The sequence below is a fragment of the Amphiura filiformis genome, chromosome 9 (genome assembly GCF_039555335.1).
Source record: "Amphiura filiformis chromosome 9, Afil_fr2py, whole genome shotgun sequence".
In the NCBI taxonomy this organism is placed as follows: domain Eukaryota; kingdom Metazoa; phylum Echinodermata; class Ophiuroidea; order Amphilepidida; family Amphiuridae; genus Amphiura; species Amphiura filiformis.
In genome coordinates, this window is record NC_092636.1 from 39,296,472 (window position 1) to 39,368,560 (window position 72,089).

Here is a 72,089-nt window from a genome sequence, read left to right on the forward strand (position 1 = left end):
CATGGATCATACTGATAAATTTGGCGAGGGGGAGGGAGGGAGGGAGGGAGATACTTAAGTTGAGACTGAACAAGCGAGAGTGGGAGGGGGTGAGGAAGAAAGAGAGGAGAGGGAGAGACGGAAAGACTAGAAAGAGAAGAACTCGAGAGGAGAGAGTAGGGACCGAGTGGGGAGACTGATCATGGGGGGGGGGGCAGGAGGAAGCAAAATAGGGAGATAGACATTGATACGAGGGAAGGGCGACACTGTGGCCCTGCACAAGTGCATTGGGGTGCGATATGCTCATAAGCGGGCCTTTTGTGATTTTAGAGCTTATTTTCAACGTTTTTACAGGAAAAAAGTGGACTTTGTCATTCGGATTGGCATGCATCAAAGACGAGAGGGCGCTAGGCCATTAAAACAGCGGTGATGTATCTCCCGCTTTTATTGACATAAGCAACTGCCTCTTTTGAAATAAGCTGATTGGTACTTCAAAGTTAACAATGAAGTCATGTTACAGTAAACTTACTAAATCCCTTGCGTTTTCGTATCTGAACAATAGACTTACGGAAACTGAAAAGATAAAACGAGCCATAACCTATGTCTTGAATACGCTGGCAACGTTATGTAATAATCGGATTAATACTATATAGCAGCAGGTAAAAAGAAGTTTTGAATAATCCGCGCTACAAAGTCCCATTCAGTGATCCCAGCTAAAGTGGAAAAAAAAAAATCAAATTGTTACGTGTATAAATTTTTTAATGAAAAACAAATGGCAAAAAAACAAAACAGGAAAACGACAGTATTGACGAAGTTGAAGCCCCATTCAAATACATGTAGCTAATTTATATACTGTCAGTACCGGTATATAAATTACAGACTCACGTAAATGCATTATTTTTTTTGTCTTAGCCACACGGCTTTCGGCTGAACCACTACACAAGCAAGCTATGTTAGCACGTCTATGACAATGACGAAACGTACAAAATCAGCCATGGCCTTTTATGACCTTTTTAAGGTAATGAAATGCTTTATAAATTGGTAAGAGCACATTTTGCAGAATGCATTTAGTATTTTAGTTACATGATTCCAAATTTGCTACACACGCATAGGAGCTGTACTTTTAGAATCCGCGCCTAATCAATAATAATTGTCTTTCAATCCATTGTCAAAGTACTGTGCTCCCTGTAGCATTATAGTGACCAGGTCGCGATATTTTTTTCCTAGTCAACATTTGCATCACATACATTTACATGATATAGGCCTATATGAGGCTGGATTGAGCTGTGTTCAGTTTTATACGGCGGATTTATTGCCATAATTATTACCTCTTACTTAACAAAAGAAAAACAAATTTATTCCAATTAAAATTCTACCAGGGTTCGAACCCACAACCTTTTATTTAACAGTCGAGATCGAATACCACTACGCTGTGAGTGCTTCTGCCAGAAATGCGTTTGTTCATCATACTTATTGATTACGGAATAAATCGCAAACACACGATATATATATTACTTGTCTATTAGGGTAGGTGCAGGTAATATGGGACAGCAGGTAATATGGGACACCTGTTTTCATTTTAACAAAAAGTAGCTTAGAGAAGGTAATCACTTTAAGTTGATTTGTTAAGTGTTTAGAGACATCAATTGTGCTTCTAGAAATGCAGTTTTGGAGTCTGTGTATCAAACTCTTGGAAATCAATACCAAAAAGAGTGAAATTGCCCAAAAAAATATGTCGTTTTTTTGGCCTGATATAAAATCAATGACGTCACATTTTATGATTGTGTATCCAAAACCTCTGGTACTGTCCTAAGGGGGCATTTGTCATTTTTTATGATCTTTAGGTGATGGGTTAAGCTTATCAGCAGGTAAAATTCCACTGACAAGTGGCACTTTCCTTTTATAAATGATTATTTTCTCTGATTTTCAACTGAATGGGTGCAGGTAATATGGGACACATAGGACAGGTTGTTCATCATAACAATCTCAATGCGAAAAGCAAAACTATTTAGAAAATTGAATTTTCTTGTAGAAATTTGCATTTAACATTCAAAATCATGTAACAAAAATGTTTTTAGAACAAAAGAGTGATTTTCTGAACTTTTGATTTTCACCATAGAGATAACACAGTGTCCCATATTACCTGCACATGCAGGTAATATGGGACACTTTGACGATGACGTCATTTTGACGTCATAGCGTCCAAACAAACATAAAAACAAGGTAACATTGCCTGTTTTATTAATCTTAAAGGACAGGTTGTTCATCATAACAATCTCTTGTGGGCATATCTTCTTTAGTTTTTATGCAAATAAGCTAAACGTCCTTAATGGTCCCATATTACCTGCAGGTACCCTAGTAATAAATACGTATATAATCTCCAATCAATAATGAACCTTGCCTCCGACTAGCGGTTCCTATGCAAATGTTGACAAGTAAATTAATATAGGCGACCAGGTCCTAGAGTGTGATGGTTTTGTAGCAGATGACAGTGCTCATTCAAGCCTGTCAAGGTCAGTTAGTAGCCACTTGCTGAATGGATGGCCATTATCAGCTATCAAAGAGATGCCTTGTGCAGCTGCCAATCACAGTAGAGGTTTGATAACATTTTGTTAAAACCCAAATGTGATATAAGGACAAAGCTGTGCATGTTGGTACTTAATTGTTTGGATTCTTATGTTGAAATTCCCTTGTATTAGTATTTTTATGTGTAGTGTATATTGTTCATAAATTATATAGCTTTTAAATTTTGGGCATTTTTGCTCTGTTGCACTGTACCATTATGGAATTTGAGCAAATCAATTACCGACACAAGCAGGTATACAGTGTATTATTTTATTTTTATTTCGTATCTCAGGAGCACAGCTCACTTGGTAAGGCTTCAGAATTTGGTACACGAGCGCTTCTGAACTTTAAATCGGAAGGTGGTGAGTTCGAGCCTCATCACGGTCACATTAATTTTATAAATCAAATATTGTTCGAACTTTTCATATTTGTTTTTCTTTAATTGTTTCTTTTTCTTTTTCTTTTTTTTCTTCTTGTTTTATTTAAATTTTTCTTTATTTTTCTTTGATTCATATTGCCAGGGTAAGGAGTGGAGGAACTAACGGCCCATTCAGTGATTTTTTCATCTGGTCGATCGTAAAAATCATCAAAATTCAGATTTTGTACAATGATATAGTCAGTAATAATCTTTTGATCATTATATGACTATCATCATCATCCGAAGAGCAGTTTCAGACAATTGCTTGGGATTGTTGGGGCAGAGGTTATCTTTTGAATTCTTTCATGACCGCTGAAGCAGAGTCAAACCTGTCAAGGACACTCGGCGTGAATTGAACTGATTTAATTTATATACTGACAGTATATATAAATTAGCTACATGTAGGCCTATTCGAATGGGGCTTCAACTTCGTCGATACTGCCGTTTTCTTGGTTTTTTTTGCCATTTTTTTCATTAAAAAAAATTTATAAAAGTAACAATTTGATTTTTTTTTTACTTTCGCTGGGATCACTGAATGGGGCTTTGCAACGCGATATATTCAAAACTTGTATTCACCTACTGTTATAGCATTAATCCGATTATTACACAACTTCGCCAGCGTATTCAAGACATCCAATGCAAATAATCACCTAGATTATGACGTTCATACCGTAAATATGGCGGAGTACTCAAATTCATTCAACAAAAGCATGATTACAAGCTATTGCAATCTACCGCGACAGCTCGTCTCACACTCATAACAAATGCACTATAGGATCAAATAGGTTGACGACAACGTTTGATTGAATGCACTGCATTGCGCCATGATTACGGTTGAAGGACACCGGTTCAAATCCTTTGTATGGAGCTAATCAATAATTTCACGCACATCCTCTATTATTGCCCAATTATTGCCCGGGATGATTGCACACTGTAAGCTATTGTTATAATGTTTGATGAAATCGTGTTTAACTATTTGCTTAAGAAAGGCACAATACAGATAAAGCAGACAGATTTACTACATGTGGTACATGTATATACATATAGGGAATGTGTTCGAGTATTACCTAATTATAATAGGGGCGTATCCAAAAATGAATTCACACCCCTTTCAAATGTCGAGCCAAAGTGCAGGCCCTATGCCAGTGGCCCCCCCCGGGCTTGAACTCACTCTTTTTTCCGGGCTTTTTTCCTAGCTTGTCATTTTCAACTATAGGCTAAGGTTTAGAATTATAGAAATGCCCTTGTGCGGTCTACTAGTCTCAGATGAAACGCAACTAGGCCTACCCACCCACAACTTTTTTTTTTTTTTTTTTTTTTTTTTATTCCCTGTGCTTGGAACTGATGGAGGGAGAAAAGACATACATAATGAGCCATCAGTTCCCAACGATCATGAACAATAATTACATAATCAAAATATTCTTTTTGAGCAACAGGTACAAAGAGAGACAGACGAGACAAAGACTATGGACGAAGACAACGAACACTCACACTGATACAAAACATACAAAAAGACAAACAAGAAAAAAAAGGATTCATATTCTACTCACACACTTAAAAAAATCTAGCCATGATATATACATAATATACATAATATAAAAGTTAGGCCTACTTGAAAAAAAAAAAAAAAAACACAATCAAATTTTATCGATGTCGAAAGAAAACTTTTTAAAGTGCTTGCCAAGATTGCCATTTTTCTCAGCAATTTTGTACTCAATGTTGAATTTTAGCTTAACAAAATTGCGGAAATTCTGAAGAGAAGGAGCCACCTGTTGAAATTTGCATCTATGAATATAAAATTTAAGAAAGAGAAATAAAAAGTTAATGCCAGTACTATGAAGAGAGACGTCCTTAGTATCACCGTTTGCTAAACCGTCACAGCGACCTCATTGCAGGAAATGTGTGCATTGAAAACCTAGCCGAAGCTGCCCTAACATCAAGCTTGTGATTCGTCAATAATCAAAAGCAGTCGTTTCAGATAGAAACATATTTTGATTCCAGATACAATTTATGTTTTCTTAATTTTTGAATAAAAGCTATTTTAACACTTCTTGGTATTCATCAAAAATGTTTTAACTATTTTATATTTATATAATAGGTTAAAATTATAGTTTACTTTGACAGAAATGTTTGCGCAATTAGCCAATCACAGATCGTTTCTTATATGCTTCAGTTGTGCATTACCAGGCAAGTGTTGGCGCCATCGTAATTCGAAAGAGCCCTGAAACGCCGATTTTACGGGGAAAAAGGTGCCTATTTTACAGCAGATCGAGATTTTGTTACAACTCTTTTATGCAAGAAGAAGGATTGCACATTGTTGCTGATAAATTCAAGCTACATTTTGGCCTACATAGGCCTATGCCAAACAGGAGGTAGGCCTACGGAAGTTGCAAGTGTTGAGTCATGTTAGGATTTAGGATGAAGATCCATGATCTGAGATTTATGCAAAACAAAACATAACATTGTCGTTGGATTTGGATCGTCATTGCATGTTCATGAGTTTTAAGCTTAAACTTTTAAAGAAAGTATTTCTTAAGTCTAACATCCTCTTTTTAAGGTATGTCACAGTAGATTCAACCCGACGGCCGACTACGTACGGCTCGCGTTTTAGTTTTAAATGCTTTTCCTACTCATATCATGCTCATCATCAGCCTCATCTGATCAGGATTCAGGGCTGTCAACTCTCACGCATTGGCCGTGAGTCACTTTCTCACGGTCTCACGCCAAGGTAAAATAAATCTCACGACTAGGTAGTAAATCTCACGCAAAAAGCTGGAAAATGAGTAAAATTTCACGCATCGTCATGAATAATTTGTTGTTCCTACCCTACCCCCCCTGCTTTTCACATTCTCGGACGCCGTGGCTCAAATAATTGTGATTCAAAATGAACATTGGAGTCAGCAAATCCCGGTATGCCTCTGTCTCCCTCCAAGCAATTCCAAAAAGTTGACAGCCCTGTCATCATGCACTATTATAAATTATTTGTCAATTCGTGTGTACATGATGTACATCCATGCATATGCATCGTGGCCGTGGAACACTTTGCGTGGCTGTGCGTTATGTGCTTCTAGTAAGGCTTAGACTAGTAACACCGGCGTGTCCAGGATCCTTTTCCTGCGGCAGGTGGGGGCTTTGCAGGGGGCTTAAATGGATAAAATCCAGTCCTTCGTTTTTAAGGAGCGCAATTGCGCTGACGCTCTTTGCCTTGGCGCTTGTTCGGGCATATTCTCTAACACTGTTACGTTCACTGCCGGCTTATCTTCTTAATAAAACTATGAAATCACACCATCAGGCGAAGTTTTACCATAATTCTTAGACTAGTTAGAGTCCTTTTATTCCTCTCCCCATTCTCTCTCCTCTTTTCTCCCATTCCATAGTTTTACGACATCACGGTCGGACATTACATTCAAAAGTGAATTACAATAATAAATACATTCGCAATCATGGCGCTACGCAAATCTCTGCGGACATAGCGCGCCACGCCCGCGTACTAGTTTGAGCGCATATTGCAATTAATCGCGCATTGATAACATTACCACATGACACTCCCGAACTCCTATATGATTGTGTCAATCATCTCAAAAATGCACATTTAAATCGCTTTAAATTTACGTCTTTTTGTGTGCATAAATATAATTTCATGCATACATTTGTTTTTAATGCACGTTTTAATTCATTTTATAAAATATTCTCCAAACGTACATTTGCCATAAATTATAAAATTTATGTGATAAATTTCTTCTCCAATGATAATCTCACACAAGTTTCCATCTCTCCAGAACATAATGAATTAATTTATACATGTCCATGTTTATATGGAAATGTCGCTTGACTAATTGCGCACTATAGCTGCAATACCAAACGCTTGTCCAGAAATTTAAATTCATCATGAAATCCTGATCAATACGCACATTTTGTGATAAAATCATATTTTAAACACAACAGTTTTTTGACGACCATATAATAATACTTTATCCCTTCATTTCAATTTTAAAAGAAATGTCGACTCGATTGACTTGCGCACTACTGCTGCAATCCCAAACGCTCGTCGCTTATTACAACAATCCAATAAAATATTACACACATTTTTGTACTCTGGCTGGAGTTTTTGCATGTGAAATAATGCACACATTTGTCCATGTGCATGATAATACTAAATTAAAACAATATAATGTTTCATTGCTGTTTATCTTTGTTTTTAAACGCAATTATGCTTTACACAACAAAACATTTTTGATGCCACAAAGATTGACGTGCATTATGTAAGCTTAGGCCTACATCTCTACTAAACATGATGTATACAACATTTAATTTTGATATGTGCATACACATTTCGTTGTACGTACCTTTCATTTGTGCACGTACATTTGCAATATTTATAATACTTGCTTCACTATCGCACAATCCTCGTTTAAATTTTATAATATATTACTGATCATTTTCATCTGTGAAAATCTGAACATCTCTTGATTGTCTTCAAGTAAAAAGGCCAACAGTCAAAATATCATACCAAATGTCTGGTCATTTAGCAAGGAATCCAAGCAGGCTAGAACCTGAAGACAGCCTCTCGTAATCCATTTTCCACATCAATCTGCCACACCGATGCATAGATCATGTAGACAACACTGCCACTGATGAAAACACACGATTCACCTGTCTTTTTCCAGAAGAACACAAATCAGCAATATATTCCAACGATGAAAATGCATCAAATCTCACAATTCTGGTATTTGAACGGAATTGATGATGATACAGTCACGAAGCTATCTGTTTTCTTCTCTTCTTTCTTCTGTAGCGAAGCTATCTGGTACTGTGACGCTCTCTTCTTTCTTCCAATCCGGGCTTCCAATACAACAGTTAATCAGTTCTGCGTCCTCTTCTTTCTTCTTATGGCTAGCTCACTGAAGGTTTCTTCTTCAAAGCTGAACTAGTCTTTAAGCTTCTTTATCGACTTTGATACCATCTTTGTCGATTTTCAAGTATCGTTCTTGAAAACTTTGTTGATGTTTTCTTTGGCGATTTTCCAGTTTCTTTCTTGAAAACTTTGTTGATGTTTTCTTTGGTAATTTTCAGTTTCTTTCTTGAAAACTTCGTTGATGTTTTCTTTGTGATTTCTTTGAGTCTTTTTTAGGCTATTTCTTGAAAATGGCGTACCTGTAGATTTACTTTTTCCGCTGCCACCATGTTACGTTCGCTGCCGGCTTATCTTCTTAATAAAACTATGAAATCACACCATCCGGCGAAGTTTTACCATAATTCTTAGACTAGTTAGAGTCCTTTTATTCCTCTCTCCTCTTTTCTCCCATTCCATAGTTTTACGACATCGCGGTCGGACATTACATTCAAAAGTGAATTACAATAATAAAATACATTCGCAATCATGGCGCTACGCAAATCTGCGGACATAGCGCGCCACGCCGCGTACTAGTTTGAGCGCATATTGCAATTAATCGCGCATTGATAACATTACCACATGACAAACACGTAATGCTTTAGCATTACTGTTAGAGATGGCTACTATGTCATCCTTGTGCATAGTCCGGTTCATAAAATTGTACCGGGACGTAAACATGCTTCATAGTTCACAAACACACTTCATATGCGTGTCATTATAAGCTTTATTCTATTTCATGTATTACGCCGTACCTTTATACATTTTCAATACTTACGATCCTAAAAATTGGAAGCAAAAATAAGCTGATTTTTGCTGACTGCACAGCCGACGAAAAGATGGCAGAAATTTAACCTCAACCTGTAGGGGCATTTGACGCAGGTAAATATTCATGAATAATGACTGGGAGGTCATAGGCTAACAGATTCTATACATGTAGATGAGAGTATCTTATTACCACGTGAGCTTACTTGACGTGACCTGACCTTAGATTGCTGCCCTCAGTCAGGCCAGTGTTGCCAAAACTTTTCAGCGTCAAGGCGCGGCGCATTGACTCGCCAGGCCGCGGTAAAGGATTCTCAAGTAGCCCAATTTTTAAGCTTCCAAAAAGCGCCTAATACCGGATATTTGGGCGGATTTACCCAATTTAGAACGCAAAACACCCAATTGGGCGGAAAAGCACTTGACTTTGAAACTTCCGGTACTTACTGGGAAGTTACTGACCGATCAATAAATGGTCACAAAACCCATTGTAATTTCAATTTGGACCTTCAAAGATTCAAAACCTTTATAAATCGGCTAATTTGAAAGGAAAATACATCAAATTAGTGCCGGGCCTGAGACTGACAAAAGTAGCCCAATTTTAGACAAGTAGCGGCATGCTTTTTTGAGTAGCGGCAAGTGATCGCCAAGTAGCCCAATTGTGCGCCTAAGGCGCGGCGTTGGCATCACTGAGTCAGGCGGCGGATGACATGCATGATAGAGAGAGACGGCAAAACTGCTCAGCGCATTCTTTCAAGACCCTGGGAGATATCCCATCAGGACCAATAGCTTTGGAAACATTTAAATTGCACAAGATCTTGAGGACATCACATTCGTTGATCTGAATATTACCCAGTGAAGGATGTTGAAACCCATGTATCTTTGGCAACTGTGTGTTGGAAGTTGGCTGAGTAAAAACAGAATAAAAATAGTTGTTAAAAGAGAAGCTTTTTCTCTAGCTGTTGTAGCTGTGATGTTATCCCAGCTGATAACTTTTGGAAGAGATTTATCTGTAATTTTGGTTATAATTTTTTGTTGGACATGGTATATTTTTTCTGACTTTGCTGGAAGCTTATTTCAAGTGGTCATGATGCATTTTACTGCGCACCAAACCCATCAACACGGTGCAGTGCATTGAACTTCGAAATAACCTATGCTACACGTACCAGCCAGGGGCGTCTATTCTTCCGTTAATCGCCCCCAAAGGGGAGGGAATAATTTGACCCCTTTGGGGAAGAATTTTGCATTTTGAAAAAGAAAAAAATAGAGGGGAAAACAGAAGAAAGTCAACAGGATTCAAGGAAGATTAAAAATAAAATTAACTAATTTGGGGGAAAATGTATAACTGGAACAGGCCTGGAAATAAGTCGGTCTGAACCAGGAGCCAAACATTTGGAAAAGCGGCTCCTGGTCCTGTAATTTTCTAGTGAACCAGGAGCTATTTTTAAAGAGCCAGGAGTCATTTTTCTTAAAGTATCAAAATGCTTATTTTTGTTATTTCTACAGCTTTCGATGCTCACCTGAGACTTTTAGATCCATGTTATTTGTTATTTAACTTATTATATTATTAATTATTGTCACAAGTTAACAAATAACAAGTTATACAATGAATGTTATTATATCTGAACAGACCAGTTGAGTCTTATTTTATTATTTTATTTATTTTTTTAAATTATTTTTTATATTTTATTTTATTTTATTTTTAATTTATATTTAATTTAATTTAATTTTATTAATTTATTTTATTTTTTTTATATTTTATTTTATTATTTTATTTTATTTTATTTTACTTTATTTTATTCATTTTTTTTTTTAATTCATTTTTTATTTTATTCAATTTGGCCTTTTATTTCGTGATTTAGGAAAATTTTAAATATCTAGAAACAATGTCGCCAAAATTCAAGATGGCCGCCTTCATGTTTAGCGATCGTGGTGATCACCTAACCTGAAAACAAGGCAAAATACTGCCAAAATTATGAGCCCTGAAGGCAAATATCAAGGAAAATTGGTGAAATATTAGGTAAAAGATAAGATTTGGCACTGCATTTTGTTGAAAATACATTGGAAATGGCCAATATTTTGAGCGGAAATGAACTTGCCTGACGAAGTTTTACTGGGCCATTTCCTGAGCACTGATAGTGATACCGGGCGCAAAATACAGATTTTCTCTGGCGCCTGGGCGTGTAATTTTGGTTGGATCCAGGCGTTAAAACTCAGTAACCGTAGGGTAAAAATCGCTCGGCGCCTGCTTGTTTCCAGGCTTGAACTGGAACATGTATTATTATGTTTTATGGCTATTTTTGGAATGGTATAGATGGTCACTGGCTGGCAGTGACTGCTCTACAGAGTAAATGAATTCAGCAAGTGTTATTTAGGGAAGAATTATAATGGGTACATGGCATTAGCATACATACATGTACATGTAGTGGTCCCTTGGCTTTTCCCAAAAATAATTATTTTGAGGGAAACCATGGACTAACAGGGAAAAGCTGGGTTCAGTAATTCTTCCCTGCCTGGGCAATAGTGGTCTTACTATACAATGTAGGTAATAATGCACACATAGATTAAGGGAGCTCTGCTTTGCATATTTCATACAAAATCTATTTTCTTTTTAGTTTGGACATCTGCCTATCTAGGGAAGCATTTGGGATTCTAAGGGAAAACAGAATTAGTTAACAGCTCTATTGTCCAAGTTTATCTTCCCTTTTAAACCTAGCTTCAGATCCAAATCCTTGATTATCCTTCCCTAGGCCTAGATGTAATAGTTAAGTGGCAATAGCCGTGTTCAGACAGGCTTAGGGGTAAGTTCGTGTTAAGCTAACACGAAGCTACCTCTGAGGTAGCTTCGTGTTAGCGACCGTCTGAACAAGTATCGTGTTAACTACCTCGAAGCACGCTAACATGAAGCGATCGTTCCGTGTTAGTGCCCGTATGAACAAGATTCTGGGGTAAGCTTGACCTTATGGATACAACACTTACAATTTGGCAGTATTTTAAATTTCTTTATCATAAATTCACAATAATTTATCTCCGTTTCTCAAAATTCTCACCGAGAATGAACATGATGAAAGAAGCACAAAAACGAAGAAAAAAAAAAAAAACCTAACAAAACATTAAACTGGTCAAAAGAAGAAACGGAAGAGCTGATATTAGTGTCTTGAAAGACAAAGAAATTGAGTGGAGAAGAAAATAACAGCTAAAAAACACGTGTAGGACATAATTGCCCTGAAACTAAGAGACGTCGGCTTCCACAGTGTGCTTGCATAGCAAACGGCCCTAAAACTTCCAGGAAATTCCTATATTTACCACGAAGTAAAGACCGAGCCGTGCATGCATGCAGCTAACACGGAGTGCTTAGAGTTAAAGACCACGAGGAAGGCCCATGTGGACAAGTATCCATGTTAAGTCATGACCTTGCACTACCTCCGTATTACGGTAACACGGAGGTCATGCCTAATCTCCGAACTCTGCTACAGAATAATTTTAATTCTAAGGCTTTATAAATCAGGGACATGTGAGTCACCACATATATATATATAAGAGCTGAAAATGCTGAAAACAGTTAGCAAAAAGCTAAAAACACCTAGCAAAGCTGCGGGCAGTGGCGTAACTAGGGGGGCAACATGCCCCGGGCGCTACCGTTAGGGGGGCGCCAAATTGACCAATTCAGCCAGGACCAGCATCAATTCTGCGCCTCCAAGGGATGAAAGTCAAAATTTGGCAAGGCTTATGCACATTTCAACACAAAATCAATTCAAAGAACATTTTAAGATCGATATTCAACTTCTAGTAATCAAAATTAATTAGTGGTAGGCCTTATTTGTCCAAAATTTCGCGCGCTCCGCGCGCAATTCTTTCAACTATTAAAAAATTCTCGGGGGGGGAGGGGTAGGGGCGCCACCAACCCTAGTTACGCCACTGGCTGCGGGGAATATCCAGTACTTTTGTACAGAGCAAGTGTACTGGTACAAAAATCAAAACAAAAAAGCTGAACTCTCACACCCCTGTAAATAATAAATCACAGCTGGCTCTGTAAAATAATAAAGAGCCTAGAGGTGTTTGCCAGCCTGTCTTCCCTTTGAACCATTAGTCCTATGCAATGGTTCAGTGTCCAGACTGTACCATCATCTAGGAAAGAATTTGATGTTTTTAGGGAAGACAGAATAGAACAACTCACAAGTTTCTGGGTCTGACAACACACCTATATTCAGGCAGGGAAGGGAGGGAACAAGAAAATAAGGAAAAGTACATGTAGATAGCAACCAGCCTAAAATTTTCCCTTTTGGGTCCATTTTTAGGGATCTCAGTTGGGGAAGAATCTGGGGACGGATGTGACACAGCGAGGTAGGGTGAGGGAATAATTTCAATTTTCTGGAAGAATAGACACCCCTGCGTACCACGGGTCTACAGTCCATCAAATGTCAATTGTTCAATTAAATTAAGTACATTTTCGACCTAATATTCCATCTCCAGTCGCTACGATATATGGTTTCATAAAACTTTCATTTCTGTGTCAGTTTTGGTCCAAAACATGGTCAGAAACAGGTGCAAAAACATGCGCAAACTCGGCCAATTTCTAGCAAGTTTTTGTAATTCCTGGGTCCACGGCTGTTCGTCCACAGAAACTTAGTTTCTATGCACGCGCTAGTCAGCGGTGTTTTGCCGCGCATCTGGCATTTTTTAAGTGCTCAAAGTTGAGCTCCTAAACAATTCCAGGAGAGCAATTAATTGAGCTCCACTGATTTCTTTAAACGAAGGACTGAAAATCGCTTTAAAAAAGCGGCTGATTTTACATGATTTTTAACAAAGTGCAGGGGCTTCAGCCCCCCCCCCCGGACACTAATGATTGAAAAGAAACTCATTTTTCGTATGATGTTAGTCAAGGCTCCCGTTAGCCTTCAAAAACTCTGCGTCGGATCGTACGCACGTTAACTGTAAAACCTGGTCGGGAAATGCGCGTCCCACAAAATTTTTGTGCGTCCGTACATGTTATACTTATAGGTATGAAAGGTAAATTCAAATTTGCCATCAAACCACATCATTTTATATATCAATTAGTGCAGTGGCGGCGCTACGGGGAGGGGCATGAGGGGCAAATGCCCCCCAGTCAGAACTCTTGCCCCCCAGTAAAAACCCAAAATTACGAAAATGTTGCCCCCCCCTAAAATTCACTTTGCCCCCTCAATGCCCCCCTGGAAAAAAATTCCTGGCGCTGCCACTGCAATAGGGGTGGGTTATTTAATCCTGATGTTTCAAATTTCTTAGGGAACAGGCTTATTTGATGGAGTATGATATCTCCTGAGCATTTTGACACCATTTTCATCCAAATCGGCCAAAAAATGAGTTGGTGCCTGCCAAAACAATTTTTTGGACGGGGGGGTCTGAAAATTAATATTTTTGACAATAATCATTATTATATGCCTAATTCTGTTAAAGTTGGTGCTGATTTGTATGTTTATTGATGTCTAGAATTCCATTTATGAAAGTTGCATAAAAATTGGAGTTGTTGTTTTCTTAAAATGGCTGTTTTATGTCCAAATATGGAAGACCTCAATTTCATACAAATCAGCACCAACTTTAACAGATTTAGCCATATAATAATGATTATTGTCAAAAATATTGATTTTCAGACCCCCTGTCCAAATACTTGTTTTACCCGGCACCAACTCATTTTTTGGCTGATTTGGATGAAAATGGTGTCAAAATGCTCAGGAGATCATACTGCATCAAATAAGCCTGTTCCCTAAGAAATATAAAACATCACCCTTTTTAAAAGGCTGTTTAACCTACCCCTAATATCAAATTACACTTCAGCCCGTTAGGCTATTGAAACTTGATGTTGAGTTTAGCGTCCCATTTTTTTCAGCTCATAATGAGGCAACTATTTCATTATTCATTATTTTCAAGGTTTCATTATTAGCGGCCTTTTACCAATGCTTATGCGCTTTTGTTCATTCTAATTGGGTGTCGCAATATAATGTCACAAACACATATTTATAAACATAAATTTATAAAAGTATAATTATCTTGCTTTTTGTTTTTCAAGTTTTAAAACAAACTGAATGTATTCCGAAGTATACTATGCCATTGCCAGTCTTCTTCACTCCTCTTATTTACAACATCAACAATGTCCATCTGGTAAAAACATTTTGGCTAGGTTGATTTTTAGTACTCAAAAAGCAGTTTGTAATATTTCAAGAGGGCATCATGGCAACTGTTGAAAATTTGAGAAGGGCACCAAGGCAATTTCTCAAAAGTGAAGAAAACACACACAAACATAGGTAGATCATTTTATAATGAAGGGGCAGGGCTGGGGCACCGACGGCAACTTCATTAGAGTGTACGGCAAGTGACTGCCTTGGGTAAAGGACATATTTTGAGGGCATTACGGCAGTGGGGTTGGGCACCTACGGCAAAATGTCGTGGGTTAATTCGTGGGCTGCTGATTGGTCTATTGGTCAATATGCTGCTAAAATATTAATTTATGCACGATGGAGGTTTAGAAATTTTTATGATTGATGATGAAGTTCAAGGCTCCTGCTGGACGCGAATTCTTTCATCCAGACGCATTTTTGTATTGCTGGACGCAATGTTCAACTAATTTCATCAACCCGTTGTGTCCAGTCGGACGCAATTCGATTCATCTCAAAAATGAGTGATTATAAGCTTACCAAATTGGTGTTTGCAATGATCCTATTTTGTAACTTCATCATAAAAATCATGAAAATTTCTAAAATATGAAGGAAAATGGCCAAATACCAAATTTTACAAACAGCATTACAATGATTTGATGCTGCCTTTTTTCAACTCCAAAGTTATCTAATACTATTGCTGACCAATATAGCTTTCAAATGATATACAGATTGTATGTACATTATTTAAGCTTCAATTTTTCGCATAATTATGTTAACTGATGGAAATGGTTCAAATATTTGCACTACCGTATACATCGTATGTTGGCATGCAAACTCACAGAAACACATTGAATAAAGTCTGCTTCAGGCCACAAAAAAAAAAAAAGATGATTGCTTCAACTTGCTTGCCCTCAAGCAACTGACCCTAATTTTGGAAATCAGAAAAAAGGTGTGTTTTTTTTTTCTATTTACTGAACAAAAGAATACCGACCCTATTTTTGGAAATTCCTGAAATATTTTTTTCATTTCAAATTTTTGCATTCTGAAGATGTAAAAAAATGTATTTTGGAGCGTGTGTTCAGCATTTTAGTTGTTTTGTAATGTTAGTTGATTCATTTTGACACCAAAATTGTCTGATTTTTCATATTTTGAGCCTTAATTAATACAAACAGTAGAGTTTGCTAGTAAAAAGAAGTAGAAAAAAAAAGGAAATGCTGACCGACCCAATTGTTAAAATTCAGAGGGCAAGCAAGCAATTTGTTTTCTTGGCCTTATGATAGTCATGAAGAAGGGTGACAGAAATTATTTATAAATGTGAAATTGTACATTTCCTTTGTACAAGACTGGTAAATTTCATTTCTTTTTGGTTTAGTTTCTAAATTTTACTTTATTTCTTTTTATTACTCTAGTGAGTCATCTTTTGCGACTACAAAATGTCCAAATCCAACAAGGCCCCTGTGAGGGGAATTCCAATTATTGTGTATCCACCAGGAGTTAAGGACATCACACAGGATTTGAGTAAGGATGAGCTCATTCGCAGACTCAAGGTAATGTTCTCTTATTCTTGTAAAGTTGGTGTGTTTATTATCAGCTCAGGGTGTGTAAAAGTTAAACACTCCCTACACTGCTGGCTGCCTAATCCCTTGATTGAAAACCTCATTAGTAACCAGACCAGCACAGGTGCATGTATGTATCTATCTATGCAGAGGATGATCCACTGCAACAGCCACAGCAGCTTGCAAATTCCATTGCAAATTTACCATTTTTGTAAAACAATGATGTCACCCATGTTATATGAGATGACAGCAGTTAAAAACAATATTCTTTAAATATTTCACAGATGTTGGCGAAAGCCAGCTAAAAACAATGTATACCTTTATTCTTTAATTATGTCACAGATGTTGGCAAGAGCTTTCCAGGATATGGAGCAAGAAGAAGAGATTGCTCAGTATGAGCCGTTAGCCACATATCTTGTGGAGCCATTCTTTGTCAAACATCACAGCAAGGACGTCAAACTTCTGGTGGCATGTTGTATTGCAGACATATTCAGGATATTTGCACCAGAGGCTCCATTTAGAACTGTGGAACAATTGAAGGTATGTTAAGATTGTTCAAGAGGAAAACCCTTGGCCTAAGTTTGAAAGAAAGTGAGTTCACTACACAACATAATTCAATAGGTGACCCCGGAGCTACGTCACTTCCGGTCAGGAGCTGTTGAAAACAAAGCATAGCGCGGCACCAAACCCAAACAACAACACAACATCGGCACTTATGTTTTGTTTGTTGTCAACGGCATATAACCCGGATGTTAAAAACTTACCCGGATGACCGTGGTGACCTATACAACACAATAATACAATACAATACAATACAACTTTTTTTTTTTTTTTTGTCTTTCAAAGCCCGTGAGGGTCTTTATTTTTTATTTTTTTAACTCACAAACATTACATAAAATGCAAATACAATAATATCATAAAGTAAATACAATGTACCTTAATATTTCTATTTGCATACAAAATGAAATAAAACACACAAGTTTACAAACAACCATCAAACACGATACCAAAATTATTACAATCAACTTATTTTCTGACATCTTTTGGACAGAACTCATCTTAATATTAATAATGGTTCCCATTTCTTTACATGATAACCATAAGTATCTTTTTTATTTGCAATTTCCTTCTCTACTTTTTCAATGAAAAAACCCCAGTGTTTAAAATCATTAAAGATAGGGTTAATTTCTTGAACTCTACATTTATAAATAAATCTTTTTGTCAATAATAGAATCAAGTTCAAAAAAGTGGCATATTTGTCATCATAAATACCAAAACATACTTCCCGATAGGTAATATTCACGGTAATATTTAATTCTCTCAACCAGCGAAAAATATCATTCCACATTGCTTTGGCAAATTTACATGACCACATCAGATGCTTCATGGTTTCTTCTTCCTCCTTACAAAAGGAGCATTTATACTCATTAATTAAGCCAATTTTATAGAGAAACTTATTTGTTGGAAGGATTCTATGAATAAAACGAAATTGTAAATACCGTGTTTTGGTATCCAATGTACATCTATATGGCATAGCATAAATCAAATTCCAATTCATATCATTGACCTCAAATTCAACCTTCCACTTCTGTTGTGCTTTAGGGACTGGGTGATGAGCTGTATGACAAAGTAATTGATATGCAAATGAGGTAACTTTCTTTGCATTCTTGATTTGGGACATCAGCTGTAGCTCCCGGTTGTGTTTACTTTCCAACAGCTGACTTTTAAAGGCTTTTGAAATAATATCTATCACACTCAGATACTTTAAGAAATTACAATTGATATCATATTTATCTTTGAAATTTTCATATGACATCCAATGCCCATCAATAATTAAATCAGATACAAAATTGACACCTTTACTACTCCAGGACTTAAAATATAAAGTTTTTCGTTTAATTCTTATGTTACAATTGTACCATAAAACTTCATCTGTTTTTTCATGATCCATATTCCTTAATTTAAACCAAGATTTCAACACATCACACAAAAAGGTGTTACAAATTTTGTCATAGCTGAAGTTAATATGACTTTTGGGATTACACAACCAAATCCAATCCCCACCAACTTTTAACAATTCATTTGAAAACAAATATTTCCAACTACTTTTATTCTCATCATCTAAAAACCTTTTAACCCAAGCACATTTTAAGGCATCAATGAAGTTATAAATATTAGTCATATTCATACCACCATCCTCTTTTTTACAGTACAACACATTTCTATTAACTTTGTCTGGCTTACCATTCCAAATAAATTTAAATAAAATTTGCTCAATCTTTTTTAATAAATGTATTCGTGGAGTTGGTAAGACGGAAAAGAGGTAAGTCAGCTGTGACAAAGCTAAAGACTTAATTATAGTGATTCGCCTATTGGAGTAAGATCACGCTGAGACCATATATCAAGAATTGTACTTAACTGTTTTAACTGAGGCTCAAAATTAATGTTAATAAGCTCATCCTTGTTGAGTGAAATCATAATACCAAGAAATTTTACAGGACCTTTTGTATATTGATAGGTCTTATCTGGAAGCATATGATCATTCTGTAATGAGCCAATCTTCAAAATAACAGATTTGGAAGCATTCAATTTTAAACCAGAAATTGAGCCAAAATTTTCAATAACATTAATAGCATTCATAAGGGATTCATTTGTACCATCTAAGACAAGAGTGGTATCATCAGCAAATTGGGAAATTTTTACACAGTTACCATCACCAATTTGGATACCTTTAATGTTGTCGTTGGATCTGATGGCAATACCCATCAGTTCCGCATAAAATAAAAATATAGCAGCTCAATGGGCATCCTTGACGCACGCCACGGGACAACTGAAAATATTTTGAAACATAACCATTATTTATTACACAGCTGCTTATTTGTGTATAGAATAATTTAATCCATCTTTTCAAATCATTACCAAAGCCAAAATAATCAAGGCACTTTTGCACATAATTCCACTCTAATTTATCATACGCTTTCTCAAAATCAATAAAGAAAAGTGTGCCTGGTGTATCATTTGTATCAGTATGCTCAATAATGTCTAGAATTACTCTGACATTTTCACCGATGTATCTGTCTGGCAAAAACCCTGTTTGGTCACTTGAAATTACAGAGCTCAAAACCTTTTTCAATCTATTTGCTATTACCTTAGCAGCAATTTTATAGTCTACATTTAAGAGAGAAATCGGCCTCCAATTCTTCAACAAAAGTTCATCTTTACCATCTTTTGGAATCAGTGAAATGATACCCCTTCTTTGGCTAACAGATAATTGCCCTAAATTAAAAGAATAATTAAAGGATTTGACTAAAACAGACCCAATTTGGTTCCAAAACACTTTATAAAATTCAATGGGGTACCCATCAGACCCTGGGCTTTTCCCATTAGGCATAGATTTGATAGCGTTCATACACTCACCATATGAAATAATACCTTCACACATTTTTGAATCCTGGTTGGACACTTTGGGAATATCATTTTCAGTGATTCCAATTTTATGAAGAATATTTTCATTACCATGTTCATTACAACTAGCATATAAATTAGAATAAAAATTAACTTCTTCTTCTAAAATTGCATCGTTACCAGTTATGACGCTACCATCTGTCCCCTGCAATTTACTGATACATTTTTGCTGAACCATGAAATGGTATCAGCCTATAGGAGTGAATGTTACTTACTAGCTTACTTACTAGCTTACTTACTAGCTTACTAACTGACTAACCATTTGGTCTGAAATGGACATATCTCTAAATGCCATGAAGGTATGACCCCATGAGTGGTGTCATATGATAGAGGAAAACATAAAGAACATAATAAAAATATTTCCAAACGTCGAAGGTCATCCAGGGGTCACAGGGGTCAAATTACTAGCTTACTAACTGACTAACCATTTGGTCTGAAATGGACATATCTCTAAATGCCACGAAGGTATGACCCCATGAGTGGTGTCATATGAAAGAGGAAAACATAAAGAATATAATAAAAATATTTCCAAACGTCAAAGGTCATCCAGGGTCACAGGGGTCAAAGAAGGTCATTTTAACTGAAAATGGTCCGATTGAGCTTAAATTTAAATGCAATGATCCTTATGACATTCTAAACATTTTAAAAACATTTTAAGATTCATTTAAGTTCATTAAGGGGTCATAAAGGGGTCAAAGGTCAAGTTTTCCAAAATGCTCCGATTGAGCTGAAATTTAAACGCAATGATCCTTATGACATTCTCAACATGTTGAAAATATTTTAAAATTCATTGAAGGTCATTAAGGGGCAATAAAGGGGTCAAAGGTCAAGTTTTCAAAATGCTTCAATTCAGCTGAAATTTAAATGCAATGACCCTTATGACATTCTTAACCTGTTTTAAATATTTTAAAATTCATTTAAGGTCATTAAGGGGGTCATACAGAGGTCAAAAGTCAAGTTTTCAAAATGCCAGCTTCTCACGATCAGGGTATATTAAAGCGGCAATTAATGAAACAGTCTTATTAAAATTAATACTATCCTGCACAGTATTGCTGCTTGATCAGATCGTCACAGTCATCCGCCTAACTTACCTCGTGCCCTTGCAAAGGGCACAGTTGCTCTAGTTTATTTTTTATTCTTTACTCTTCCTCTTTCATTAACACCACTCGGGCGGTCATACCTTCGTAGCATTTCGAGATTATGTCCATTACAGACTCAGAGTGACAGTGGTATAGGCCTACCACAATATACTGCCGAAGCCACATGGTTCAGCTATGGTGCGGTTATCGCTCTAGTTTTGAGTAATGACGTTTTTCAAGATTCAGAAAGTATTTGGAATTTTTCTCTCCATCTTCTACCCATCTAGCTTTACTACGTATCATAGCTCCTTTGGCTCTGTAGCTATACACTGATTCCAGTTCTCTTTTCTTAATATTTAAATCAGCAAGAGTATCTGGGTCGTTTGTTTGATAATACAATATTTCTAGCCTTGTAATATCCTTTTCAAGATCATCCTGGTGTTTTTTACGATCTTTTGCTTTCCTTACAGAGTATCTTATGGTATCACCTCTAACAACGCATTTAATTGTTTCCCACAAAATCTGAGGATTGGCATCCTTGTTCTCATTAACAATGTTCTCAATACTTTCTTTAACAATATTTACATAATTAATGTCACTTAACAAGGAAACATTAAACTTCCAAATACCACGACCTGGTTTTTCATAATTATCATTGAGTTTTACAGAAACCAAACTGTGATCAGTTCTATAACCATGTGAAATTGCACTATTTTCTATACATCCTCTAAGTGTTTTACTAATTAAAAAATAATCTAAGCGACACATGATTGGTGGATTTGTGTTCGACTTCCAAGTAAAACTTTTACTATTAGGGTTCATTTCACGCCAAATGTCAATTAGACACCTTTTTTCCATTAACTTCAGAATTTCAGTGCGAGCTTTAAAATTAGTTTGCATTCTACCACCTGCCTCCACCGGAGGTATTATGTTTCCTGGTTGTCCGTCTGTCTGTCTGTCTCTCTGTCCGTCCGAGCTTGCGAGTGCAATTTCTCAGAACTGGTAAGACATACAGTGATGCAAGTTGGTGGAGGGATGGTCATTGGGGTCTTCAAATTATAGGAGATTTTAAATGCGCATAAAATATGGTGGTAATTAAGTACCTAATTTGCATAATTTATGCGTAATATGCGTAATAAGCAAAATACCTTGTGAACAGATTATCTGGAGATCCGTATGGGGTACAGTGGACGTAACTTGGTGGGAAGTAGCGCCAGATGTTCTCGACGGATTAGATTTTCAGTTTAAAATATGCTAATTAAGTACCTAATTTGCATAATTTATGCGTATTTGATGCGTATCAAGCCAAAAAACCTTGTGAACAGCTTATCTGGAGATCCGTATGGGTTACAGTGACGTAACTTGGTAGGGAGTAGCAGGGCCAGAGGTTCTTGACCTGATTAGATTTTCAGCACAAAATATGGTAATTAAGTACCTAATTTGCATAATTTATGCGTAACAAGCAAAATACCATTTTCTCGGAGACTAGGGTGTCGCACGTTCCTCAAACTTGGTGGGTGGTGCACCTGGACCCTAGACAGAACAAGTTTGTATTGGTCAGTGGGTCAAGGTCACACGAGGTCATGCAGGGGTCATCTGAGGTCAAATTAGCAAAAACTGCCGTATGGGCATGAAACTGGGTGAGTACAGTCAACATTTAGAGCCAATTTTTTGAAGCTCATTGCAGGGTCAGCCAAGGTCACCCAGGGGTCATCTGTGGTCAAATTACTAAAAATTGTCATATGGGCATAAAACTTGGTAGGTACAGTCAACATTTAGAGTCAAAATTTTGGAAGGTCATTTTGGGGTCATCTGAGGTCAAGTTACTAAAACTGTCGTATGGGCATGAAACTTGGTGGGTACAGTCAACAAGGTCATTCCAGGGTCATCCAAGGTCACCCAGGGGTCATCACCGGTTAAAATGATATGCCTCAAGGTGGAGGCATTGTGGCCGACGCTTTGCGTCGAGAACCGCGCAAGTCGAGAACCGCTCTAGTTTATCCAAAGTTATATTTAACACGCAATTAAAATCGCCACCAAATATAATTGAATCACACTGGAATTGATTAAGATGGTCATCAATTGCTCTAAAAAATTCAGGACAATCATCGTTTGGTGCATAAATATTAACCAGGGTGAATGTTTTACCAGATACATCAATATCAGTAATAATAAAAGCGACCATTCGGGTCACATAAGGTTTTCATAATTGTAAAATCAAAATTACTATGAAACAGGATACCAGTGCCTTTACTGTTGGAGCTTCCATGGCTCCATAGTGCTTTTGCACCCCATTCATTTGACCAGCATTTTATATCATTTGCAACACTGTGAGTCTCTTGCAAAAAATAAACAGAGAATTTCTTTTCTCGTAGCCATAAAAATGTTTCACGTCTCTTTTTTCTGTCCCGTAGACCTTTAGCATTCAACGTACATACTGTGAGTTCAGTCATTGAGTTGATTAAGTATTATTCTGATATGCATAAAATTGTTCGCTATTGATGGCACCACATATAAACATGAAACATAAAAAGTCCATTAGGACTACACAAAACATTAACTTCCTTGTGTACGCATAATTACAGCTGTACCGATATGATATTCAATACGGTACTGTATACTCAAGGATTTAGACCACTTCAAGGAAAACTTTTTTGTTTCTTTTAAACAAAATTAAAAGGAAGTGGTCAGAAAATTATACTTGTTCTGGATGTAAACAAAACACATGTCACTGTTTCTCTATGCCATATATTATGAAATCAAGTTTTGCAGTCTAAATGTCAAATTTAAGCTTGCTTTTATTACACAGCTGGTTCCATCTTGGTTCACTACCCGTAGACTTGCTGGGTAATTCACATATACCTTTCTATTTGCGTCTTCTTTGAGCAGCTCTCCTCTTTTCTTCCACAGCTTCTTTCTTTCTTCTTGTAGTCTTTGGCTCAGATCTTCTGCTACAATCACCGTAGCATTGGGAAAAGGATGATCTTTTAAGTTTGAGGCAGCATTTAGTGTTTTTGTTTTTGTGTATAACGTAGGAAAGCTACGTGGATAGGTCTAGGTTTATCTCTAGGGCGGTCTAATCTAGTAGGCGTTCGATGTGCTCTCTCGATGTCAACATCTTCTTCTAATCTCAAGTGTTCCTTTATGAATTTTTTTACAAAGTTAACACATTTCTGACCTTGATTACCAGTAGCATTTCCTTCTGCTTTCTCCGGAACATTGAACAATATCAAGTTGTTTCTGCGTGATCTATTTTCTAGGTTATCCACCAGTGTTGTCAGTCTATCGAATTCAGCTGTGTTGACTTTTAAGTCCAGTTCTTTATCATAATATTCCTGACTCTGTTCAAGATCCCGAATTGTTTTCTTCATATTGCCAATGTCCTTCTCAATATTTCCCAGCCGTTCATTAATCGTATCTAGCATATCAAGCTTATCCATGATTACATTAAGTTTCTCAGAATCATCCATGAGAGGCCGTGGTTTGGGCCTTACGAGAGCACTGGTCATGCTGGTATCGTTCGGCTGTGCCAGGTTGTGGAATTCTGCTACTTCTTCCATGCCTTCTTCTGTCGAAGAGATGCGACGAAACTTTGCACCAGGTTTTCTGGTAAATTCGTTTAATTTACTTTGCTTTGTTTTCTGCCTCGGCATTATTGCATCCTTCTATCTTGATTCAACCATGTTTTAAATAAATTATGACTGCATAACCGACTGCATTCGGTTAAAATTAGCCAGAGAAAAATCGTTCGAAAGCTACGCCATTTTGTGACATGCGCAGAACCAATACAATACAACTTAACACAATGCAATACAAAGTTAGCAATATTGCTCACAACAAATCTTGCCTGTACTCAAAATTAGTAATGTTAAATTCCTTGAACCATATTGGCCTACAGATTTTCATTGTATTTGCTATGGACCTGTGTATAATTTGCTAAATTCCTATCAACGGTAGATAAACTCAAATTAGGTATGGTATATATTGCTGTCTTTAGTTCCAAGTGTTACCCACAATGATTATAATTTGCAAGGTGCTAGCCAGCCACCTATCATTTTAGATGGGAAGTACGCCCCTTGGACAGGCAAGATTAAAGTCTCTGACAAATGCTGAATTCTAAAAATGATATACTTGAATAAGTTAGCTGTGAACTCAAAAGTATAATTAATAGCTAATTAATAACTGACTGAAACCCGATAAGATGCTGCAGAGGTCTGGTTTTTGCATTCGGGTCAATTTAAATGAAAAAGACGGGCACTTGTCAAATCATAGCTTTTAGACCCTTATTCAATAAGCACTGTTTGCTCCCCGACCACCACCATTTACTGTCTGCCACTAGTTAAACGATAATTTACAATTTTATAAATTCATAAATTACATACTTTTTGTCTTGCATTACCTTGTAACCAGATGATTTTTCTGTTCATCAACAAACAATTGTGGGGCTTGGAGAATGTTGAAGGGCCTTCTTGGAAGCGCTACTTCTACCTGCTGGAGAACCTAGCCATGGTGAAATCCTACAACATCTGTATGGAGCTGGAGGATGCTAATGAAATCTTTGTAGAACTATTCACAATTTTCTTCAGTATTATCAGGTAATTGGGTTGATTTGCTATTTTATTGTAAACAGGATGTTTTAGCTGTCATTGTTTTTATGATAATTACACTTTGAACAGAACACTTGCCATTTGTTGAAATTATGGTTTCAACCAGTGGTACATAAGACTATAATGGATTTTTGATATCAGTGTATCAGAGTAGGTAGACCTTAACCCATGGGGATCGCCAGTAAGTGTGATAGTGCATAGCATGCTAACTGTATCGTGAGTGTACAGGAAAGCAAGCAAGTGCGTAATGTAGGCACAAAAACAAGCATAGTTGGACAACCAAAAAATGACCAATTCCAGAGCCCAAAGAAGTGTCAGGAAACAAAAGTATACTGGAACAAATGAAAATCACTATATAAGCAGACTTTACTTGTTTTTGTGCCTACATTTGTTGTTTGGTTTATCGTGTCTGCTTATGTGCACAGTGATTGTCATCACTTGTTCCAGTGCACTTTTGAATTCCAATCTTTGTAGTTTGTGCAGGTTTAACACTTCTGGGCCTTGGAATTGGTCATTTCTGGTGATCAAACTTGAACCTACTTATGTGCCTACATTTATTGTTTTTAACGTCTAGTCTATATTTTACTTCTTTCCCCACGTCAAGTTAGTATACCTTGTTTTTTTCTCTCCAATTGTATTATCAATTAATACAATGTCTTTTGTTAATTAGAATACTGTATACAAATGAGTCGCACACTGTTTTCATTTACTTCAGGTGGTTATTGTTTGTCATTTGCTTTACTTTTAAACATCACTTGAGAACAAATACATCCATTTTCATGTTGTACTAATCCCAAGTATTTACCCCTTGCTATACACAGTGAAAACCACACGCCAAAAGTACGTACCTTCATGCTGGATGTGATGTGTCCGCTTATCAGTGAGAACGACGCAGTTCCTTCAGACCTTCTTGAGATCATCCTTGCCAACCTACTAGACAAAAAGAAAATTGAGAACCCGTTGGCTTTCCAGTTGGCACGAGACTTGATCAGGAGAACATCCTCAACTATTGAACCATCAATACAACAAGTATGTACTGAAATGATAGCTTGCATGTTTGTTTTTTAAATGATCTTCTCGTAGGAACTCGACAACGACCCATAATAGGAGAGGGTTACGGCTCGCACTACCCCCATCCCTGGTCTGCGCCACGCTGGCCCAACTAGGCCAATTTCCACAAACTGTTTAGTAGTTGATGTTTAAAAAAGATATTGTCAAAGTGAATTGATTTTCTAACATAAATAAGGTGTTATATAGCGGCATCTATCTCCAATTTAATCACCAACAGGTCCTGTTTGTTTGTTTGTTTAAACGGTCGCTCCGTGTAGAGACATGCTTGGGTCCTGATGGGACCAGGCTCAAACAAAATGCTCAAGCCATACCAAAAAGCATAAGCATGCTGGCCTGTATGGAAAGAGAAGTGAGTTCAAACAGATTTGAAGACAAAGAACAAGGAAAAGAAGTGGCTCCCATGAGGTCATTAAGTATGTGTGTCAGGCCTTGTCTTTTGAGGCGAGTGAGAGTGATCACTCGCCATCACTCTCCTAAAATGAAGCTGAGGAGAGCTTTTTATCACTCGCCTATATTTGGTGTAATACTAATACAAGTGATTAAAATCACTCGCCTACAGCTCACCTGACAAGTTTTGAGGAGAGTGATTTGTTACTCAATTTTCAAAAGACAAGGCCTGGTGTGTGTTATGCCATAAAGGAAAGGAACAATGCCAGTTGCACACACACACCCCTGCTTGTAAGCACCTCCAAACGAGGATGTACAAAGTAAGAACACACTGTGGCCGTGTGTTTTGAACTCGCCACCCTTAGCGTTACATCACAAATATTATGAATTTTTACACCAATCAAGTTTCAAATTAGAATATCTACACAACTATCAACCCTAAACTAGCAAAAGTATACATTTTTGAAAAGCTGAAGGCATAAACAATTCAAATATACACATTTCAACTCATTGTACAGGGTGACCTTGAAGTTATACAGGGTGGAATAAAATAAATTCCAAATAAAAAATGGGTCACTTAATGCATTGCTTATTACTAACTTGCAGTTATAAACTGAAAGTAAACAACATTGATTTGGTTAGAGGTTAGGGGAGCCTACTGACTGGGGAAGAAAAAAAATCACAGCTGTTTGGTAATCTCAGAATACAGGGTGTCCCAAAATATGTTCACATTTTTTTAAGATTCAACATATTTTGAACTGAAACATTTTACCCCTAACCCATACAGAAAAAGTAAATCCATATTTAGATTCCTCATCAAATTTCCTCTCAGAAAATGTATACTTTGACTATGATAGGATAAGTTATTAAATATTTACAGCAACTTTTAGATTTTGAAGACATCCGCATTGCTTACTACAGTGTTTAATATGAAAACGGGTAGTTTTGTACGTAAAAGTTTGTATTTTATAGACTAAACCAATCATAAAGAGTTTAAAATGATTAAAAACAATTAGCATAATTAATAACCTTTCACAAGAGCTCTTAACCATGCCTGTAGCCCATATGGATGCAAAGATATGATCAGTTGATTCAACGTGCACACACAAAATCTATATTTCTCATAGACTTTGTACATACCGCCACCGCCACAACAACCACCTCGGCCATTCTGAACTCAAAAAATTATAACTCCACTATCTTAGCTGATAAACAATTCTCCTTTGGAGGTCTGTTAAGTCACTCATTTAGCTACAAAATGACACCAAACACACTACAATACCTTTTGTTTAAGCAGAGATATAACAATTTGAACGAGTCTCGATTTGGAAAAGCGTAACAAAACCACCATTTTTGGGTGGCAAGTTCAAAACACGTGGCCCTGTACTATCCAATCGAAGACACACATTCCTGCAGTGAATCAACATACCGTGGACATACACACTATGAGATGGTACTATCTAAGGGGGAACACCCCATATACTGCCAAAAGGGGACATGCTCTAAATAACGTTTTTATATTGTTTCCGCCATCCTGCACCTATCGACAGACTGTGGACAGTCCACATGCCCCCACTCTCTCACACTATTGTATAGGTACAGTGCTTTTACTCCACTTTTTAACATATCACACTGTATTGTTCTTTCAGTTCTTCAACAATATTTTGATTTTGGGTCGTACATCTGAGAGTGAGATGTCAAACCATGCGTATGAGCTCATTTACGAGCTGAATTCTATCTCAAGCAGCTTACTCTTGTCTGTTTTACCACAGTTGGAATTCAAACTCAAGGTGAGTTAATTCAAGGGGAAAAACTTTATCCTCGTCCAACTGAACTCTCCAACCCTAAAACATTTTTAACATCAAATATATTCTGTAGGTGGTATGAACCTAAATGCGATAGTTTGGTAGTACATCACTTTTGAAGCCTTGAGTCATGTACTGTATTATGAACCACTGTGATACATATATATGTCGAGGGGTCAGTGACACAGATGTATTAAACTCCATCTTTTGTGAAAATGAGATTTGGATATCAAAATTTTCAGAAACATGAGCACTTTTCAATAAACACATAGAAGTAACTCCATTTAGCACCCCGTTGAAATCAATGGCCAGTGAAACTTAACTATATAAGTCAATGTGGCCCATTAACTTTAAGCTAATTTTTCTCAGAATGGCTAAAATGGAGTTTCTCTTGTGTCACTGACCCCTCGATGTTTGCTTAAAGAATCCCAATAGCTGGAGTAAAGGAGTATTTTAACTCAAATCTTGTCTTGGAATAAGAATGTTTGGGTGATGGACCTCAATGTGTGACATGTGTTACAACTGGACCACCCACTTTTATCATTCATCATAATATTTTGTTTATTTACAGAGTAATGATGAAAAAGAACGTATTCAAGTCACCAAATTACTTGGTAAAATGTTTTCAGACAAAGACTCAGACCTGATATCACAGAATAAACCTCTATGGAATTGCTTTCTTGGAAGGTGAGTGAAATACATTGTCTCAACTTTATTTGTTCGAGCGGCACAAGCAGGCCAACACATTTCAAACATCAACATTACAGTGCATAGGTGAATAATCTGTGAATTTCAGAACACAGAAAGGTGACGAATGCTCACAACTTGTTGAAGTCTTGAAGGGTTTTGTAATAGCAGTGCAGTGTGCATACAGTTTGTACCAAGAACGGACACAGAATGGTAACATATTACACCCTAATCCAGTGATACTCACGCGCATATAATTAATATATGTAGTGATGTTATTAACACCTGGGGGACTTGGGAGTTTAAAATTGTTGGTCGAGTTGGGAAATTTTCATCATTTTGCAGAAGGGTCAGTAGCAGTCAAGTTTGATGTGGTGAAGGATTTTTTTAAAATAAACACCCATCGCTCCTGCTCCCCTTCAGTCCCTGGTACTTAGTGTACAACATTTGAAGCTGCCAAAGAATTGAAAGGCCCATTAGTAGTCATAAATTCTGTTTGTTTTGTCTTTTACAGATTCAGCGATATTTGCATAGAAATCCGTGCGAGATGTGTCAAATTTGTATCATCATTTCTGATCTACCATTCCTATGTCAGTGCTGATTTAGCAGGTGAGCATAGTAGAAAATTGTTTAGAGGTGTCAAAGTAAATGTGATGTACAGTACCTGTTGTGAAACCAGTTATTGAGAGAATAATGTGATTTTTTTTTATCCTCTACTGTGTGATGATCGATAGGCAGGTCCAATCACAGTGCATACCGGCTGGAAATTTCATGTTTTTCCCCATTCTTAATCAGTTGAACATTATTTTAATAACAAAAAAATAATTTTATTTAGGATTAAAATTTGTTTGATATATTTTTACTTGTTTATTTGCCATGGCTGAATTAGTTTCTCACTTGTTTTCCTCAGATAAGTTAATCACTCGTGCACATGACACAGACGAGGGCGTTCGCCAAGAGGTTGTGGCAGCTATTATCACAGCAGCAAAGAAAGACATCAGCAAGGTGTCAGATGAGATGCTCACGGTGATTAAGGAAAGGACGCTGGACAAAAAAGTAAGAGAAAAAAGATATTTTAGCTATAAGGGAGCAGCCCAAAAGATTGGTGACATCCTATGAATTGATTTTATTAGGAAGGAGGGTTGTTAAGGAACAACCCAAAAATTCCAATCTGTTTGTTTATTAATCTTAAGGTTTTAGCAAAGTGTTGGGTAGCAATTTACAGAAACCCGATATTTTAGCTAGATTTTGCCAATACTGGGCATATCTAGGGTGCATTCAGTAAATACACATGTTCTTTGGGGTTGAGTGGTAGGCTCCAGCACTGAAATCAACCTTAATGCTGGTTTCACACTGCCATGACGATTTGCCACCCCAACTACGATTTTTACGACATACACAATCAGCCAAGCCTAGCGAGCGTTGACAAGTGGCAAGCCGATATATTGATCACTCAAACTGATTCCATCAAAGTGGCAAAAAATAATTTGTGGCCAATGAGCAAGGAGTGGTGACTTTGGCTTCAGAGTGGCATGTGGCTTGGTCACTGTTGCTGCTTGTGTGTCAAAGTGTCACGCCACTCGGCAGTAAGCGGCATGCTGTATGAAGCCATTAGCGGTGGGATCTAGAGGGGAGTGGTGACTACTGGTGGGCTCCACCACCCAATGAAGCTACAACCCCGGATCTTATTCAGTTAGCTAATCAGAACCATACTTCCGAGTACACACTCTACATACACTAAAATCTTCCTAGAATGCGAAAGAATTCTAATGTAGCATTGTCATTGTGTTTTTCCACAGTGGAAGATCCGCAAGGAAGCCGTCCTAGGTTTGAGTCACATTTACAAGAAATGGTATCATAATGCAGAAACAAGCCATGCTGACTATGAGAGACTCAGATGGGTTAAAAACAAGTTACTTCATATGTACTATCAGACTAACATTGATGACAGGTGAGATCCTATATCCTAGGCAGTGGATGTTATCATCCTTACAGACATTAGTATGGTTGTGAACACATATATGAAATGTGACAAGGAATGAAATACTCATTACATGATGTTCTTCTTCTTCTTCTTCTTGCGTATGTCAGGAAGAAACAAGATATAAAAGCCAAAACATAAATTTCATTAAAGCCCAGTACGCATCAACCAGTCCCTGGTGGCTTCATCGACTTCAATCAGGCGGGAGATACCATGCGGTGGTCTATGGAGGTGACAGGATGAGATGATGTGGTCGGCTGTTTGTTCCTCACTACCGACTCGCAAGCTGGGCTTTCCTTTAAGCCCCATTGGAACAGGTTGGCATTGAAGCGCCCAACTCCACTTCTCAGGCGGTTTAATTTTGTCCAAGCAGACCTGGGTAGATTGAAGCCTGGGATGGTGTCTGTTGGGTCTGTGACAAAGCGCTGGAGTGGTGAGGAAGACTGAAGCCATTGGTCTTTCCATGCCTTAGCTGTCCAGTCCTTGGCTGTCTGGTTAGGCTGTGTCGTCTTCATCAAGACTATTGCTTGCTGAGCAAACGGCTTCCTGGATACCAATCTCCTGCTTTCCCCTCACTGTTCCTAGCTCTTGACAGGGTGTCATGAAGGAGGTGTCCTGGTTCTTCAGATCGGAGTGCTATACCTGATGTTGAACTACAGAGTTATATACCTTGAACAATTACCACAGTTAACATAGTTTGATAACTAGTTACTAATTGTCCAAAGTAGGTCTTTCAAGTCCATCTATACTAGGGGTGTGATTTTCGGGTAATTTTGTGCACAGGCACCCAGCGCATTTTTAGGGGCGGGTAACGGGTACCCTAAATTAGCATAAAAAGTTTTTTTTTTTTTTATTTTTTTTTTTAGTTATTTATTTTTCGGTTTTGTAGTGTCCCTGGACCTAGACCTAAATGCTAGGATCATTCATGGTTGACCTAAAAAAAAATTGCATGTTTTATGTTTTTAATATGAAAATTGATAATTTGTATTCATGTCATACTCTATTAATGATATCAAAATGCATTGAATTGCATCTATGCGGCGTCTTTAAGTGCATGCATGCATATGTCAGTGCTTTGAGCGAACTCTAGCGATTTGAAACTGCGCCCAATGAAAAGCGCACTGACATTACTGCCACAGGGTGGAAAATGACAGAATTTGATTTTTCCCCATATGGCCACGCGTTTTGAACTCGCCACCCAAAAATGGTGGTTTTGTTACGCTTTTCCAAATCGAGACTTGTTCAAATTGTTATATCTCTGCTTAAACAAAAGGTATTGTAGTGTGTTTAGTGTCATTTTGTAGCTAAATGAGTGCCCTAGCAGACCTCCAAAGGAGAATTGTTTATCAGCTAAGATAGTGGAGTTACAGTTGTTTGAGTTCAGAATGGCCGAGGTGGTTGTTGAGGCGGTGGCGGTTGAGGCGGTGGCGGCATGTGCAAAGTCTATGGGAAATAAAGATTTTGTGTGTGCGCGTTGAATCAACTGATCATATCTTTGCATCCATATGGGCTACAGACATGGTTAAGAGCTCTTTTGACAGATTATTAATTCTGCTAATTGTTTTTAATCAATTTGAACTCTTTATGATTGGTTTAGTCTATAAAATGCAAACTTTTATGTACAAAACTACCTGTTTTCATATTAATCACTGTAGTAAGCAATGCGGAAGTCTTCAAAATCTAAAAGTTACTGTTAATTTTTAATTACTTATCCTATCATAGTCAAAGTTAACATTTTCTGAGAGGAAATTTTATGAGGAATCTAAATATGGACTTACTTTTTCTGTATGGGTTAAGGGTAAAATGTTTCAGTTCAAAATATATTGAATTGTAAAAAAATTTGAACATATTTTGGAACACCCTGTATTAAGCAATTACCAAACAGCTGTGATTTTTTTTCTTCCAAAGTCAGTAGGCTCCCCCTAACCTCTAACCAAATCAATGTTGTTTACTTTCAGTTTGTAACTGCAAGTTAGTAATAAGCAATGCATTAAGGGACCCATTTTTTATTTGGAATTTTTTTATTCCACCCTGTATAACTTCAAGGTCACCATGGACAATGAGTTGAAATATGTATATTTAAATTGCTTTTGCCTTCAGCTTTCCAAAAATGTATACTTTTGCTAGTTTAGGGTTGATAGTTGTGGAGATATTCTAATTTGAAACTTGATTGGTGTAAAAATTCATAATACTTGTGATGTAACGCTAAGGGTGGCGAGTTCAAAACACATGGCCATATGCAAAAAGTAGAAAACAGAGAAAGCTATAATTTATGCGCATGACATTCTAATTGACCTCAAATAAGCCATGCGTGGCTGCTTTTGGCTTCATTGGGAAAAATCTGCGATATGCCCCTCTTTGTCCAAACTCCCTTAAAATCATGCAATATAATCAATTCAATGCATCCATGTCTTTGTGATCACAGGTTGCTGGTAGAGCGTATCTTCACATCCAATCTTGTGCCATACACGTTGGACGTCAAGGATAGAATGAAGCGTCTATTTCAGCTGTTTGCAACAGTGGATCAATATGCTGTCAAGTAAGTCACTCAAAGTTTGCTAAGCTTTTTAAATCCAATGCGGAATGTGTCCCACCCCCTTTTTCAACTCAAACGTAAGTCAGAGTAAGCTCGAGATACTCAAAACATTCAAAACTTACATTCTCATACACAGTAAAATATTTTGACTAATTTAAAAATTAAAGTGGTAATCACTGTATCGCACAATTCCAACAACAAATTATTTTAAAATAGAATTTGGTTCAGTTCAAGTTTGGAAGTGACGTATATGCTCATTTCGCTTGCCGCAGTATTAAATCGTGCACATAAAGGTAAACACGCTGAGTGTACACATACAGCGGCGGTTTTGTCGGCATGCTTGTGGCGCAATTCGAGAAAAAGCATTGACATCACTACCATACTTGAGGTGAACCAGATTTTAGTGATATTTTTGTAAAAAGGAACAGCTTTGAGACATTGTTTGTTTTTTCCCAAAGCCACAAGATTTTCTCCCATGTAAAATATTTGCAGGCATTCAGAATTTTCCTTGAAGCTGGCCCCTTGGGAATTTCTTCCATCCGAGCACAAAATTTTACACTTGCATTTTGTCACATTTAGGTTGTCCAATGTTTTCGATTAATGTACATTGTTTAAGTATAACCTGTATTATTTCTGCATTACAGAGCCATAATGGAGCTGATGAAATGCCAGCATCTGGTGCGTAGCCATGTGCGGGAATTGATGGCGCTGTATCACAAGGACAGGGCCAAAGACAAGGAAAAGTTACTCCTCTCTAAGCTTGTGACAATATCAAGTAAGTTAATCACCAGGGACCTTAGACAGCAAAGTGTGTGAAGAAATTGTCCCACATCGGGTAAAAAATACCTTGTGTACTAATGGTTTAATTAAATTAAAAGTTATTTCTAAATTATATATTTTTTAGTAGAAATTTGCAGTAATCATCGAAACTTGCAAGATTATTGTTAATCAACTCTGAATTGTCAGCTTTCCACAAAAGTGCTTTGAATTACAGTGTGTAATTATATGCTTGATGCAGGTTTATTACCCACTTATGGCATTTATGGCCCAAAATTGACTAAGCTGAAGAAATTTGCCCATGAAAAAAATTGAGATAAATCATAACAAAATGGAAGATTGAGGTTGAAATCTTGATATTTAATGTGACACACTTGGCTTATTTATGACATGCTCTTTTTGCTAAAAAATTGTGCATGTTTGGAAGATCACCTCCTCTCCATCAGTAGAAGTAGAATGTGCAATTTCAGTTGGAATCCATACATATACCCTAATGGAAAACATGACCTAAATATCCCACACAGGGGGTGTAGATTTGAAATGGGAGTCACATTCAGGTTTACAACCCCATTTGAAATTCACATTCCCTGTTTGGAAGATTAAGGTCATGTCTCCCATACTTGTATGGATTTCAGCTGAAACAGCCCAATGATCAGAAAACTGACCCTTAATATTTATATACCCGCATTATAGAATACCTACCTGAACCATCCAAGGCTCAGGAGCACCTTAAGAAGCTGAGTGAAGTTCTGAATGAAGACCTGCGTATCCGTGGTTACATGAATCATGTGGTAGATCCTGCTGTGACTTGTAAGAAGGCTACACAAGCTGTGGTAAGATTGCTTTCTGAAAACTAAACTGCTGCAGGTTTAACTCTCAATTTCAAATGATTGAAGCAGGCCTTCCACAAAGTTGTATAAAGTGGGGTCAGGAGTGGACTGGCTTTCAAGAAATGTTGTTTTCAAACAAGGTAGCACAGATACAGTTAGTAGAAAACACTTTCTGTTTTCATCTTCACAAAGTAAAATAGGACTCTGTGGGATGATCTGAAACGATGTTCAAGAAATTCAAAATGACTTGAAATCTCTACCAGTCCTTACAAATAGACTCTACCAGTCTTCAATGTGAAAACCAGCCCATAAATACCAAGTTACAACAATTGCACAGACGATTGTCATTGATCTTGGTTGATTCTTTTGGCTGATTTTGTGTTCCGTTATTATCAATCAGTCCTTATTTCAAATAATGATGTAAATACTAATTACCTTTATTACTCTTTGTTCGTTAACAATTACTACTAATTAGAAACACTAAAAGCCACCTTATTAAACTTTTTTAGTATATTTTTCATTTCTTTTCTAAATCAGGGAGAGGTGATGAAGAAGTTTGGCAATCCTAAGAACCCTTCTCCAATTTATGAAACCATCAGGACATTGATGGAGAGAATTTCACCATTGATGATCGACTCCTCAGCAGTCAAAGAGTTGATAGCTATGGTCGCTGAGCATTTGGATGGCAAAGGGAGGAGTACGATGAAGAAGTGGACTAATCGCCAACAGTACGAGGCTTGAAACTCTTACAGGTAGGTTGTCTGTTTGTTTACATGCTTAGATATTAGATAAACATTGTTGATTAGTTACAGACTTCTTTTTTATGATTTTATTTTTAAAATTTGATTTGTTTCACAGTAGCATTTTGAAATGGGAGTTTTAGTTGTTGTGTGTCTGCGCCAGTGAATTTTACAGAGATGCAACTTGACCGGATTTGCCAGAAATTCGGATATGGGGATATATAAAAAAAAATCAGGATTTGAAGAGCTTAGTTTCAAAACCCCTTACATCCACTTCAGAAATTTTGAGAAAACATTAATTAATAAATTATCAAAAAAATCATTGATATAAGGGGGTCTGCATCCTGCCAAAAACTGCTTTTGTTGGAAACCATCTTATATCAGTAATTTTTTTGATGTTTTCTCAAAATTGCTCAAGTGGATGTAAGGGGTTTTGAAACTAAGCTCTTCATTTGTCAAAAAAAGGATGGGCATCCATAAATATGGGATGCCGCACTTAAACTCTTTGCAATTTCAGGATTTGGACAAGCCTGTGTTACATCTCCGATTCAGTAATGCACCTGCAAATTTACAGAGCTTGTGATTTTGAAGTTTCTAGCAAAATGTGGGAAATAGCATTAAGAATTTGGTTTTTGGGCTTGGCTGCACTTTCCTAGATGATGCATGGTATTTTTTGAAACCATTTTTATAATATTCTGGAACCTTTCTAGTTTCCGCTATATTGTAATGGGTTACTCCATTTGAAATCCATACACCCCCTATGAAGACATGACGTTAATCTTCCACACAGGGAGTGTGCATTTTAAATAGGGTTGCCTGAACGGTGGACTCCATTTAAAATCGACATCCCTTGTGTAGGAGATTTAAGGTCTTACATGCTGGTACATAAATTTCAACTGGAATAGTCCAATGCACTTTCAATCACAATATTTAGCATACTATGTACAGCACCCAACTAAGATATTCTTTCCATTGTTGTACTTCTCTACCCTTGTAGACTTTATCAGTGGTGTTCCCCAATGCGTATAGGACTAGCGAAGCCAGAGAGTTGCTGATGGCACTGCTGGAGAATGATGATGTAGGTGTGGCCGACATTGCACTACAAATCTTCATTGCCACCGGACATGGTCTGGAAGCAGACAACCCACAGATTGCGTCGTAAGTCAAAAGTTTGCATCGTCTGAACAGTATTGTTTGGATTCAATTAAAAGGATCGATGTTGCTTAAATACAGTGAATTTACCTGTGCTATGTGTGATTTGACATTCATTCCAAGCTCTATGGAAATAATGTACACTGTCTATTGATCTTCTCAAAATGTTAATAATTGCAACAGAAGTGACAATATGTTAACAACCAATTTAGATTACACTAGTTTCTAGTGAAGTATGACACTTTCTTGCACTGGTCGATCACGAGTGCTCTGTTTAATGAGCAACATATGCAGGGCTTTGTGTTCCTTTTATGATTGCCGCTCATTGGCCGATTGCGTACTCGGCCAATCAGATTATCAGTTTGTTGTTATGATTGTCAGGTGATTGAATCAGCCAATCAGAACCCCACTCTGTGTTCATGCTGTGTACGCTCTCAAAATGTTAACAAGTGATGTTCTTCTCTGCCAGCAAGTGTAGTGCAAAAAAATGTTGCTTCAAATTTACAATAGAGACTACATAGAACTAGTGATGATTTCGTTGAAAGTTTTTGTACTAAATTGCATGGCCGGATAACAGAGAGGTCTGTATGAAAGAGGCCTGGATAAGGGAGGTTGGACTGTACAATTGTATGTAAAGTAATACGTAGCCCGCTTCGTACTATTTCAGTTCCCTGATGCCAATGTTGATCAGCAAAGCAAGAACAGGAACCAAAGCCCAGGCTAAGAATGCAGTGCGATGCATAGGAGTGGTTGCAGCTAACAGGCAAGCGGTCTACAAAATGATATTTGAGGTAATTAACCCTAACACTGACCCATGCTTTTTGGTATCGGAAGTCAGAGAAGATCCGATTTTTCAGGAAGAAGAAGAATTTTTTTCGGGGCGCCCCCGGGATGCGCACCTTTGACCCCTCCATGCCAAGCGAACCCAGCGGCCCGGTAGCTACTCGGATTATTGCTGCCCGGCCAGCAATTCCGTGAGCATATCACACTTCGGGTGATTGCGTCATCGCAGACCCTGGGATGCATGCATGTTATGAATTTTTCATCGTGGTATTTTGTGGTTTTTACTGGTGTTAGGGGTAATAGACTCAACTTAGTTTGGATGCTGAGTGCATGCATGATGAAAGGGAATGAATATGATATATATTTTTACATTTCTACATTTGCTCAAAATTTGATGATTTAAACTTCTCAGATAGTGTGAACTCAAGGTTTGTACCATCTGCACTACTACACTGAGTGATATTCAATTAATTTTATAAATCAGGGATTCCCAACTATACTTAGTAATTGAATGAACACAGCTTACTTAATAAATGCCTGTTTTCCTGCTATGACAACACACCCATGGCAAGGTTATATGATGCGATAGATGTATGGAATTACTTGCGGGTCTAAAATGGCACATTGTTCTTCCCCTTAATTTCTGACAAGTGGATTGGGTAATGGGATGAGTTCAAATGAAGGGGGCATGCAAAAGATTGTCACAAATTCTTGATGTGGCTTTTGTGATTAAAATGTATCAAAAATGTTATATTTTTTCACCATTTACAATAACAAATCTCAGATAGATAGCTGCAGACTCTAATCCAAAAGCAAGCATAAGTTTCAGATATGATGGGATGTGCCAAAGTTTGCGGGGGGGGGGGGGGTGAGCAGTCCCGTCTCATAGATAAAACCCTGATGCTGGCCCATTTCACTTAATACTGCAGTAAGCCCCCAAAGATAACTGATATTGGTCACAATTGAAAATCTTTCTATTTTCAGAGTTGCTCAAAATGTCTGACGCTGGACCATGAGAATTTTGAGACGTCACTGGTATCTCTTGGTCACATAGCTAAACTAGCTCCACAGCACTTTGCTCTGCCCATGAAGACTGTGATTGCTTCATCAATTGTCAAGGGTTTATTGATGCAAGATGTGACGGATAGGTCGCATATTAAAGGCATCTGGTGTGCGGATGAGTTGGTCTCAGAAGAAACCAGGATTAAGGTAAGTAAATGGAAGATAACACCTTCCCTCTTTGTAAATATTTTGGCAGAAAAAAATTCATATCGCTTCAAATACCCAAATTTCCCAGGAAGGATTTACTTGGGATTTTCCAAATTTTACCAGCCATGCCTTGAATTAGATCAGACCAGTTGGATTCTACCATGATTGCCGAGCGCTTACAAACAGCCCTCGAATTAACCCACAGCACCCATGGCATTTTGCCGTGGGTGCCCATCCCCACTGCCATAATGCCCTCAAAATATGTCCTTTACCCAAGGCAGTCACTTGCCATGCCCTCTAATGAAGTTGCGTCAGTGCCCCAGCCCTGCCCCTTCATTATAAAATCATCTATCTATGTTTGTGTGTGTTTTCCTCACTTTTGAGAAATTGCCTTGGTGCCCTTCTCAAATTTTCAACAGTTGCCATGAATGCCCATGATGCCCTCTTGAAATATTACAAACTGCTGTGCTGTCTTGCCTTTTCAGTGAAAATCCAAGGCAATTATCAACTTGCCCTAAAAACGTTGCCGTGCCCCTTCAGATCCTTAATTCGAGGGCTGCTTACAAAGGGGATAATGTGTACCTCTAGATTTCTCTACCTCAAACATGCACTATTTCAAGAATAAAGCTTTGCATTGGGATGAGATTTTGCAGATGTCAGGCTATGAAATTTCATGTGCGTAGGCTTTTGTATGCTTACACTTACATAGGCATGAGGTGTATTGATGTATACCAGAGGCACACCATTTTTTGGCCCATATATGACAATCCAGTGTGGTCGATTTCAGTGTTACGTACAGAGGTACATAGAATCCAAATTCTCCCCTGCAATTTCTTTGAAATAGTTGGCTTTAATCTAATGAATATTTTCTAATAGTATCTAATGAACATTTGTTGATGCAGATGTGTGCTATTAAGACCATCATCCATTGGTTACAAGGAATGCATACTAACCAGCACGGATCAGCTACATCAACTTTACGTCTACTTACCACATACCTGAAGAATGAAGGAGACCTCATGGAGAGAGACAAGGCCAGGTAAGCACAAAAGATTCATTCAAAAATCACAGATTATACAGATTATAACAGAAATATTGCAGAGTTTCTCTGAGTTGATGCTCAGAAATGTTAATTTTCAAAACATCCATTTTGGAAGGTAGTGATTGTTCAGTTCAGTTTATGTGACAATCCCAGCTTTGTTGTACGAGTCTGAATGAGCTCTGTTTGTGTGCTTGCTGTGTGTGTTTGGGCTTGCCCTGTGTCCAAGATTTTGTCCAAATGTTTGGATGGATTTCAATGAGACTTGGACACAACGGCCCTTGGGTACAATAGCATATGTGATGTTAATGGATGCGAGGCCAAAGTACATTTAGGCTTCATTTTAGGTCATTTTACAAATATGTTTATTGTTTACAAGCATGCCTTCCCTGGTTTTGTAATTTGGCGGTGACATGCTTTATGCACAGCATAATTTCATTATTGTTACTATATTTTGCAATTTTTCTTGTGCAATTATATTTATTTTTACTGTTCTGTCACAGCAAAGCCGAGATGTCCAGGCTACGACTAGCTGCAGGTTGTGCCATATTGAAGCTTGCTCAAGAATCCTGTTATGCTGAACTCATAAGTCTTGAGCAGTTCCAGCTTATGGCCTTGCTTATCAATGTAAGTTTGACACAAGTCACATTTCAAGTTTCATTTCAATTAAACTTTATGATCCACAAAATTGTGAATTGTAATATCAGGAGGATAATGGGCTGTTCCAGTTGAAATCCATATCTATGGAAGACATGACTTTAGGGGTTATATGTGACATGATCAAGGGGAATGAGTCACTTGTTGGCAATTTTCAAATAGTAGTTTTTTGCATCATTTGATAGCAGTTTATAAATGCTACATTTTAATGCAAACCCCATCAAAATCGGGACATCTGGTTTTAAAAAAAAGGAAGGTTTTATTTCAAACTCTAATCGTGACCCACAGGTCAAATTGCTAGAATTGTACATTAAACACACCTAAACAGACACAATGCAATTTGCAGGCAGCAGCTTAATCAGCGCCAATATTGCAACATTGAAACAAACAACTATACAAACATCCAATCCAATCCAACCCAACCCCATCCCCATCCCCAAGTAGGCAATGAGGATAAAGTGCCTTGCCCAAGGACACAACACGTTGGCACGAGCGGGGCTCGAACTCACAACCTATGTATTATGAGTCGTGCGCCTTATCCACTCGGCCACACGTGCTCCCACGTTACCGAGTTATGAGCAATTATCAATGACTGAAAACAATATAAAACAAAAGAATTTCAACACTGTTTTTGCCAATATCTCAAAAACAATATTAGCGACATCCGACTCATTCCCCTTGATCATGTCACATGATTTCAAATGGAAATCTACACTATCTTGCCCTATCTTTGGCTACACTTGCCTGTCCTGTGAAAATGCCGGACCTGCTATCCATGTTGATGCCCCCACAAGGTCACTTGACTTGATTGATGTTTTATCAGCAATATCTTCCCCTGATTGCAGCTATTAATGCCTAGATATGCTTGACATCAAAAATAAAATTTAACAAAATAACAAAAATAAAACAAGGTACATGGAGGTTAGTCTTCAAGTTGCAATAAAAGCCTCTAATTTGAGTATGCTTTGTATTTTACACAGGATGAATGCTACCAAGTTAGAGAACGGTTTGCCAAGAAGCTTAACAAAGGTCTGATTTCCCTGCGGTTACCGTTAAGCTACCTGGCTATTTTCAGCCTGTGTGCCAAGGATCCCGTCAAGGATAGTAGAACTGCTGCCAAGCAATACATCCAGCGCAACATCCAAGCCAGGAGGGAGTACCTCAAAACAAGGACAGTGCAAAACAGTAAGTGATCATATACAGGGTCTTAGCTAGCCACCCGTCTGGCCGTCATTTTAGACGGCCAGTTTGCTCCTGGGACGGGCAAAATTAATGCCTTTGACAGATGCTTTATTATAAATTGTATGTTTTGAGAAGCTAATTGCCCTTTTAGTAGACCCAATTGGTAGAACAAGGCCATATCAGCACATATTTGAACTCTTTGAACCCCCAATGGTCTATAGATGTCAGGTAAATGTTTTAAAGGTCAAATTAGGACAGGCAATTTTATTCAAATGACGGGCAACCCTCAATTTCTAGCTAAGACCCTGATCATATATCTCAGGGGTTGAGTTTTGAAAATATTAGGCATGCTTTGCACTTCTGGAAAGGTGGGCTGTCAGGTGTGCTATTAAATTGCACTCGGTAAGACGTTTAGGAATTGAGGTGTGCTGTAAATCACACTCGGACAGGCAATTTAAAGGTGTGCGATCACACTCGCGCACCTTAAACCTCAACCCCTGAAATCTTGCTGCTACATCCATCTTGGTGAATTTGTATGTAGTATGCACTCATTGTGTGAAGGAAAAGGAAGGTACACATGACCTGTCTCTCTTGGAGATCTAATTACAAAAATAGGGAACCACTTGTTCAATACGGTACCTCACTCCTGTCAGATACTAAAGAACAGTGCATCATACACGGAATAGAGCATAGCTTGTGAGGGGCATATGTAATTGTAGAACCTAGCCACAAATTGTAATATTTTACTATATTATTTATACTATTTTATAGCATGATATATATAATTACATGTGGCATGTTTTCTGTTTCAGATCAAATGTTATCGTTGCTACCAGAGTATGTGATCCCTTACAGTATTCACCTGTTGGCACATGACCCTGACTTCACTACACTCAGGGATATAGAAGCACTGACTGACATCAAAGAGTAAGTATTGATATATTGATGACTTCTTGCTTTTTATTTATTCATCAGTTCATGATCCCTAAATCCAATGAACTACTGTCCAGGATATAGAAGCATGGAATGATTTCCATGAGTTAGTATTTTCCCATCATCTCATGAACCCTACTTATCCAAACAAGTACAGGGTGACATTAAAGCCTAATTGAAATGCCCTCTCCGTCTGTAGTCCTTGTAAGGCTTACTTCATAACCCTTTAGGGATAGAGATGACACCTAGAGCAAGTATTTCTGTACATTTCAGCCTGACATCATAACAATTGAGAATTTAGAAACACTAATAGATATCCATTTGATAGTCACTCTATTGACCTGACTTTTGAAGGTGTAACATGAGTGATAAGCCTCGTATGAAAAAGTTAGCCTCACTGTACACTAAATCTGTTGTGTCTACACTGCGCATGTATTTGTGTTATGCTTGTAGCCAGGGTTCCCGTTAAGGATTTTAAAATGTGCGTCATGTGTGACGCAAGTTTGCTGACAAGGTTGAAAAAACTTGTGTCCAGACATATTTTTGTGCGTCCATCTGAAATTCACGATCAATCATACCGGGAAATGCCGCGGAATTCCATGATCAGAACGGCAGCCCCTTGTTGGTAACACACGTACCCGTACCCCGGGTGTACACTTCATCAAATTGATAAAATAAAAGTGCATTTTCGCCGTGATATTCCATTTCCCATCGCTATGATAATTTTTCTCATTTCTGTGTCAGTTTTGGTCCGAAACGTGCTCAGAAACAGCTGCAAAAACATGCGCAAATGTTAGTACTTTTACTTCGGGTTTCTTTAATTTTAAAAGCGTGTTGTTGATGCTATATAAAGCTAAAACACGCGCTGCCACAAATAATACAAAAAAAGGTTATCATTTGGATTTTGTCTTTAAAATTGCTTTTATTCATCGTAACAATAATACTAATAAAGTAAACATAGATTATTTATAAGAAAATAAACTTAAAACATTAAAAACTGAATATTGTCAGCTTGTGATAAATAATTAAACAAACATTAACTGCACGTTAGCCGCACGTTAGATGCTTTGTTTACTGTAAACAAAGCATCAATGGGGACAGGGGACTTTCCCATCAAACAGCTTTCGTACGGAAAGCTTGCAAAAAGTGCATGATTTCCTGACGTTGCATTTACAAATATTACAGATTTTACTACAATTCTTAAGCAGGTGGGTCAAAATTTTGGGGCTTTTATTATCTTAAAAATATAAAAGAATAAAAATTTCGCATTTTTATCATCAATTAATCATGTAATGGTTAGATTTCGAAGTTTTGTCTGCGTCCACATGCATGTGACATGGACGCAAAATACTTGATTAGCCATGTGAACTTGCGTCCAAATTTGTAAAATACGCGTCTGGACGCAAAGACGCACACTAACGGGAAGCCTGCTTGTAGCGATGACTGAAAAACTTACTATTCACGTTGTGTCAGAAAGTATTCTTGCGCGACTTTGACTTTGCGCCATAGCACAACTGTCTATCAGCACCTGTGTCTTCCCATGCCGTTGTGACAGGATCACGATTTTAAGTTCTAAAAATACAAGTTCCAAAAAAACACAACTGCGCAGTCTCTGTTCCCCCAGATTCTTGAGGGCAGCAATCTATGGTCAGTGGTTCCCAATAATAATAATAATTATAAAAATATATACTTTAATCCATTCAGATGCCTGTGGTTTATGTTGGAGCCTCTAGTCAACCGTAATGAGAATTGCAGTTTCATTAGGAAGCTTGTAGAAAACATCAAAAGGACAAAAGATGCACAGACCCAAGATGACAAATCTGCACACAAGGTAGGTGAAAATACACTGAGAAAATTGTGCATGTTTACTTTTAAATTGCATTATTTATTTTGGAGCTCCTGATGTGTAGTTAGCAGACAGGACTAGTACACAGCCACTGTACAAGAGATATCTATCTCCTATGATTTGGATAAGTGTTATTTTGGACGGGATCGCTATAATCCAAAACAAAATTATTAGAATACTTTGACATAGGTATTTCACATTATGGTTGGAAAAAACCAAAATTTCCCTGGATGATAATCAAAATTTCCTGTCAAATAGACAAATTTCCCTCCAAATTCTTATGTATTTCTTTGTTTAAGGACCTTAATTTCCCTCCAAACCTCCAAATTTCCCAGGAAGGAGCTTCCCACTTTCCACATTTTTTCCAGGCCTGTATAAATAAAATTCACATATGCCCCGTCCAATGTTGCCAGTTGTTTTATTTGGTCATGCCACCTAGAGACACCTGACATTGATTGGTGAGGGAGAGGGTTGTAGTAGTAGGAAAGGGTTCAGACTTCACATCAAAGGAAGAGAATTTCAGCATGTCAAATATAACAGAAAAATCAGAAATACAGTTTGAAAACAGTCTTACAAAAGTTTTCCAACTACTTCTGACCGGAATGTCGATCATTAATTGAAAATGACAACCTCAGAAATGCATTCAACAATTAACAGCTATACAAAAACAAGTGATACGTGTTCCAATTGTTTCCTCCTTAACACAGAGAATGTATGCTGTGTGTGACATAGTGTTAGGACTTCTGCTTACTAGAACACCAACATATAGCCTGAAAGAACATCCTGGGGATGTCCTACTGCCAAGCAGACTGTTTGCTAAACCCAGGAAAGCCATTAATTCCCACATGGAGAGCTATCTGCCCAAGAAACTCCAAGAAGAATTCTCAAAAGTACCAGGTGAAGAGGTAAGACCTACTCCTGCAAAACAGGAACAAGTCACCAAACATGTTTGAGTTATAATCTTGATGAGACGACATTTACCATGAAATTTGTACTTTATTGGTTTTTTATTAGGAACATAATATTAAGTGGATACTATTTGACCACTAAAAGTGTCTATTGAAATTGAATAATTGTTCTGAAATGGGAATAATTGTTTGTAATAATACAGCTCTTTGCGGCACAAGAATTGGACACCATAATCCGGCCTAGACAAAATGTACATTTCCCAGGAAGACAAGTAAAATTTTCTGCAAAAATAACATAAAATTTCTGACCATTTCTTATGTATTGCTCTATGTGGGGACCAAGATTTCCCTCCAAATGGCAAACTGAGCTTCCTGGGTTCCACTTGTATTTTGTGAAGTTATTTTGATATTTATGAATATTAATGAGGTTATTTGTAGCTTTTTCCCAAAATTCTGTTAATCTACTCTGCAGCCTAACCAATATGAACTGATTAATTTGTTGATAGTATGATATTTAGTGATTCAATCATGTTTCACCGTTGTTCATCGCCGATTAATGTCTGCGTGGTTTACTTCGCCGGACGCGAGTTGTTAATCGGTGATGAACAACGGTGAAACATGATTGAATCACTAAATATCATACTATCAACAAATTAATCAGTTCAACAACGAAAACAAGCTAAAGGTCGTATAATTCAGATGATTATTTCATGAGTTAGGCCTAATGCAGTCAGCCTTACCATGCTTACAAAAAGAGCGGTGATTTCTTTTGATATCAGCAATAAAACTGAATAAAACGGCAATCTTTATCCGATACTTCCAAAATACTGAATTCAACTTGTAAGCGTGATACGCACACAGATTCCAGACATGACGAATTTTATGCGCTCACGCGTAACACGGATGTGCACTGGCTACTGCTACTGGTTATCCAATCACCTGTTGATTTCCTTTTGATTTACTTGGTGTTGCTATGCCAGTTGATTTTTTGGTACATGATGCAGCAGCTCATCAAAAATGCAAGAAAAATGATATTGACCTTCATCTCTGTTCATGGTATCTCTAACTAATCTATAGCCTCCTCGATCCAGCATTTATATATGTCTTGCCTGTAAGCAAGCAAGCAAGCAAGCATGTATACACATTTTTGCTGGAAATATTAGCTGTGTGCACACTCTCAAAAAACACTTTTCTACAATTACTTTTTTGCATGGTATTTACTTCTTTGCATATTACTCATTTCAGAAAAAGAACCCAACAGACAAATTGTTAGAATCTCCGGCACAAAAAGGCAAAGGTAAAGGTGCCAAACAAGCCAACAACAGCAAGATGCAGAATGTGTCAGCAACGCAAGATACTTCAAGCACTGCCAAAGATGATTCAATAGCCGGTAAAGGTGCCAAGAAGAACCAGAAAGTGGAGAAGAAGAACGATGAGAACACGCCTAAACCAAGCCCTAAGAAAGGGACAAGAAGTACTGCAGCAGCGGCTGAGGCAGCAGATGCTTCTGTGGCAGAAGAAGCTGAGACAAGTACTGTAGCCACCTCAACTAAAAATGATAAGTAAGTTATGCTTGATGAAGTCTTTATAGACAAAAGTAACCTGGGGATGCCTGGGGTTAATATGTATGAGAGGGGTCAGGTGGAAGAATAGAAGAGACGATTACCTTGTGATATCATCTGATTGAGTGTCACTACCAGGGAAAAGAGGAAATAACAAATAAACAGAGGAAATGAATTGTACATTGTGCTTTGAAAAAGTCCAGTACACCAAAAGAACCTTGATGCTTATTAGTCAAGTCAATTTTTAGCTGTTAGCGGTGTGTGTGTGTACGTTTTTAATTATTTTCCCTAAGTTATAGCTGTTAAAATTATTTTTCAAAGATTTTGATCAAGAAACAAGACGGCACACAAATTTTGACCACTATCAACAGGTCTATTTTTCTGTTCTATAAAAATTCCCCTCAATTCTACATATTAACTGTTGTTTTTATACTTTTCCACAACTGCTCAGGAAACTCCCAACAAGAGGTAGACGAGGAGCTCTAGCTGAAAAGAAGATCACAAACAATGAGCAAGACAGCAGTCAGTCCACAGTGACATCAGAAAGTAGCACACCAAAATCACCTGTTGGAAAGAGGAAACGTAAACCGACCAAGAAACAGGCCAGTAGTCAATCCTCGCAAGATTCACAGGCGACATCGGAAAGTAGCAACACTCCAAAATCTCCAGTCGGAAAGAGGAAAGTTAAACCAACCAAGAAGCAGTCAAGTAGTCAATCCTCTCAAGATTCCCAGGCGACGTCAGAAAGTAGCAGCACTCCAAAATCACCTGTCGGAAAGAGGAAACTTAAGCCATCCCAGAAACAGTCAAGTCAATCCTCGCAGGACAGCCAGGAGTCCCCTGCAAAAAGACGGAGACTGGATAACAATAAGAGCAAATCACAATCTTCTCAGGAATCGGACTCGTCCCCACCAGCTCCTAAACGCAATAAATCACAAAGTACTATCAAGAAGTTCTTGACAAAAAGTAAGTCGTCAACAGACTCTTCCAGTTCTCCTTCAAGTACGCAATCAAGCCCAGCGCCAAAACGTGGTGCAAAGAGACAGAAAAACGATGAGTCGCAAACAAAACCGGTGAAAAGAGCAAAGGCAATCGATGAGTCGCCCTCAAAACCGGTGAAAAGGGCAAAGACAGGAGACGAGTCACCCACAAAACCAGTGAAAAGAGCAAACGCAAGTAAAAACAATGTTGATGAGAAAAAGAGAACTGAGATCAAAAGTGGTAGCACTCCTAAGAAAAAGAAGGGAGGTGCTAGTAGAGAAGCACAAGCCAGCCCAAGACCATCATCAGGTACTAGCAGTTCATCACAACAGTCGTCTATAGAGAGCCCGGCCAAAAGGAGGCTCCTGAATGGAGTCACAACTCAAAGAAGGTTAGTCCATTTTGTATACTTGTGGGATTGACTGTCAATGCTACATCAATACTTGTTATTGGCTGATCAGAATTAATGGTAAATTTTGTTTTGGTTGATACATTTTGTGCAAAAATTAATGAGTTTTCACAGTTAACAATTCAGTTATAATTCATAAAGGATGGGGATCGATCAAGCATTGATGGTGGATCAAAAGATCCAATACCTAACCTATTGTGTGACATGAGTGTTTCTCCTGCTGAGCAATTTCAAATTACACCAGTCTTTTAACAACCCCAATATCCAAGCTGTCTTTTGTGGAAGGAAGGGAGGAAGAAAGAAGATCAGGAAAAAAGGTTTTTGTCCCAACCTGGTTTTGAACCACCTATTTCTCTGGTGCCAATCACCAGACTGGGAATAGCAAGCCATGTGTGTGACCATCGCCTGACCAACAGTTTTGTGCATATTTATAGTTTGGGACGATTACGTAATCGGATCATGTGGGATGTGTGGCCTTGCAGTTCTGTATTGTTTCGTATGGTCTTTTTAGTGTAAGGGATAGACAGGACCCAATGTAAGGAGGCATTTTAATGAGGTATTCCAGTTGAAATCAATACACCCCCTATGGAAGACAGGACATTAATCTCCTTTGAAATTCACTTTCCCTGTGTGGAAGATTAAGGTCATATCTTCTTCAGGAGGTGTATGGATTTCAACTGGAATAACCCAATTACTATTCCTGTTAAAATTTGCTAGTTCATGGCGAAGTTCGATGTACTGAAAATAGAAATCATATCCATAGTTTAAAGCAAACTAATTTTGACATTTCTTTACAGGTTAGGAAACAGGAGCAATACTAAATCCACCAGATCGGGCAGAACAAGAATGGAGTCCCCCATGTCCACCACTTCCTCTTCAACGTCGTCTTCTCCAGCCGTGCCGTCACCGAAAAAGATGCCTTCCAAGTCTGCAAACAGAACTATATCAAACAAGAAACAAACTGTTACACGTACAGAAAAGACTGCACAAAATGCGTCACCTACGAAAAAGACTGCACAAAATGCGCCACCTACGAAAAAGGCTGCACAAAATGCATCACCTACGAAGAAGGCTGCACAAAATGTCTCGCCTACTAAGAGGACTGCACGAATTAGTAGACCGACCAAGAAAGTTCTGGAAAATGCTACACCGACAAAGAAAGCTGCACCATCACCCAGAAAAGCAGCACCTTCACCGCATAAGCCTTTATCCTCACCATCACCTTCTCCAAAGAAACTTTCTCCATTACCGAAGAGCTTGTCACAACCACCAAGAAAATTTGCATCAAAAAAGATTAGACAGGCTCCTCCTAAATCATCACCGGAAAAGGAATCGCCAAAGAAAATGGCGTCTCCAAACAGAACCTTAGTGCAAAAGAAATTGACTTCCTTTACCAGTAGAATGGATTCCAAAAAAGTGACATCAACACCTAAGGTGTCATCATCGCCGGTGAAAAAGCTGTCACTAACAGGGAAAAAAGATCTGTCCCCTGTTAAGAAAGCTAAGATGCGTATTGGTGCAACAAGGACAGGAACTCGGGGAAACAGTCAGAGCAGCAGCATCAGTAGTGTTTCTTCACCAAGTAGTATCGATTCATCACCCAGGAAGATGACACCGAAGAAGACCCTCTATTCATCTCCTGAGAAGAAACCTCAAGCAAATTCAAGGAAAAACCTGTAAGTCAAACTTGATGTTAATACGAAAATGTTACCATATACCACAAGGGGGTCGTAAATGTCGGCAGAATAAGTTTTAAGGGGGTACTACACCCCTGTCCAATTTTGTGCACATTTTTGCATTTTTATCAAAAATATAGCGCATTGGGGACAAGTAAGATATGTATATTATAGGGGCAAGGACTACAACTACTACACTGCAAAAATGAGGGAAAACCAATATTTGATCAATAAATCAATAACTACTTGCTCTGAGTTGCTGAATTTTAAGTACAGTAGTTGTAGTCCTTGCCCCTATAATATACATATCTTACTTGTCACCAATGTGCTATAATTTTTGAGAAAAATGTAAAAATAGGCACAAAATTGGGCAGGGGTGTAGTACCCCCTTAAGATATGGTCAATTGAACATATTGACAAACAAAAAACAAAGAATTTTCTATTGTTTTTTATTGTTATTACTTCCTTTTAATCAAGCAATAGGGACATGTACCGTATTCATTCCAATAAGCGCCCATGCCCCAATAAGCGCCCACCCAGGGTATATTCAATTTGCTAAAGGGTACCATTAATGTTGAAGTGACAGATAGATGTTGATATAGTGAAATAGCTGGAGGACTACACATCCGGTGTAAACTTGCCATACATTTTCTACATCAGAAAAGCCACTAGAACGTCTCAGGACCCTTTTATAACATACATAAATTCATCTCTAATAATCGCCCCTCACAAAAAATGAGGTAAACCAGGTAAAAAATAAGCGCCCACCCAAAATGACTTTGTTAAGCGCCCTGGGCGCTTATTGGAATGAATACGGTAATATATCATTCATGGAGAATTTGCCTGTTTAATATCTCAAAAAGTGAAAATGTCAGTTTTCAGAAAATGGATCTGTTGCGCTTATACAGTGCTTTGAGCCTCCTTATATTTCCTGTTTTTCCGAACTCTTACATTTTCCTATATTACAAAATGTCCTATAATTCCTGTACTTTTTCCCTTTACAAAGGTTACTGGTCTCTGATACCCTCTGTATTTGACTTCCGCTGCCCTATATTTGTCTAATATTTGCATTCAAAATGTTCCTATATTATTCCTATATTTTTGCATGGGTGGGCTTGAACCCTGCAAATAACTAGACCTTTTTTCTTAACAGAGTTGCACATATAAATTAACCAACTTTAAACTGCCTGGAAAGGTACTCAACTGGTACAAGTTATAGAATGGGTGGAAAAAATATTACTTGATTTACTAATTTTCTAGACCTGTCTGGGTTATCTAAAATTAGAGCTTGTCTCTTTCAATGCAGGAGAAATGTGAAGAAAGCAGGTAATAGACTAGTGAATGGTACCAGCGATGGCGAGTCATCTCAAGGCACAAGTGATGAGGACTCTCAGACTAAGAGAAGTAAAAGGATCCAGAAGGCAACAACTTCAAAAGCCAGCCCAAAGAAGAAAACAGCAGTCGCTGGTGCTTTAAATGTAAGTACAATGGTAGTTTGATTTTCTAGCGAGTTCCAAAAGCAACTTACATAAGGGAACAAACTTAAAATTTGATGATGTCCTAGAAATAAAAGTGCTTGGGTTTGGAGGCTAACCTGCTCCCCTTGTCCTTCCCTAAAACGCAAGTGTAAAGTGATGAAAATTTCACCCCAAAAGTTTGACTTTTGCCAATATTTCAACTAGTTTTTACGAACGTAAATGGGCCTTGCCGTCTAGATTTTAAAGGCAAGTGGTTAATCGTTCACTAGAAATCGAGTTTGGGCGGCGAGAGCGATTGCTCGCCTCAACGGCAAGGCCTCTGAAATGGAACTTTTTGACCCCTTGAACTTTTGGTTTGTTCCCTGAAGGACACCTCTTCTCTTGTAACGAAAACGGAAGTGGGTCATAAACATCAATATATATTTTTTTTAATATCAATATTCCTAAACATCTGTGGTTTGTACCCTTGCAACAGCTGTTCAGATGGCTTCAAAACCCAGCCGCCAGCATCCTGGCAGAAATAACAATTGGACGGTCTCTGTTGCCGGTTGTTAAGAACAATAGAATGCAGTCAAACCACAAGGGTTTGAAGCCATCCCTTGACCAAATTGGTTTGAATCTTGAAAATGATTGACTGCAGTTTAAGGATAACAAAGGCTCTCAGTTAGGATATATAGATGGTCTAACCGATTATTTTATTTTTTATTTATCATTACAGACAAGTCGCAAGAGCAGAAGACGGAAGCCGTAGGTTATTGTTATTAAAATAGAATACTTTATAAATGTGTTATAATTTTGGTGCAAAAACTTTTTTTGTTACAAAGTAACATTAAATTTGAACATGCAGATAACTTGCAATTTGTGGTCAAAATTCTCCAAATGATTATTTTAAAAAGGGTAATATTATTGACTTAGTAATTAAAGGCTTGGAAAAATGTTCATTTCCTGAGCAGATTAGCTAAATTTCTCACCAATGGTAACAAACCTTTTCCGTAAGTGCATATATATTTGATGCAAAAGCCAAATTATATAGGTTTATTTATTTCTCAAGTCTTCAATGACAACATTCTAAGAAACTAGCTTCCCAGATTGTCAATTTGTCCCAGGCCTGCAATATAGTATCTCACGCAAGTCGTCTATAGTGTTTTATTAGATTTGTCAAGGATTTTGTACCCATTTCAAGCGTATAAAAAATACTTGTAAAATGACACCGATTTCTTTGTCTATAAAGGGATAGGCAATATTAGTTTATGTTATTGTCCCTGTGTATGCTGAAGCAGCAGACTCGTTTGGGAAAAAAGTGAAGTGAAGAGTTCAGAGACAAAAATTGATAAACATTTCTCCTCAATTCAAGATATTGGCTAATATAATTGGTCAAATATAAAGAAGAAAACTTGTGCTCCTTTTTATCATATTTTCAAAATTTAACCTTGGCATTTTTAAAGTACCAGTAGAGTGTCCATTCAAAGTCAGCATTATAGGACACATTTGTGGCTGTATCTCAAAAATGTTTGAAAATGTTTGCATCTAGTGACAAGAGGTGTGAGTACCTCTGGCTATTGTCATAGATGAAATGAAATTTCTGTTGGTCTTTTTGTGTAGTATCCATACCAGCTGAAGGTTGAAATATCAGTTCATTATTTGGCTGCAGAAAACTCTTTAGACTCATTTTAATTGGGGTGGGAATGTCAGTGAATTTGACAAAACAAGAATGCTGCATTGGCTCGTTCATTTCCTATCATTTTTCTATTCTTCAGATATAGTGATGTAAATGATTTTATTTTCTGATATGTATATACATGAATTAAAGTTGAACAGATATTCAAATTGGAAAATATTTTACATATGCGTTGTGAAACGAGTGGTACATTCTGTGCATCATGAATGGTGATGAATCAATAGTGTAAACTCGAATTTTGTTTTAATGAAACGAGGTAATGAATGTGTAATTTGGTTGAATACTAGAGAAGATGTCTTGCCCTTCCCAGAATCCTTTGCAACATGATATTTCACCTCATTCCATCAAATGACACTCATATTACTTTTTACATGTTCTATTTGTTTTGAGAAGAGATAAACATGGGTCGATAGTCATGAAGTAAACATAATTTGCAAGACTTGGATGTGCTCTGTTCATTGATACCTGTCACTATAGACCCATGTTGAACTGGATTGCAAATCAGTACAGAATATTGATATGAAAACAATGCATTGTGGGTATTGTAAAATGTCTTCTCTGGTTGAATACTGCCTGATTTTCTACTTGAGAATATGAATAAGGTTAACATCACACTGTTGTGGTTATAATGAAGTCTGAAAAATTGGTGCTGATATACCGAAATGCTAAGCTTTCCCAAATGAACACAATAAATTGAGGGGTCAGTGACACAAAGACGTAACTCCATTTTGGCCATTGACTTGTGTAGTTAAATCTGTTTCACTGGCCATTGATTTCAATAGGCTGCTAAATGGAGTTACTTCTATGCGTTTATTGGAAAGTATGCATGTTTCTGAAAATTTCGATATCAAAATCCCATTTTTGCAAAAAATGGAGTTAGTGTCACTGACCCCTCGAAATACGATTTAGTTTTTATCATTCAAACTACTGATTGCAACATTTGTCCGAATTGTTTGGTCACACACTTTGTTCTTGAAAAGACTCCTGTGATCTGTTAAAAGTGTTAATTAATGATATTGAAATTACTTGAAGAGTGTTTCAAAATGTTTGAAAAGAAGTTACTGAAACAGAGCAGCTATTGTATGTTAATGCCTTTTGTTTTTTTAAAGCAGTTGGGTGACTATGTTTTTAGTCATTGTATATAAATACAGAATGTAACACGCTGGGAAGCGATGACGGAAAGTCATTATTTAGTGTTTATCCACACTTGCGTATCTACTATATCTCGGCCAACCCAAATAATTGTTGGCATTTTGTAAACATTTATAATTGATTTTAGATTAAATTTGGGGTAACATCCATTTCGAATTTTGGATCAAAGTATGGAAAATATTTGGTGTAATAAAATACAATTTGATACACCAATTTGTGTGTGTGGATTTGACAAAGTACAGGCTTAGCCGTCTGCCAAATAAGTGTTCCATTGTACATTGTATATAGTGCACAGAGAAACAGGCGTATGTAAATATTTTATAAAAAATTAACTGAAGAATTTCATGTGTACTTTATTGTAATTGTATTAGCTTTCTTTTGTAGCATGTAGCAGGATATTTGTTTGTTATTTGTACATTGAGAATTATTGTTTTTATATTTGTACTATGGGATATCTTTGTAAAAAAGGGGTTTCTGTGTTGCTTCTTTGGGGGCTGTGGCACTGGGTGTAGTTTATGCAGAGGTATAAGGCAACTGCTTCAGTTTGTTAAAATGCTCCATCAGTCCACAAAAACACAATAGTTAATACGAGTCTAAGGCAGAGGGTTTTGGGTTATTCCAGTTGAAATCCATGCATCCCCTATGGCAGACATGGCCTTAATCTTCCACATGGGAGGTGGTAGATTTCACCTGAATGGGCGACTCCATTTGAAATCTACACTCCCTGTGTGGGAGATAAGGTCATGCCTTTCAAATGGGGTGTATGGATTTCAACAGGAATAGGCCATTGAATAAAGGTCATTTTCTTGATACTAGTATACAAATATTGACTGCTATGAGGGGCACAGTTAAAATTATAGGCCCTCGGTGATGTCAAAACCATGACTATGCCCGAAGCGAAGCTGAGGCATAGTCATGGTTTTGACATCACCGAGGGCCTATAATTTTAAACTGTGCCCTAATATTAAGCAGTCAATATTTGTTTTATATCTGAATAATATAGATTCTTCTCATTTGATTGGTTAAAAGATTTCCTGACTGACAAGGCCTACAAGCTTTGTAACTGCATAGGCCTTAGGCTTAAATGCACACAGTCACAGTGCATGTAAGAGCAAGGGTGCAGAATTTGGACCGATATCTACCGATTTCATATCTAAAACAACCCTACCGTTTCTGTGCTAACATCACACACTGCCGAGTCTCCAGGTCGTAGTAATTTGTCTAAAAAGTGACATTTGGCAGGTATAAATCCTTGACATGTAACAGAATGTAAACAATCACTGCACTCACGGCGGCCGGTGAAAGATCGTCGTCAAGGAGAGGTCAAATTCATTGCGAACTGTGACCGCGATAGTCTCAACACTCGTAATCAACGCCGCCGTATAGTGGGTGCGCAATGTATCTGAGCGATCTGTGTATTCGGGTTGCGAATATCCAATTATTTTCCGGCATAGAATCAACTGTGCCCGGGGCACAGTTGTTGTATGACGTCATCTTGATAGAAAAAGGGGGCACAGCTATTTTAATGACTCCACTTTTAACCAATCAGATGAGAGGAATCTATATATGAGGTATATAATATACTCTAGACCTTGCCTAATCACATATTATGTGCTAATGAAACTTTTCAGAATTTACTATGAATCTGATGGATGGTATTAAGAGAACAGACCTAAAGATTGATGGGAGTCTGAAAATAGCCTTTACTTATGGAGAAAAGGATGTTTAAAGGATAATTTCGTTACATCTAATCTTTGTTCATTTATCGCACATGAAGAGAAAAGGGGCTCAACTCCGTTTATAGGTTTTCATCAATCTTTAGGTGTTTTCTGTAGCATATCTGAGCGAGTGGATTTCTGTATTTCAGTAAGATATCTGCAAGTCTGTCTCCTTGACAATGTGATCCTCTTATAAATCTTGATTTATCTGTACTATTTAAGATCCTGATCAATCAATATCTCCCTTGTGAAATCAAATCTATCTTAACTTTGGGATCGTTCAACATTTTCGCAGATGTACAAAGCGTTCTATTTTTTTTAACCCACCTTGAGGTGGCGGAAGCATGGGGTGTCAGAACCCTCAATTTTTACATGGGGTCGACCCCTTAAAATCATAATAGAAGAAAAAAATAACGCAATAGTTGTGGTCCGCATCTTCTTCATTTAGCACGAAAAATATGGTGAGAATGTCATTTTTACGCAGAAAATGTTTACTTTGATATGAACGCATTATGGTTAGTGTTTTGCCAAGTCCTTTTAAGTGTTGGTCCTCATATGTGCGTGTGATACATCAAGCGTGTGCATTGGACCTTGTGCACAATAATACAAGCTCGATGGTTAGCATAACACTTAATTTTTAAAAGGAATTGGACAAAACATTTTAGTGTTTAGCCCCTCTGCAATCACTTTGTACGTATGAGAAAGTGAAAATATTGAACAACAGTGTAACAATAAGCAAAATCCGCCTCTGGTTCAGTGGTCTTTTAACTATGAATTTGATTGCACCATTTCATGGTTGCCCTGTGTTACTAACAGTTCTACTTAAAAGTAGAAACAGTTTGTTTGTACCAGTGAAAATCAATCTTTTAAAGATAGTTGATAATGTTTTGCCTTTTGAAGGTATTTTGAAATTTATGTGAGGAGGTGAAAGAAACCAAATTTTTTTAAATCAAAAATGTATGCATTATGATTTTTAAAATTATATTCAATGAATTCTTGGCAAGATTAAAGTGTTTGATAGTGTTTCTCCATACAATATTTTGCCATCATTAGACAAGCATTGCTATGTATTGTTTTGATGTCAGTCATCATATTTGTCTGCAACAAGTTTATCAAATGTCAAATCTCTTGTTCTCCACAATAATGTACATTTAAGACGGGTTTCAATCGTAAACATATTCACTGATGCCTCACAGCAATATGGTGTCTTGCATGGAAGACAAAGGGTACCTTTTAATGCATGTGTATTGGGCTATTTCAGTTGAAACCCTTATGGTATACATGACCTTAATCTTCCACTAAGGGAGTGTGAATTTCAAATGGGGTTTCCTGAATGGGCGACTACATTTGAAATCTACACTCCCGCTGTGTGTGAGATTAAGGTCATGTCTTCCATATAGGGGTGGATTTCAACTGGAATAGCCCATTGATTGCATCTGTCTTTCAACCAATTAGTATCAGTGCAAATGCAGCTTCGCCGGCAGCAACACATAGGCATACGGGCAGCTGGAGAACAGAACTTCCAGAACTGACCAATCATGCTCCATTATCAAGTAGACTGCATCTTGCGCTGTGGACGCTACATGTGCACAATGGGTATGCTCCATGATGACCACAAATAATTTAAAGACCTGTAGGTGTTGCATTGAGGCAAAGTGCATTCCATAGATTTTGCGATAATGTATAGTAACACATTGCAACTTATTGTGACATGTTATAACCAGCAGTAAATTTTCGGAGCATGTCTCCAAATTTTAAAGTCACTCTAAAGCAAAGCAAAGCCCTGCAAATGTAGTGAATTTTGTAGAAGTTGTTAAAGTTCAATGAGTTTTGTGAACATAACTGGATTGCCCTTGACAAACTTGTCTGGAGGTTCAAAACCATTATGTGTGAACTTGTCTTTTTGGCTAGCAACAAAGATGTCAACCAATAACGAACGGAAGGTCATTTTATTTATGTACTCTCTTGCTCAGAAAGCAGTATAGAGATAATAGCTAAGGCATAAAAATAATTGTTTGATTGGAGTAACCTAACCAACACTAATTTGGTTTCCTGAAATGGGTGCTTAAAAAGTATAAGAAAAAGCACCCAAAATTAAATCAATTATTCTTTAAAAGGTTACATGACCAAGTTGAGTAGGGACTATTAGTCGACTATTTTATTTAACTAAAAGGCATATCACAATGTTTGGAAAGTTTTTATTTTTCTCGTAATTCAACATGAATGGAGTCTTTTTTAACTTTTTTAATTGTTCAACCTGAATTTTTTCCCTTATAATACTGAAAATATAAGGGGAAAAACACAGACCTTTATACTTTTTCTATTTTTTGTCTGTTACACCAATCAAGCAATTGTTTTAGGCCTAATAATAAGCTTGTGGTATTCAAAGTTACACAATCCACACATTTAGTTGTATTATTTTATATTCTCAGCAAACAAATAAAATTCTTGGGTCTTTATAATCATAGCAATGTATTTCTATCATTTATTTTGTGTGTCCTTGTTTGCCCTTCTGGTAATCTTCAGGGGATGAGATGAGATGACATCGTCAGCCTGCTACGCTAATTGCCCAAGTCATTTTTTGTAATTTTGAGAACAAAATGTGGTTCAAGCTTGCATCAGTTACGTAATTGCCCTAATTATTTTGGATTATTCCCCGTCATTTGTATCATCATTAGTTCTTGTGCAAAGACTGGTGAATAAATATGTTTAAATGCATGCTTGAACCATATTTTGTACTTTGTTCTCATAATTACCAAAAATGACTTAGGCAATTAGCGTAGCAGGCTGACGATATGATGTCCTTGCCAGGCAGTTTGTTGGCAATGTCCATTGTTCCTTGCCCGGCAATATGTGTAGGAATCGTGCTTTGTTCAAGGCATGTGCCACACCACAATAATGCTATTATGAAGTGTAGTGGTGGTATGCAGTTTGATCATTTTGATGTTAGCCGAGCTCAGAACAGGTGACCACAATGTTCGGGGAAAAGGGGCTGGTCTATCAATAAGCTTGAGTGAACAGCATATGCTCGCTTCACTTTTCAGTAAGCCTTTTGATCTGATTTGGCATAGGTTTAAAATGGGATGCACACACATAATAATGGACCTTGTCAATTGGCCAACTGACATTAACTTCCCGGTGTGGCCAGCCACATCTCTTGGTGGCCATAGAGCAAAGTTGTTTCACTGACCCACTCCTGTAGTTAGTCAAGTTAGCTCAATCGATAAGGCGTTCGACTATGGTGCGAGAGGTTGCGGGTTCAAACCCTGGCGGTGCCTATTACGCTCTCGTGAAAAAATTGAGTTAGCTTGAAATTCCCTTGGACAAGGAACTTACTGCTAATTGTCTCGTTGTAACCCGCACTGAAACTCGGGAGCTGATCCTGGTTGCGATGGCTATTTGTGGAATGTCTAGGGTGTGCGCTCTTGAAGCAGCAAAGTCCCTGAATAGTTGTTTAATGGTTTATGGAATGATGTTGGGCCGTAGTGGTCAGCGACAACCTGTAAAGTGTGCTGAGGCTTGTGGATCAACGTTTAGGCGCTGTGCCTGTGCGTAGCGCACTATAAATCACTGCGCTTTTTTTTTTTTTTTAGTGACCACTATTGCACATTGCAATTTCGCCCATGATAAAGGTTTAATTTTGGCCTTCATAGTCAAACAGAAAGAGGCTTATGTATTGTTTTTTTTCTGGTTAGAAGTGGTTTGCTGATAATTGGTCGGTTGAAAATGAATTGGGTGGTAAAAAATGAGATGTATGTATGTTTAAACCAAATGTGAATTTTGAAATTGGATGACAATTTTATACCTCGCCCACTAGAACAACACCAGGAAAAACAGCTCCTGGTCCCGTGAACCAGGATCCATTTTTAAAGAGCCAAGAGTCATTTAAATTTCAATTGCACACATTAAATACAAAACCTGCTTTAACTACCACGCTCAATTAAAAAAAAATGTAGAGCCTGGTTCATGATTTTGGTGTGGACCAGAGCCAAAATGTTATGACCATTGGGTAAATGGCTCCTGGGTGCCTGCTTATTTTGAAGCTTGGTTGAAAGCCAGAAAGCCTCAACTCACAACAATCACCTGCTCCCACAAAATGAGCATAAAGTTGCCAAGCATGACAAAATTGAATAGAAAACAAACGACATTGTGAAGGAAATATTGATTTTTTGAAGACCAAAGCAAGGGAAAAGGGGTATAATCCTTCTTGTCTTCCATGAGCAACCGCGTCACATCGGGTATAATCTTCCTTCCAGGAGCAACCACTGTGCATGATTGACGGGCTATTCCATTGCTCGTAATAGGGTAGTGTATTTTAGCGGGACAATGCTGGCTCATAGGTGGTGCACGCGCGCGTGCACGATGTGCAAGGTAGACTTTTGCCAAGACTTGGCATGTGGTTGTTGGTGTAGGGGGGGGTGTTGGGGGAGGGGGCGTGTTGTCCGAGATGTTAGGAATGATTTAATAATAGTTATAAATACTGGAAGAACGTTTTAAACTTTAATTTAAGGCATCATATACGATTTTATACTATTTCAGATTTTCAATTAATAACAAAATAATAAAATAGCATTTAAAAATTATATTAATAGGCCTATTTATTATCGCATGCCATGGTAACAATAAAAAAATGGCACACTTTCCGATAAAAATTTGGGAAACAAATTAATATTACAAAAAATAAATAAAAACAATCTTTCTTAAACCAAATTTTCATGAAATTGAGGGCCATCAATAAACCAAAATGCACCCCGAATCTGTCGCACATCCCCGTAGCGTAGTAGGCCTACCCTCCTTTCCCGTTGCCCTAAACTAGGCGTGTAATATAACCGCCACAGTATTTTTTTTTACCTGTAGGAAAGCTCACCCCTACAGTCGCAATAGTTCTAGCCCAGATAGCTTTTAACTCACGCCTACTAATAACGTACTTTCATCAAGTGATGGCGCTATAAGGTTTACCACGGAAGCTGTTTGGTTTACCGTGGAAGAAGATTATACCCTATATGAAGCAAGGAGCCAACTTAATGCTCATTTTATGAGAGCTGGTCATAGTGAGTTACAGCTTTCTGGTTCTGAACCCTCTAAATACACCACAGGAGAGTGCGTAATCATTGGAACAATTGGAGATAGAATGTTGCTGGGATAATGTCACAATGAGATTAGGTTTTAAGTTTATTCCATATTGAAGAGCGTATTCCAACGATTAAACATGCCCCAACCCGAGCGCTGGTATGTCGCACATGGTATAAATATCCATCGCGACACAACATACAGTGGACTCCAACATTCAAAACGAACAAATCTTTGGTACATCTGATCTTATGTTCACAGGGGTAATACTCTATTTATTTCTGTACACAAAAACAAACAAGATGTCCTTATACAGTCATAGTCCAACCAAATGAGCTCAATCACTACAAACAAAAATTGAAACAAATGTCCCTAATATAAATTTGCACAATTCTTGTGTATTCAGATTTTGGATAAAAGCTGCAAACATTAAGTTTTTAATGATTTATTGGTCAACTTTACACATTATTTTCATAAAACTTTCCAATTAGACCTGTGAATTGCCATAAAGGACAAACGTTTTTTGTCATTTTTTATAGAAATTTAATGAGTAAAACAGCAGAGGGTGATGAATTATGTTCATATTCCTAAGAATTGCACAATATAAGAGCTGTTGTTATGTTATGATGTAAAAGCGAAGTGTGTGAATTAGGTATAACATTTATCCATATGCCAAATCCATAACAGTATGTAAAACAATCAAGCAAGATTGTTTCTAAAGAATTAATTTAAAATGTGGCTCCAAAAATGCAGACAGAAAGCTACCCAAAAGGTGAGCTAATTTAGCTGTTTGAGAATAAAGATCTGTTCAATATGTGCTAATTCTATTGCATTTTGCTTTCAACACTAGGAAAGTCCCAACTTTGATGGAATTTCCAACATATTAGAGCCTCCAAAACATGTAAGAATATTTTGTAAACAAATAAAAACAATTGTTGCCAAGAAGGTGAGTCAACACTGCAAGTTTCTGTGACAGTCAAGGAGGGCAAAATAGCAGCTGGGTAAAATAGTTTTGTCATGTGACAACCTGGGCAAACTTTGATTTCAAGTGTGCTTGTTTACATTCTGCATGTTATGTGTGAAAGATAAGAAATCACACCAATCTTTGTAAATAGCATAAGGAGGTACACCATTTTGGTTCCTATATGTGATACACTGTGATGTGATAATCAAATTAGGCTATTCTAGTTAAAATCCATACATTCCTATGGAAGAAATTACCTTAGTATTCCAACAAAGGGAGTATGTATATTTCATATGGAGTCACTCAGGTAACCGCATTTGAAATTCACATTCCCTGTGTGGAAGATTAAGGTCATGGCTTCCATAGGGGCGTATGGATTTCAACTGGAATAGCCCAATGCAGGGCTGGCAAGAAAAATAAGTTGGATGTTGACTAGATTCAACTTTGCAAGTTCCTTATTAGCTGAAACTCATCAAAATTGAATTATTTTCCTAAATGTGTCATTTGTTTTTGCTGTATCTTGTTAATCAATTTATAATTTTCATGATGTGCGACTTGTGTTTGATCACATGACATCTGACATTACACACTACCATTATTGGAAAGCAATACAATCAAAACTAGATGCCACAGTAATGTGTTTTACCAAACACGAATATCTATGCCCGTGACCACACATAAACCCCTTCCCCTATTCACAAACGAAAACCTTAAGAATTTGACCTCTGGGGATGCGGCTAATATAGAATACATCAAGGGTCATGGGTCATCATTGTACCAAGTATGAACTCTGAGGGTGCTGTAGTTCTTGAGCTAGAGCTGTTTGAAATTTTACACATTTTGCTCACTGTAGCCCATGACCTTTGACCTCTGGGGTCGATGTTACTGCAGGAAATATCTAAGGGTCATATGCCATCATTATGCCAAGCATGAACTCTGAGGCGCTATAGTTCTTGAGTTAAAGTGGTTTTAAAATTTACACATATTGCCCCTGTAGTCTGTGACCTTTGACCTCTGGGGTCGTGGCTACCATAAGTTACTTCTAAGGGTCATGGGCCATCATTATACTAAGTATGAACCCTGAAGGCGCTATAGTTCTTGGATTAGAGATGCTTCAAATTTTACACATATTGCCCCCTGTAGCCCATGACCTTTGACCTCTGGAGTCGGGGCCACCCTAGGAAATTTCTAGGGGTCATGGGCCATCATTATACCAAGTATGGGCCCCGAGGCTACTTTGGTTCTTGAGCTAGAGGAGTGCAAAGGTAAGCGTGAGAAGAAGAAGGAGGAGAAGGAGAAGTCGAAGACTAAACACAACAAATACAATGGCATAGATAAACACTGTATGACGTTGACTTTGATGCTATCCAGTCATATAAAATGTCCACAAAATTGGGCTAATATTAAAACTCTCAAAACTGCTTCAAACAACATATAAATGTACCAACATAATCCAGATTGCCCTGATATTGTCTCATCAGATTAGACGTTTGATTTCTTTTTGACTTGAATTCTTCAGACTCAGAATGCTGTTGCCTTTACCAAGAGGTGCATGGTGATTTGTTTAAAATTAATGTGTGTATTCATTAACCCACCAAACATACAAGATTTGTGTATGTCTTTTCAATTTCTGAACAAAAAAACCCAACAATTTAAACCGGTATTGCATACAGGTGACACGCTTGAACCACTTCAAATACTGAGCTGAGTCAGCCATATCAAAGTCATATTATTTTGAACTGGGAATAAAGTATTGTTTTAAGTTGAACAACAAGGTGATGGAGACACAGGTGGGTCTCAATTATCTATGCCCGTGCAACGGGCATAGATATTGTATTTGTTGTGTTTAGTCTTCGGACTCTTCTCCTTCTCCTTCATCTTCTTAAGACCACTTCTTTGCACTCCTCTAACTCAAGAACTAAAGTAGCCTCGGGGCCCATACTTGGTACAATGATGGCCCACGACCCCTAGAAATTTCCTTGGGTACCCTCGACCCCAGAGGTCAAAGGTCATGGGCTACAGGGGGCATTATGTGTAAAATTTGAAGCATCTCTAGCCCAAGAACTATATCGCCCTCAGGGTTCATACTTAGTATAATGATGGCCCATGATCCCTAGAAGTAACTTATGGTAGCCACGACCCCAGAGGTCAAAGGTCACAGGCTACAGGGGGCGATATGTGTAAATTTTTAAACCACTTTAGCTCAAGAACTATAGCGCCCTCAGGGTTCTTGCTTGGTACAATGATGACCCATGACCCTAAGATATTTCCTGCAGTAACATCGACCCCAGAGGTCAAAGGTCATGGGCTACAGTGAGCAATATGTGTAAAATTTCAAACAGCTCTAGCTCAAGAACTACAGCGCCCTCGGGGTTCATAATTGGTACAATGATGACCCATGACCCTTGATGTATTCTATATTAGCAGCATCCCCAGAAGTCAAAGTCTAAAGGCTTTAAAAAGCAAAATAGGTGCGACCTATTAACACAGTGTAGCTTAATAGGTAGTATTTTGTTAGCTCCCTGTGTTTGCAATGATAAAGGTCTGAATCGTACGTCAAGGAAACTAATCACTTGACAAAAACTCCCTTAAAAGGGAATGTGTACGGTAGGCATTTTGATTTTTGATTTGGACCACCTCAAAAGGTTGTCATGATGGGACAAGGGGTGTGGTTGGTTAAGGGGTGGGATATTAGAGAGAGTGTGGTCCAGTCTAGTGGTGTTTTAGAGAGAGTGAGGGTCTGATGGGGTATAAGAGAGAGTGAAGGCTTGGTAGGGTATTAGAGAGAGTGCGTGCCAGTCTGGTGGTGTTTTAGAGCGAGTGAGTGTCTGGTGGAGTATAAGAGAGGGAGGGTCTGGTGGGGTATTAGAGAGAGTGTGGTCCAGTCTGGTGGTGTTTTAGAGAGAGTGTGTGTATAGTGGAGTATAAGAGAGAGTGAAGGCTTGGTGGGGTATTAGAGAGAGTATGGGTCAGTCTGGTGATGTTTTAGAGCGAGTGAGTATCTGATGGAGTATAAGAGAGAGTGAAGGCTTGGTGGGGTATTAGAGAGAGTATGGGTCAGTCTGGTGATGTTTTAGAGCGAGTGAATGTCTGATGGAGTATAAGAGAGAGTGAGGGTCTGGTAGAGAGTAAAGGTCTGGTGGGGTATTAGAGAGAGTGTGGTCCAGTCTGGTGGTGTTTTAGAGAGAGTGATTGTCTGATGGGGGTATAAAAGAGAGTGAAGGCTTGGTAGGGTATTAGAGAGAGTGTGGGCCAGTCCAGTGTTATGAGCATTACATGTATATCAAATGAAGGCTTAAAACAAGTGCTTTCACATGGTGCTCACCAAGTTTTCGTTTGTGAATAGGGGAAGGGGGTTAGGTGTGGTCACGGGCATAGATATTCGTGTTTGGTAAAACACATTACTGTGGCATCTAGTACTTTTATTCTTATCCTTAAACAGATCATCTGTAAAATCATGTTTGCATGTAATTTACATCCCCAGGTTACATCCACTCTTTATAGACATTTTGTCAAGTTGTCAATCAGTTACACCTGTGGACAAAAATTGATAAATCTATTGAGTACTTTACACACGGCTGCAAAATATCGCACCACGCCGACACTAGAGATCATGTTACACGCAGCACACATGCAACCGTGCAGTTCAATGAGCACCCAGCTGTTCTCTATTGTCCAATATAACACTGGCAACAGGCAATTAATTTATACAACAATACAAAAAAATAATACACAGCTCTTTATTTCAGTGAGGGTTTCTGCACCTGATAGTAGTGCTGTAATCGATAAGCTTTCTGGGTATCGATATGTCGGGAGGCAAACATCCGACATGTCAATACTATTATCGATACTCACGCAGTTTGAAACACGGATTTGAGTTTACCAATTTTATTATCAGTAAGTTCCAGAAACAAGTTAACAACAAGTGTATTGAAGCCTAACAGCTAACCTTGGAATTGGGAGACGGTAATTTGAGTATTTGACGGTAATTTGAGACCTGATTTGAGATAATCTAAGCATGTGTGCCATGTCGTTTGTGTATCGATACTGACATTGAGTGTTTCGACATGTCGGAAGTCTATGTATTTTCCGACTATCGATACTTACGACAATCGATTACAGCACTACCTGATAGCGATTACTTCCAGTGGACTTTCTGTACTCCAACACAGAAATATTCATCTGGTTAAGGAGATAGAGTATCTGTGCCTTGAGTGCAGTTAGGGAACAAACCTTAAGTTCAATTATGTCCTATAAGCGAATATATATATAAATGAAAGTCCTTTCGTTAGGGGGTCAAAAGTCTGATTATGCTTGTAAAAACTAGTTAAAATATCGGTCAAAGTAGATCTTTTGAGGTTGGACTTTTCAATATTTGACACTTATGTTACAGGGGAGGGGGATTGTCAGCCCTCTAACAAAGCACTATCGTTTATATGACGTCATCAAACTTTTGTGTTGTTCTCTTACTTGGATTGTCGTTTCTTTGCGCCCTGGAACACAAAGATTCCTTTGGTGTATTGTGAATACACTGTAAATTGTTTACGCTCAAGCAAAGAACACAGCACACCTCCAACTTGCCATTAAACACAACATGATCAGGGACAAATATGATTAGTTGCATGTTGAAAACATGGATTTTGAGCTACATGCTGAAAGGACAAAGTCTTATATCACTTACAATATTTCAATAAAGAAACTGTTTAACTTAATGTAATAATTACCATATTTTCAATTTTAATGAGCTGTTTGAACAAAATCTAGGATCTTCACAATGCTTTTCAAAGGTAAAATTCAACATGTGACATGATCAAGGGGCATGAGTCAGATGTCGCAAATATTGTTTTTGAGATATTGGCAAAAACGATGTTCAAATTATTTTGCTTTATATTGTTTTCAGCCATTGATAAATTGCTCATAACTCAGTAACCAGATGTCCGATTTTGATGGAATTTATATCAAAATGTAGCATTTGTAAACTGCCAGAAAATGATGTACAAAACTTCCAATTGAAAGTTGCCAACATGCGACTCATTCCCTTGATCATATCACATATTATTTGTGTAAGAATGCCGATTGCAGAGAATTGGCCAAAAATCATGCATCATAAAAGTCGTCAAGATCCTGTATGTGATGGACCCCAATCCTAAGGGGCCACTAAACACATATAACCATTGATTTGAAAATGCACCCAAAAACAAGTATGGCAAGTGTCATTTCTATATCTAAAAAAATTGTTTGACATCTTTCTGTGTGAACAGGATTGACTGAATGAGACTTGCCTCCACAATATGGACGTTCTTGAAAGTCACAGTAATAAGTGCCTTGAATATTCAAGTATTAATTCCTGTGTATGCTGTACCTTATAGTTATAGCCAGGTGCCCAACGATGTTCATGACATGACAAAATTGGCCATTTTCTTTACAATTTCTGCAAAATATGGCATAATTTGACACTTTTTACAATGCAATTTGCCTTGTTTTCACAGAATTTGCATGCCAATCGTTGGGCCTTGCATATAGGCAATTTCTGCCCCAGATATTAATCCCAGGGTTGTAGCTACGCTGATACTGGCTGGCCAGCACAAAAAATCAATTCAAATCAAAAGAGCTAAAAAACCCAACATTTCTTATATGGGGTAATACCCCTGTAGCCTATTACCCTATCTCTCATGTTCACCAAAAACTTTGTGCCCAAGCCTGCACTCTAATTCATCAACTGGATAGTAAAATTAGCCGGCACTCAACTTGGGCTAGCTACAACCCTGATTAATCCCACTTCTTTTTTAATCCGTCTATCACTATTACTATTGGACTTTAATTTATTACTACTATTTATTATTACTCTATAATATTAGAGACCAAAGCTGTCAGTTTCCCTAACTTCACATTCTGCATTGTGATACTCCTGGTATCCACCCCCTCCAAATGTGTAGATTTATACACTTTGATCAGCTCGTAATCAGCGGGCCTTATAACATCACAGATAAATATCTATATAATTTATTTCAAGAATTGTCTTGTAACATCTTGCCAAAATTTTCGGCATCTTACTATAAATAGGGGAATGTTGTATGTTTGTGGGTGTGTCCACGCAAAAGCTCTGTCAGTCTCGATCCAAATATCGCCAAATTCACACGGGAAATCGAGGAATATACGGGAACGTGTTTAAACTTTACTTGGTTGAAAACGGTCAAGAATTTACCTCAAAATCAGTAAAAAGGTGAGTTTTTTTCGGGCAAATTTGATTACGGGCTATGCCAACCAACGCGTCCACATGTCTAGCGGAAATCGCGCCCCAGGTAGCGAGTCGGCGTACACGCCACTTCGACGCTTGAACGCAAGGTTGCGCATAGTCAACTTTGGCGCATACGTGGTTTATATGGTTTATGGTACATGGTTTACATGGTTTATGGTACGGGACATGGTTTATTGTACGGGATATGGGATAACGGGATTATAATTCTTCCTGTTATAGTGAACCATGAACGCTCCCATTTACTCATCTAGCGGGGACCCGCGCGAAGCGCGGGTATCCCACTAGTAGTGATAAAAGCCTAACAATTCCCGCCGATTACTAGCGTATCAAACTGTAGGCGTTTGCAATGACAACTTTTCAGCAACTTCAGCAAGATTATACACACTACATTTTATAAATGTTGGAAGTCAACTTTTAGAAAAAAAATCAAAATTACCACATGCCCAATTATAATTTTACCACCAAATTGAAATTATCACATGCACATTTGTATTTGGATCACTACACAGTTTGTATGAGGGGGTTGACCAGGAGTACACAAGACTTTTTTGGGGGTACAATTGTACACCAATACTACATGGATTGAAGGAAAACAGGGAAAATAATGAGGTACTGGCTACAGGCCTGGTGGTAGGCCTGTAGCCAGTACCGAGGGAAAAATAGTGACCCTATTTCCCTGAAAATGCCATGTAGTATTTGTTTTATTAGACTTCATACATATTTATGAGCGAATGAGAGCAATTCATAACAATTAGAAAATAGGTGACTTACTTACGGGAAGACCCACTTACGGGAAGTTACCTTTGTTTAAATTTGAACTTGAAGTTAAGCTTCAGATTCGAAACATCCTATAGGCTTTGCACATGCGATTCCCTTCTAATGCATCTTTAACAACTTCACGAATCATAAATTAAATTAAGTGTTTCAAGTATCCTTTTGAAGAATTGGTTCTGCAATATCTGCTTTGGGCAGTGAAGCACTTTCGTTAGTGGATGCTGTCATTTTTGTTGTTGCTATAATGTTGAATTCCCATTGTCTCATACAGAGAACCATGATACAATCTTAATGCCAAGTCCTACCTTCGAGATCAAAATCTCGCTTATGAAAGGAGTCTGCGAACTATTGTCTCTAGGGATGATGATGATATAATAGGGGAAACTATCTACCAGTAACTATCAATCATACTGGGGTTTTGTCAAGTTGCAATTGACCAATGAATTGGTGTCATTCTCTCATGAATATGTATGAGGTGTAATAAAAAATATATATCTTCATTACAATAAAGGCAAAATTTGTTTTTTTCAATTTCATTAAAAAAATGTTTTTACATCTCACCAAGATCACAAAAAAATATTTCACCAAATAGTCACTTGTTAGTTCTAGATTAAATTTGTATGTCGCTTGTCAGTTTTGGAATTCAATTTAGTAAAACCCGGAAGATGAAGTTTATGATGGGGAAAACAGACAATTTTGGTAGCTACATATATTCTACAGTGGCTATGTAAACATCACAAAATCATGTGTAGCATTTATGTCCATACAAGAAAATAAATCCTCATACAAGTGGATGAAAATAGCATGTCCTTGACAATGGACTATTCCATTTCAAATCCATACACACTATATGGAATACATGGCCTCAATTTCCCACACAGGGAGTGTAGATTTCAAATGTAGTCACCTATTCAGGTGAACTCATTTTCACTCCATGTTTGGAAAATTATGGTCATCTCTTCTATATGGGGTGTATGGATTTTAACTGGAATAGCCTAATCTGCTGTTCCTTTTGTTAAACTGGTTAAAAACATGGATCAAACTTTCACCAATCACACACACACAAATGGCAAGATCTATATAGTACTTAAACTGGAAACAGCACATTAGTCCCAATAATCATTAGTCTGAAAAGGGTTAAACGTTAAGGTTTAGGGCATTTTAGGTTAGGAATAGGGATAAGCTTAGGGTTTTAGAGGTTGATGACTGCGCATCAATTGTTTTGACAGTATTGTGAAATATCTAAACATTGTGCTTTAGAACCGAGGAATATCTCGGGGATATTCCAAGGTCCAAAGCACAATGTTTAGATATTTCACAATACCTGAAAAATAATTAATGCAAAGTCATTAACCTCATTCATAACCGTCACTTTTTTTATTTGATTTTCATCACATTTGCTTCTTTTAAATTTGAAAACAGAACACAATTTTAACTGTATCTTTTGTTTTCCATGTCAAAAATCGAATAGCCTCTGAAGGAAATACCACTAGCGACCAATCACACTGGTGCGTAATCATGTGATATCCAAATACGGTGACCAGCGTCCACATTAATTGTTCGAATGCATTACACGCCATGCGGCGCGGTCATTGTGAAGTGTACTTTAAAAGTTACGTCACAAGACGTAGTCATGATACTTTTTCAATAACTTGCAACTGCGTCCGCGTATTTAAAAGTTATTATCTGTGATTGGATTAATGAGGTTATGAATAAGTTTTAGGACAGGACCAGAGTTGTAACAAGTCATGATATGTGATTTAAGGTAAAATGAGGCAACCGACTTGAGCAATATTCAGCTTATTTGAAGCCATTGATTTTGTACAACGACTTGACTTGAGCTATAAAATAGGCCAAATTACTTGACTCAAGCAAACTCGGTCAACCCTGGTTAGTTATGTTTATGGTTAGGGTGATGTTTAGGATTAGGGTTTTATAAGGTTTTCTGACTAATGACCGTTCAGACTATCGACATGTAACCCTTAAATTGAATGATTCTTGAGAAATTCAAAAGCACCTGTTTGTTAACATTTTTGGACCAGGAGTACTTGGCCCTTTAGACATACATTATTTACTTCACCATAAAAATCAACTCTTCAGAACAAACCTTAATTCTTACACCACTGGGCTATTCCAGTTGAAATCCATTCACCCCCATGGAAGACATGACCATAATCTTTCCACACAGGGAGTGTGCAGGGTCGGAATTTCGGCGAGAATCGATCCTTGCAAAGATTTGCGTAAACAGATTTGCATGAATCAAAGTTGATAAACTTTTGTAGTTTACACAGAGGTTGATTTGCAATCTTGAATCAAATGATTCCCACAAATTTATTCTGCAAGAATCAAGTTTGATTCTGACCCTGGTGTGCAGTTAAAAAAAAGGGGG

General features: G+C 37.7%; 1 protein-coding gene across 1 annotated transcript; it reads left to right on the top strand.

The window, feature by feature from the left end:
• Positions 1 to 5,127: 5,127 nt before the first annotated feature.
• On the top strand, positions 5,128 to 55,741 carry LOC140160971 (sister chromatid cohesion protein PDS5 homolog A-B-like). Its single transcript, XM_072184328.1, is given in 29 exon segments — positions 5,128 to 5,334; positions 16,159 to 16,296; positions 16,648 to 16,845; positions 25,260 to 25,444; positions 26,278 to 26,485; positions 28,564 to 28,704; positions 29,291 to 29,406; positions 29,921 to 30,015; positions 30,317 to 30,462; positions 31,206 to 31,357; positions 33,813 to 33,926; positions 34,568 to 34,698; positions 35,394 to 35,533; positions 36,068 to 36,223; positions 36,226 to 36,282; positions 37,268 to 37,428; positions 38,090 to 38,213; positions 39,190 to 39,414; positions 40,317 to 40,453; positions 40,957 to 41,080; positions 42,091 to 42,295; positions 43,105 to 43,219; positions 44,930 to 45,056; positions 45,779 to 45,976; positions 47,225 to 47,541; positions 47,993 to 48,913; positions 49,729 to 50,607; positions 51,914 to 52,085; positions 52,804 to 55,741. Coding segments are annotated over 28 exon segments (5,691 nt in total). The 5' UTR covers positions 5,128 to 5,334; positions 16,159 to 16,182; the 3' UTR covers positions 52,837 to 55,741.
• Positions 55,742 to 72,089: the final 16,348 nt, after the last annotated feature.